The following is a 72089-nucleotide window of genomic DNA, read 5'->3' as shown; positions in this document are numbered from 1 at the left end:
GCGGAGAAGGCCTGCTTGAGCCGCTGACATAGACATATAGGCTGACAACTTGCTGGGATTTGAAGATGAGCTGGCGTCCAGTGAGGAAAGGGGGTGCCAAGCAGAGGAAGCAGCTGGCACAGAGTCCAAGGTAAAAGCACAAGAAAGCATGATGTCCAGAGGAGGTGGAAGAGCAGGGGCAGCTGGCACGCAGCCGGAGAGAAGAAAACTGTCCTGAAACAAGACTGGGAGAGAAAGCAGGTGACCTCCTGCTGAGATGGGGCTCTGCCTACCCCTCCAGCCCCTAGAATGTTGCCAGTGGAAACTGGACAGCCACCTTGGGGTCTTAGGGGGCAAAGACACTCCCAGAGAGCCCTTATTTCTGGAAAAAGCAATTGATAATTTTTCTCATGACCGCAATGGCTTAGGTGTTGTCCCTTTTATCTTAGAATAATGCCCAGGACAAATAAGCGCTTAATTAATGTTTGTTGAACCACTGAATCCATTCATGGCATCCCTTCGTGAATAGACCTTTTAGGTATATTCCTCTTTGAATCACCCCTAAAGCCAACGCTAAGGGCAAGCATTTTGCTTTCGTCTTGGAGATGAAGGAGCGTGATGGCGGCCAGTGACTTCCAAGGTCACCCAAATGCTTGATGGCAGAGCTGAGACTGAAACTCCACTAGTCTGTTTGTTGAAAAGATTTCAACACAATGCAGCTTGGGGAGAGCCAGAGAAAATATGGGACCAAGAGGGAAGGCAGAGGGGAGAGGAGAGGAGAGTGAGATAGAAAGTGAAGTGTTGGGTGGTGAGAAAAGTCTTGTCTTCCACCCTTTAGCACTCCGGGCTTTATTTAGGGTCCTTAGTGTAATCATATAGGACATCTTTTAAACATTTACATAACCAACGGCATAAGCTTTTAAACACACACAAATTCACATTTGACCACAGCACTTTATTTTACTTTATAAAGAATGAAGAAAGCTGCCTTCCCAACATCTGGCTGCTGTTTTTCCAAACCCAGATGTGATGAACAAGAAAGACAAGTCAATCGGCTCTACTTGCCAGGAGCAATTACCTGGCGTTTCTTAAACTGAGTGCATGGTATGCGTTTGGACTCCGCTAAGCAGACACCTTCCTGTCCTGGGAAGCCTTAGGCTCTCTAGAAGGCTGGTCTGTGTTTAATTGTATTCTTAGATTTCAGCTTTTGGAGAGAAGAACTTACCTACTTTCTCCTAAGAGCTTCTCAGGGGTGGTGAAGGAGAGGGGATGGGGGTGGGTGGGGAGGGGTGCTTGGATGATGGGCTGCAGCTTGTGACTGTCACCGAGCCTTGTTTCCAAGTGCATAAGGCCACTGTATTAACAGTTAGGACCTTGTGGGGAATACCTTCTTTTCCTGGTGTCCCATGGAGTAGCCACTTTGCTCTCGTTGACACCAGCAGCAGCACAAAACAGGCCCGGTGGCCATCTGCTTTCTCTGTTCCTGTTTTCCAGCCGCTGGTGGTGCAGGGACGTCAGGGGGGTGATGTGCTGCAGACATGCCCATCTCAGGTTCAAGGGAAAGGAAATAGCGTGTCTCTCTTTGGTGCTCTGGCCCAAGCAGCATATTCCAGCCAGTCTGTTAAAGAAGAGTTCTGTGAAGACTGTGGGGAAGGGGAGATGCATGCCTGTCCAGATAAAGAGGTTCCCCTCCAGACCTGCCCCTGGCCTCTGCTGTACTGTGGGTGTGTAGCCTGCCAGAGCCCTGGGAAGGGGAGTTAGTGGGAGGATCTGGACATACGGCACATATCACATCAGCAAAGCAGGAAACCTTATTGCCAGCTCTGTCTTCTCTCTTGGTGATCAATGGTGGCCAGTTACGTTTGGGAGCAAATGCGTGCTGAATAGAGGGTCAATCAGGAGGCAGCTGGCCAATCTAGGCCATGACTGGCAGTGGATGCTGGAAGAGACCTGGCTGTTTGTGCCCCAATTATCTGTGAGCGGCTTGGGGACCTTGGCCATGTCACTTGCTCCAGTGGGGATTAAAATCTCTGCCCTGGTGTTTTCACAAGGTAATTGTGCAGCTCCAGAAAGAGTACATGTGTGAATATTTGGGAAATTACTGAGCACACTGGACATGGGTGAGAGATCATTGGTGCACTGTGAGGCCACTGGCAAGCTCTGACTTCTGCAGGAAGCTGCAAACGTTTTCTCTCAGAGGCAGGCTTCTCTAGGAGGCAGAAATCAGTCGGTGTCCTGGGCCCAACCCAGGATCCAGGCGGGGTGAGAGGAGAGGAGGCAGCAGCCCGCTGGCTGGGGTCAGGAGACCTGAAGAGCGCTCATCACACACGGCCCCTGGGGGGCCACCCTCTGCACATCCGGGCACTGAGGCCCGGCTTGGGCTGGACGCAACCACTCCTTGGCCCACCACACGTCCCCTGAGACTGCCCCCCCTTTACTCTCAGTGCCATTTATCCATGCACAGACCTTTGGGGAAAGGACAATTTGCAAGAAAAGTCCTGGATGTGAAAAGTCTATTAGCTCTTCCAGTCGGCCTGTGATCCTCAGCAAGCCACGGCCCCGTCCTGCGCCTTGGTTTTCTCATTCATTCCGTGTGTTAAACGCAGGCCCCAGTTAACACACAGGGTTGCCTTAAGAATCAAAAGAGTGCCTGGATATGAAATCGGTTTGCAGGTTTGAAAGCTCCTTATACGTGAAAGGCATTGCAATGCGATGTTTAGTTTCATCCCATCCCAGTCCTTAAATAGAGGCCGAAATGTTAGAGGTTGTGCAACTTGCTTCCAGATCCAGCTCATGCCTCATTAAATATCAACCAAGGTGGTGTATAATAAAGAATTTCACAGTGAACCCAATGTAGGTGGATAGATAAACATTAACCCTCCAACCCGAAGCGACTTTCCCATTCCTCCAGACAGAGATGCCAAAATCAATCTTCCCAGGCTCATAAAGAAGCCCAGCAGCCTCTCGGCAGAGCGAAGATCCCTGTCGGTGGCCAGACAGGTGTGCTCTGGCTTTCAGAAATGAGGTCAGGATTCATTTATGGGCATGAGAGCCTGAGTGGTCCCCCTCTGCCGTGTTCATTCTCTCTATAAGGCAGTAGCCGGGCCTGCTACAAGCTTCACTGTGTTCCCGTTCTGCAGGACATTCCCAGAGTCCTTCAGCTGGCTCCAGTGACTCCAGTCCCTCAGCTGGATGGAGATATCTACTCTTAGATTTCGTAACATTGTCACTTGCCAGTGGGCCCAGTCACACCTTCAAGATAGGGCTGCTCATTGTGTGCTCATTTGAGATTCACTGCAGCAACACTGTTCATAATGTATTTGGCAAGGAAGGGTATCAAGGAGGCTGTTACAAATCTTCCTTGAGTAAAACACAGGCAGTTGGAAATGAAAACGCTTCCTCCTAGGAACCTGCCCTTTTCCATTCGGTCCTTCTTCAGGGTCCCCGATGTCTGGGACTAGGTGCTGGGATAGCAGATGGGGAGCCATGCAAACAGCTGGACTGGGAGCCTTGATTCTGCCACCTCTCCTCCTTGTGACCTTGGACAAGTCATTCTGCTTTAGGTGACTCAGCTTCAACATCACACTCAGGTGATGATTAACTAAAATAAAGGATGTGAACCTGTTTGAGGAGTTTTAATCAACTGTGATCACAATAGGAGTTGCTGATGGGACCTGTGGAGGACTTGCCCTGAGCACCTTACATATGATGTATACAGTCCTCAAGACAAATCCTCAGAGGGGCTGTCATTGTCCCCATGTCGTAGATGAAGAGCCAGCTCAAATGGAGCAGCGTAATCCTGTTGAGCAGATGTGGGTGTGCAGTGGGACCCCCAGGCAGGGGTGCCCCCAGCAGGCTTTCCAGAGCAGGTCATATTTGAGAGGGTGTTAAAGGGTGAAAGGAAACCATGCATTGGAGAAAGGGGAGGGCACCCCAGCAGGAGTGGGAGCTGCAACTCACTCGAAGACCTGAGTGGCAGCTGGGGTGATTGTAGCTGGAACCCAGGGTGAACGCATGTGTATGTGTTGGGAGAAGGGCAGTGATGAGGCTGAAAGGTATTCTGACAGTTTATGCAGGCACTTCTTTGCCTGTTGCCAATATTCTGCAGAGTCCCAGAAAGGACCAGAAGCAGCATTCTTGTACTATCTCATTTTGGTCAAAGAGTGGCAGGAAATCTGTATCACATCCAAACCGGTCTTCATTTTTGATAAGGACAGGCCCTGCCTCCACAGAGAAGGTAAGGGATTCTCTCATCATTGAAATCACCCCGGGGCCTGGAAGCAGCTTCAACCCTTCCCTGGCTTGGACGCCAGAAACCACAGCTGCTAGAAAGGCCTAGTCCTTCCCAGGCATGGCTCCCATGGCCGAGGCCACAACAGTGAGGCGCTCTAGCTCTGGGGGAAGCTTCGCTCTGCCTCCTGGTGCTCACAGCTCACCACAACCACCAGCACCCAGAATGTTGGTGACATCAGGTGGTTATGCCAGTGACCTGACTGCCCAAGAAGGTGGTGGTAGGAAGAGAGCTGTTTAAACTACTTCCCCACTTAGATCTAAACAACCTGGATTGTCCTTCAATCAGCAGTAGAAGCTCTCCACGCTTTGCCAAGGAGCTCAGCCTGCAGCCAATTCCTGGCACCAAGCCCAGCAGAAAAAATGGGAAACAACGAATGCCCTTCACCCAATGCACTGCTGAGAGGCTGTTTCACATGTGGTATCTGCAGGGCAGTTTCTCCAGCCACTCTTCTGAGTGGTTTTAGTCTGCAGTTCATAGATGCCTAGTGTGTAAATAGATTGATACCTGAGATTCAGGAGATAAGTGCATGTAAAATGTTGGATTCAGGTATATTTTCCTGGGAGAGTGTCTTTAGTTTTTTTTATTAGAGTCTCAAAGAGGTGTCAAACTCTAAAACAGGTTAAGAATCTGTACTCTAAGAATGGTTAAGTTTGGTTCTCACTTTAAAAAGTGGCAGAGAAGCCACCTCTCCTGACCTTATTTATTTAGGTCTTGCTGAGAGATATACTTTAATTTACGGCCCAGTTGTCAGCCAAGGTTAGATGAAGGATATTTCTGCCTCCTCTGGTTAGCCATTTTGAAGGCATGACCCACTAGTGTTTGGTGTCCCTCAACCCCAAACCCATGCAAAACATCCTTTGCAAAAGTAGGTCCTAGAAAAATGTTTGCAGCCACTGATGAAGAGGTGTGTTTCTTCCCTTTCCTTGGTAGCTGAGACCTGCACGACTCCCTCAAGACGGTTCCCTTTTGCCCTGGCTGCCGTGAAGTTCTGAGTCACATTCGGTGCTCAGTTAGTCAACCGTTTTTATTAGGCACTTATGTTCTAACATCACTCTCAGCACTGGGGTTAGCTGAGCGAACCAAGCAGGTGTGATTCTTGATGTTAAAAAATGATTTTATGACCACTGGTTTCTGTGCGTACTTTTAAAATTTATTTCACTGCAGATTTTAAACAGTGGCACCAGCAATCACATATGCTGCTTGCTAGTCCAGGCACAATCTAGCTGGTTGACAGGCAAACTCACCTAGCAGCCCTAAGACATGATGACCTTAGAAGCTGGTGCTATTATTATCACAGTCTAAATACGAAAAATCTAGGGAACAAAAAAGTTAAATAACTGGCTCATCGTGCCAGTGCTAGCAAGCAACAGTCAACATTCAAAACCCGGACCTCGGCCTCCAGGCCCCGGGGCAGACCCAGTGCCCACACTGCCGCCTCTCAGCGCCAGCTGCCTCGTCCTAACAGCACCCGTGTCTGTGTGGCGCACTCCACTCTGCAGAGCATTTCACACCCGCGGCTGATTTCACCCCTGCCGTGACCTTGGTCGGTAAACACGGTTATTCTCATGGCTGGGCAGACAACGCTGATGCTCAGAAAAGTGAAATTATTCTGAGCCTTAGGGGTGCAGCCAGCAGAAAATCAAGCCCTGTGGGAGCGAGTCCTAGGGGCTCCTCCGGCCTTTCCTGACTCCTCCCTCCTGGCGCAGGTCTGCCTGTGATTGAAAAGGGCCAGGCTGAGTGGCGAGTAGGAAGAATCTGTAATTGGCTCATTTTATTTAAAAACCAAACGGCCAAGTGTCTGGTTGGCCTTTGTTGGCAGTGTGACTGCAGATGCTCTAGTGCTGCCTAGAGGTAAGATCAGACTGCGGTAATGCTGAGGGGACCCTGACGTTCACTCATTCAGAGTCTTTCCAGAGATTCTGATGCAAGTTACAAACACTATGTTCTGAACCCGGGCCACCCTTGGTCCCCTGCCTTGTTGTTTTTGTTTGTTTGTTTTTTCCTGAGCACCTTTTTTTCCAAGGCATTTTACTGATTTCCCAGTTTTCAGAACCAGCCTCAAAAGGAGGCTCATCGCTCGTTTTCTGCAGATCTAAGTACCTTTCTCCTGGTTGTGGAATGGAGGGGCATTCTTTCCTGCAGAAGGGAGGAGAGGGAAGTGTTATTTTCGACTCAGCATAACGCGTCTTTGATTGAAGTACATTGCAACCACCACGGAGTGCTCAGCTTTCTATTAACCATGGCACCAACGAATTGACCGGATTATCAAAGAGCAGCAGCCCCAACTCCACTCTGAGGAGCTCGCTTGTCTTCAGAACATTGATCTCCTTATGGGCTGGAGTCTGATTCCAGTTTCCCGGACAGTAGGCAAGAAGGGGAGGAAGACGGACCAATATGCCAGGGGCGGGGAGTGCTCAGATCTCCGTGGGGCTGGAGAAAGAGAGCGCCGGGCTTTCTTCAAATGGTTGTTCCACGGGGTGAGGAAGGCGGAGAAGGCCTGTGAGGGGCCCTGAGAGCTGGGGGGAGGCGGGACCCTGGACACGTGGGCAGGGAGAGGGCCAGGGGCTTCCAGGGACAGGCAGGGGCTGCCTGCGGGTGAGTTTCTCTGTGGGCAATGCTGGCTGGGAGGCACCATGCTAGGGAGCAGGCGAAGGCTGAAGGGAAATGTGGCAAAGTAACCCCCGAAGGCTCAGGCACGCAGTCCCCAGTGGAGCTCTGGACCTGAATCCACCCCAGAGAGAAGGTCCAGGCCCTGCCGCAAAGCTGGCCGGGACCTCTGGGGACAGGGCACAGGGAAGGCTTCACTTTAATCCCTCAGTGAGCCGAGGGCCTTAGCCTTATTGGTACCACTGAGCGAGTTTCCACTGAGGCCGTGAAAAGTCCCAGGATGCCCAGTGCCCACGTATAAGCTGCAGCTCTCCCTCCACCAGGCTCCCTTTACTGCCAACAACCTCCCCACCATGGGCTCAGACGCCTCCGTTCATATTCGCCCTCTGCCTGGGCTTCATTTTATTTAATTTTATTTATTTATTTTTTAATATTTCTTTATCTTTATTGTTGAGACCATTACAGATGTCCCCTTTTAAGCCCACTGATCCCCTCTACCCCACATCCATCCCACCCCCAGGCCCTCCCCACACCAAGGTCCACGTCCATGGGCCATGCCCATAAACATACACGTTCCCTGATTAATCTCTCCCCACCCACACCCCCTTTCCCGCCTTCCCTCTGAGGTCTCTCAATTTGTTCCAAGCTTCTATGTTACTGGATCCACTTTGTTCATCAGCTTATTTTGTTTACTATATTCCACATATAAGTGAGACCATTTGGTACTTGTTCTTCTCTGACTGGCTCATTTCATTTAGCATAATTCCCTCCATGCTGTGCCAAAGGCCAAAAGGTTCTTCCTCTTCACAGCCGCATAGTACTTCATGGTGTGAATGTGCCACAGCTTTTTATCCACTCATCTACTGATGGGCACTTGGGCTGTTTCCAAATCTTAGCTATTGTGAATTGCGTTGCTATGAACATAGGGGTGATAAGTTCTTTGCGACTGGTGTTTGGGGTCCCTTAGACATCTCTATAGCAATATGTTTGTTGATACATCTCCTAGGGCAAGAGAAATTAAGGAGAAACTAAACAAATGGGACTGCATCAAAATAAAAAGCTTCTGCACAGCAAAGGAAACCATCAACAAAACAAAAAGGGAACCCACTGTATGGGAGAATATATTTGCCAATGACACATCGGATAAAGGGTTAATATCCAAAATATATAAGGAACTCATACAACTTAACAAAAGGAAGACAAACAATCCAATTAAAAAATGGGCAATGGACCTGAATAGACACTTCTCCAAAGAGGACATGCAAATGGCTAAGAGACATATGAAAAGATGCTCAACGTTGCTAAGCACCAGAGATGCAAATGAAAACCACAATCAGGTGTCACTTCACACCTGTCAGAATGGGCGTCATTCTAAAGCAGGACCCCGTACGGTCCTTCCCCGATTCATCAGCTACCCCTTGGCCTGGCTGGGCCTTTGTCTTCTCTCTTCAGCACTGTCCCCCGCAGCTCAGCCTGCGTCCTCACTGCCCCTCCAGGCCAGCAGGCCCTGTGCTGCCCCCATTCCGCTGCATGTGCTGGTTCCCTGCCTGGGACTCTCCTTGTCTACCTGAAAATCTCCCCCTTAAGGTTCGACGTCCAGCTCGCAGTCACTCCATCAAGATAGAACCTCTCACAGCAGCGTTCCTCCTTCCCAGCTGGCCTCTGGTGCCCCCTCTCCTGGCCTGACACACATGTGCTAAAGCCCCATCTTGGGGGACAGTGCAAGCTCCGCCTGTTTGCCTCACCTCCCGTCTGTGAATGTCCAGCGATCTTTGGTCTCAGGCACGGGGTCTAGCTCCTAGTGAGTTATTAGAACGGGTTGAGGGTCCCATTCAGCTTTAAATCCTTTCTAGGTTCCTCTCCCACCTGCCTCCACCTGCCAGGCCCCACACAAGGAGTGCTCGCTCATTTAACATTGCTAGGACAGGAGGGTGGTTTACATGCCAGGGGACAGAAGAGGAGACTGCAACTCGGAAGGATTAAGTAGTGTGTCCAGATCCTACAGCGACTAGGCAGAGCTTTGAGCTTGATCTTCCTGAGTACAAACTCTCCCACAGCCCCACACCTCCTCTGAGAGAACCCAAGTTCATGAACTGGAGGGTGTACGGCTCAAGTTTTGCTTTAGACAACACTATAGTGACCAGGGCTGGGACTAGGGCGAGGTGAGAGAGAGGGGCAAAATTTAACAAGGCCCTTGTTTTCAGGTGCCAGTCCTGCACTGGCACAACCCCGAGAGTGGGGGCCTCCTTAAAATCTGTACCCTACGCACCGCACCCCACATGCTTCACCCTTGTCCCAGCCCTGCCAGGGACTCACATCAAGAAGTGGGGCTTCCATTCTGTCAAACATTCAGGTCTCAGGATTGGCTGTGGACGGGCCTGTGCGAGGCTCTCTGAGCACCAGCCCCGTGCCTGGCACTGGCCAGGAGGGAGGAGAGTTGAGGTGAATAGATGCAGAGCCTTGCTCCTGCTCAGGAGGTCAGGAGGAGGGAGGTGCTCCAGTCACAGAGGAGGGTTGCAGGGCTTATTCTAAGAGCCTCGCTTTAGCAAGGTGGCTGTGAGAAAGATCAGGAGGCAGCTTGCACCTGGAATGCTGCCAGCCGGAGGCATTGGCATTGCATTTGGAGGACAGTGGTCAGCACCTCTGGAGTCACAGGATGGGTTTCCTGGATAAGGGGCTCTGGCGAAGGGCAGACGGTGCTGGCGAGTCATGCCTAAAGCAACCGCATCTTCCAAGCTGTCACCCTAACCTCAGCCATGCCCAGTCCCTCAGAGGGCCCCACGCTCCCCCTCCCAGTGGTTTTGGACACGCTCATCTAGCTCAGCACCTAGTCCTGCTGACAGTTCACAGAACAAGCCAGGCGGCGGCCGAGGATTCTGGCCCAGCTCCGCTGCTCATCACAGCGGGGCAGGAACTGGCTGTGCAAGGCCAGGGCTGGGAAAACCATCACGAGGGGGCAGGGGGTGGGATTGGCTGTGATTTCCCCCTTAAAGCTCCTCTGCTCCATCGTCTGCCGTGACCCATAAATTCACCGAGATGAAGTCATTCCCCAGTCGCGGCTGTAAAAAGTCAGCTGCATAGCTAGGGAGTTTGCAGCCGAGTTAGATTATAAAATAAAACCGGGGGATCTGGAGGAGGGTCAGACCCAGAGCTCTGGGGGAGGGGAGAATGCTGTTCTGTTCTTTTTAACAAGGACCAGCAGGTTTTCAGCTTTGTAAGACTCCGCATCCCACTCTCCCATGTGCCCCCAAATCCTTTTTGTAAGGCGTCATTCCTGCAACCACCTTGGGGCTTCCTCAACGTTAAAAAATCAAACTAAACTAAAAAATTCTAAAACCAGCCTGAAAGTTCCTCTCTTCCCTGCCGAGTTTGAAACATGCTTCATTATTCTGAAGTCTTCTGAAATTTGACCAGAATCTGACGACTAAGAGAAACCCCAGACCCAAAGGCTTTCTCCTTTGGAGACTGGAGCAAGATGTGGTTCTGGGGAGATGGGCTTGGCCTGGGAGCTAAACAGACCCACTTGCTGAAAGATGGAAAAACTTGGCTTTCTCATCTATAAAATGGGCACACTTAAGTTGTTGGGACATCACATTGCCCAAGATCTCCAGCTCAAACAGTCTTCAAGATCTTCATTTATCTAAAAACTATTTATTGAGCGTCTGCCATGTTTTAGACAATGGAATATGACCTGGGGATGTAGCGATGAGCTAAGAAGAGGAGGCCCAGCTCTTGGCCTCTTTACCTGTGAAGGACCGAGTGTCTGTTGCACTCAAAGGTGAGGCTGCTCGTGCCCTTATCACCCTTGATGGTAACAGTGGCCGCGAAGGTCAGAATGGTGATATCTTACATGTGCCACAGCCTCACCGCTCAACAAAAGCTCTTGCAGCCTCACTCCACGCGGCCTCCTGACATCAGGAGAGAGCATGATCTCAGAGAGTAGGCGATGCAAGATGCAGACAGTAACATTCATTGGCTGGACATAGGCATCACACCTTTTCCTTTCCCTGACCCCAAATCCAGTTCTCCCTTGCAGTGCAAAATACAGAAACTGACTCCTGAGAGTGTCTGTGGCCTACCTACTGTGTGCCAGGCGTGGTGCTAGGTACTTGCACATGCATTTGGTCTTCAGTAACCTTGGAAGGTGGGTAATGGTTTTGCTTTGCAGATAAGGAAGCCAGTAGAGGTTAGTTTACCCAAGGGCAATCAACTATGGAGAGGCCCGCGGTAGGAGCTCCAGGAAGGGTTCCTCAGAATTTGAACCCAGATCTATGTTATTCCAAAGAGGGTTCTTGGTTGCAATCGAGTTCTGAAATTTTTATAGTACTGCGGAATATAGAGCTAGAAGGGACTTCAAGAGAGCTTGCTGCGTGCAGCCCATCTCTCAAGCCTTCTGTCTTCCCAAGGTAGGGAAGATCTTTTTTTTCTTTTGAATGTTTCTGAAATTCTTAGAATAAGAACCTCTAAGGGTTAATTTCAGTTGTGTGCTGGTAAATGTTAACATAATCGCAACAAACCCCCAAAAAACCTTGATTTGTGGCATTTGCTGATTTCCATGGTGTCATACTCTAACCATAGCTAATTTCAAGCTGTCAGTATGAAAGCAGAGTTAGGCAGTATTTTCACCACATAGAAACAACAGATGTCATAGAGTTTATACTATTTCCACAATATAGATATAATAATTATTATAGAGCTGTATAGCACAGTTATATAGTATTTTTACCATGCAGATAAGAAAGATGTTACACAGTTATATAGCATTTCCACCATACAGATAAGATAGATGCTATATAGCTATATAGTATTTCTACCACACAGATACAAGGGCGAACATGTCCTCGCCTCCAGGTGCCTCACCCGGAGAGCCTGGCGGTACTTGGAATGTGGTAGAAGCTCCAGGATGCTTCCCTATTGAGAGACCACAGTTTTCACTGGGTGGGCCCAGATGTCTTAGAAATCAGCTGAGTTTTGGAAGTACCTCAGAAAGATTGTGTATTGGAGATAAAAGAAGTCTGTATTCATTACCCATGGCTGTGTAACAAATTACTCCAAACTCTAGTGGCTTAGAACAATAAACATATTAAAATAAAAACAAACAACAATAAGCATCTCCCAGTTCCTGTGAGTCAGGCCCCAGGCTGGGCTCAGCCGGGCCCTCTGGCTCAGGGCCCCCCGCAGGACTCGAGGGGAGGCGAGGGCTGCAGGCATGCCGAGGCTTCACGGGGGAGCCCCTCTGCCACGTGCACTTAAGTGGTTGTTGGAAGAGTCTGTTTTCTCCGGGGTTTGGGCTGGGGGATCAGTCCCACAATAGCTCAAGGCCGCCCTCAGTGACTTGTTTGTGTGGACCTTGCCGTAGGGAGACCCACGACACGGCAGCTGCTTTCTTCAGAGGCAGTGAGCGAGAGAGCAAGAGAGGATACACAAGATGGAAAATGAAGTCTTTTTACAACCCGGTTCTGGATGTGACACCCCTTTACTTCTGCTGTAGTATGTGCTCCTGAAAAGAAATTCACAAGTCTCCACCCACACTCCCAGGGAAGGCATTATACAAGGTGTGACTATCAGGACGGGAGGGTCAAGGGGGACCGTTTTGGAGGCCGCCTACCACAGAAGCTAAGTGGTAACAATAATAACTACGTACTAATATTTATTGAACACTTACTGTGCTCTGGGAACTGTTCTGAGTGCTTTCCACATAAAGTCTTATTTAATCCCTATACAACTCAGGAGGCTGGTTCTATGAATCCCGTTTTATAGACGAAGAAAGGCTTCAAGAGGTTATGCAATATACCCCCAAACCATGCACCTAGGAAGAGCTGTGGGGACTGGTCCTCAGCCTCCTCTGGAAGCCACACTCAGGGCCCCTGATGGCCTCTCCAGAAAGGTCATTCGGTGACTCAGTGTTCTTCCCTTTTGCAGATGAAAAGGTTGAGATCCAGGTAACTGTCTGAGGTCACACAGCAAGTTAGCAGCAGGGGTAAAATTCAAGCCTCAGTGTCTCCTCGGTGTTCTGGTTTCCAAAGAAAGACGGAAGGGGCAGACAATAAACCCATAGAGAGGCCCTGAACTCTCTCCTTTCCCCTGGGCTCTCTAGAAGCTGCACATGACTGAACACTTAGCCCAGCTCTGAGCGTCAGCTGGTGGCCAAGCTTCCCTGCACCCCAGATTCTGACATTAAGGTGCTGGCCCTCAGCTGTACTTATGGTTAGTCCATGTACCTCTTCTAGGATACTTAAACTTGCCTTGTCTGGAGGAAAAAACGAGCAGAAACAGGTCCGTCCCAGACATCAGAGTAATGGACTGGTTTTAAGTTCTCCTGGGGGTTTAATAAAAGGTGGTAGTTTGGGCAATGTTTCTGCTATAGGCCCTTCTGTTAATACTTATCTAGATAATGTATCCCCCAAATGGCCTGAGCACAGCGCTCGGGACACTACAGAGATTTCGTGATGTTGTTCTACATATGGTATTTCTGCACTGGATTTCTTTTTCCTTTCCACTTGCATAATTTATTTTACGATGAAGGTGGTGATGCCGAGGGAATAGAGGCAGGAGGAAAGGTTAGGATTTCAAAGGACCCAGCCTGAGGCATTTTTGGAGCCCAGAGGGAGCCAGGCCTCACATTCTTGAACGCAGGGGAAGCGGGAGGATTGGGAGTTTAGCGAGACTGCCAGGCCTGTGGCTGACGAACACCAGCTGTGCTGAGCCGTATCTCATCCTGGCCCTGCAGACGGCTTCTCCTGCAAAACGACACAGGCCATTAGCCGACTCACCTCAGAAAGATAGGCCAGGAGCGGATGCATGGCATTCCTGCCGAGCCCCAGGCTTCCCCAGCTTGAAGCAGCCCTCCCTGCCCTTATCAGACCAGCCCAGATACTGCGGGGCCGGTGGAATCTGAACTCTGGGAACAAGTTCTGCCGCACAAGCACCAGGCGCCAGGTCCGGGCCCTGTGTTGCATGGATCGACTCGCTCCACACGGCCAAATGCTTGCTCCGTGCCAAGAACAGCGTGCGGTGCTTTGGACACAGACGGACAAAATATACCCCGCGCATTAAGGGAACTCCCAGTCCAATGGAAGGTGCACAGGGCGCCTGAAGCAGCTGCAAACGTACAGTGTGATCAGGGTGCAGATAGAATGCAGCCGAGCCTGGGATGGAAGCGGGAGGAAGGGCCAGAATCGGTCACGGGGTGGAGAAAGGTTTAGAGAATCAAGCCTGAGTGGAGTCTTCTAGGATGAGTGGGGGTAAGCCAGGCAGGGGAAGGAGGGCATGCGAAGCCACGGCACATGTTCCCTTGTGGACCTGTATGAGGCTTTCTCTGAAATACATACCCAGGAGCAGAATTGCAGGGCCATTAATTTCTCTAAGTAGGTCCGTGCGACCCTCCCCAACGCTAACATCATTCCCCCAGCTGTGTGTGAGGGTATCCATTTCCCCACACGTGCACCAAGAGTGAATGTTTTCCCACTTTCTAATATTTGTCAGTCAGATGGGACATGAAATGATTCCCAGCCGAAGGTACGTTTCAGTGCTTTTAGGCAGTGTGAGCACCTCTTGAGAAATGTATTAGCCATTTGGTTTTACCCTGTGAATCGCCTGTTCATATCCTTTGCTCATTTGCTATCTATTTTCTTTTTTTTTTTTTTTCTATTTATAGGAATTAGTTGAACAATCTACTTGTTAACCATTTGTTGATTTTAGACTTCACCAAAGCCTTCCGCCCAAATTGTCATGTACCTGTTAAGGTTTATACTGGTGCACTTTGAGGGACACAATTTTGATATAAATCTATGGGTTTTTTCCTTTTAGTTTGTGCTTTTGAGGTCTTATTGGAGAAACAATTCATGACTCCAGAGTAAAAAAACCCACCAAAATGCCACTTTTTAAAAAAATGGTTTTTAGTCCTGATTATCACACTTAGGTCTTTAAACCACTAGAATTTATTGTTATAGGCAGAATGAGGTAAAGACTCAAATTTATTTTTCTCTGTACAGGAAGGTACTATTCCTAACATCATTTACTACATAAGTCATCCTTTTCCTCAGTGATCTGTGATGCTAACTCTACCATATACCCTTCGGTAGACAATTCTTCATGTGGCTCTTGCATTTCTGCACATCTTGTGGTCAGAGTCTGTGACAGATTTTGTTTGCAATTATCTTTTTGAGGATGTTTCTATAGTAAACAACCTTAGAAATAGAGACAGTGTCTCCATGCAGGGCAAAAAGTAGGTTGGTTTACTCCCCAGTATAATTCAGATAATATCTCTTTCTCTGGGGCAAAGTATCGTAGTCTTACTAGCCATTTTGAAGATTGGGTGCTTTAAGCTAGGAGTTCCTCTCCAGTCACTTAACCCACTGTGTGTGCAGGCTCACCTAGACCTCTTTATGTCTGCCTACAAGAATTGGGACTAAGGGAACTTGCACATATGCTGATATTCTGGCTACTGTTCTCGATGTGAGCAGTCAAGTGTCCTTTGTTGTCTTTGATCCGGGGATCTCATGTATTCTGCCAACAACCATGAAACTGTGGCGGGCTAACTTGTCAACTTGCAAGCAGCATACAGTCTCAGACTCTTACCAGTTTTTGACAACATCAAGTTTCCTTGGGACTCGGGACTCTATAATTTTTTTGTTAGTATATTTATCTTTTATATTTTATACTAGTACCAACTATTTCAACTACCATGACTTTGTAATAAGTCTCGATGTCTGGTTAAACCAAGTTCCCAACTTTGGTTCTTGTCAATGTTGACTTAATTATTTGTTAGGATTCATTGTCTTGTATAACTTTTGGAATCAGTTTGCTAAGTTGTCCCTAAAATCTTGTTAGGATCTTGATGTAAATTATTCTGAATGTACAGAATAATATGGGGGAGAACTGACATCTTTATAATGTTTAATGGCCCCAGTCATAAACTATATTTTATTTCCTTAGGTTTAAATTTTCTTCATAAATGTTTTGTATTTTTATTAAAGAACACTTTAATAAGTTTATTGCTACTTTGTAGTTCTGGTTGATATTAGAAATGATATTTTATATTACATTTTCTTGTTTTTAATGAAGGTATAGAAAAGCATTATTACTTTTGACATTTTGGTCTCGTGTGTGGTAAACTTGGTGATTTTTTTCCTTTAGATCTTAGAGTTTGCTGATTGTTTGGGGTTTTCTATATAAATTACCATATCACTGTAAATGATGGGGCCAAGTTCTCTCCCTTTTCACTCTGTTCACCACCATTTTTCTTGTCTTTGCATGTTAACAGGAACCTCTGGAATTATGTGCCTCAGTGATAGCAGAGCCACTTGACCTGAAAGGAAATGTCTCTTAGGCATAATTTTTTTTTTACATGTTTAGTATACAGTTTTGTTAAATTAACGTTCTCATCTATTCATTTTTGTATAAGTAGTTTTTAAAAATTATAAATTAGTATTGAACTTCAGCACAGATTGAGATGATGATGTTTCCTTTTCTATCCTTAATATGTTGAATCACAGGAATAGATGGTTCTTGCATTCCTGAGACAAATCCTATTTAATTATGATGCATTTAAAAATGTATATCATTATATTCAGTTGCCTAAGCATATATTTAGAAGTTTTGCATCAATGTAGGCCATTGTGCAGATTTGAGTGTTTACTCTGAATGAAACAGAGCCTCACCAAAGGCTTTCCAGTGGAGGGATGACATCTGACTAACGGTTTTAGAGAGATCATTCTGGCCGCAGTTTTGGAACAAGAGGACAGCACACAGAATGGAGGCAGGGAGAGAAGTTAATTAGCCTATTGTCTTTTCAAATCCAGATATGAAGTGATGACTTGGAGCAGGTGGCAACATGGAAGGGTTTGAGGATTCTGGATGCTGGGTCAATTTTGAAGGTCAGGCCAACAGAATGTTCTGCTAGATTGAGCTGTTGCACATGAGAGGAAAATGAGCCAGGCTTTTGACTGGAGCAAATTGAAGAACGGTCATCATGGCAGGAGATGGAGGGTAATGTGTTATAACAGACTGCTGGGGAAGCAGGTGGGCTGGGCGACCGAAGCAAGGCGCTTCCTTTGAGCCATGGGGAGCATATTGGGGAGCTAGCAACTTACTGCAAAGATGAGAGGACCTGTCTTGAGGTTAAGCTTCCATCAACACTGCCTGGAACCTTGCTTCAGAAATGGTCTGATAAGAGGCCTGCCTTGCCACAAATGCCTCTGTCATAACCAAATAGTAGAGGAAAGAGGATTTCATATTTGCTGTGATCATAATTGCTATCAGCTCCATGCCACTTCTGTATCCAAATGCAATTGTGCAGTCGCTGCTGTTGCTAGAAACTGCCAAGGCCTCTTAGCTTCCACTCTCACCAGCAAACACAGATTCTGTGCTGAGTTTCTTTCCTCCAGTTGCTCTCTCCAAATCCAGCTCTCCAGAAGACACGCCTGGTTAGCAGGCCACGTGCTCATGCTCACTGCAAAGGGGGCTGGGTAAGTAAGTGTTCTGACTTACCCCTTGGGAAGACAACTCATAAAGCAATCTTTATGAAACACAAGGGTGTTCAAAAGGCTCTGGGCAGTAAGAGAACATAGTATTTATTAGAGTTCCTTGGTCACTTTTACTCCCTTTTGCTGCTTTCATCTCTTACTTTTGACTTCTTTTGTTCAAATAACTTTGTGAATTCATTCCTAATTTGTACGTATTCATGGGTTGTCCATTTTTATTATGAAGTATCATTCCACTGTATACGAATATACCACAACTTTTTTTTTGATTGATGGACATTTGGGTTTTTCCAGTTTGAAGCTATTTTGAATAAAGCTGGTTTGAACATCCTTGGACAAGAATTTGTGTAGACACGTTTCTTTATTTCTCTTAGGTAAGTACCTAAGGGTGGAGATGCTGGGTTATTGGCTAGGTGTATGTTTAGTTTTACGAGAAAAGCCAGATCTTTTTGCAAGCTGGCGGCACCATTTTATATTCCCACCAGGAGTGTATGACTGTCATGTTTCTTCCACATCCTCACAAACCCCAGGTCTGTGTCGCTCCAGAGCGTATCCGCCAGGCTCTCCGACTGCCCTGTGGTTCGGCATCTGTGTCGGTTGCCATGAGAACACCTGTCCCTCTCCGCACCAGGGGTGGTTTGCTGTAACGTTTATTCTTGGGCCGAGCTCGGTCAGTCCCTTCCTGGACCTCAGCTTCCTTCCTGATGAGCTGTGGAGAAGGTGACTGTGTAGTTTCCTTCCAGTGGTGGCGTTTTCCTATGAACCTCTCCAGTCTAAGTTCTTCCTTGGTTTCCTTTCTGTCACTCGACACCATGTAATTGATTACATCTCTTTAACTGCCTTGGAAAAAAGCTTGTATTTTCTTTAAAAAAACACTTAAATAAAATAAAGTTTCATTTTGCTAACAAAGTTGAGAAGAAAAATGGAAGGGATGTGACAGTTATTGAACACCTACTATGAGGAGTGCCCACTATGAGAAACACCTACTATGAGGAACGCCCACTCTGAGGAACGCCCACTCTGAGGAGCGCCCACTCTGAGGAGCGCCCACTCTGAGGAGAGCCCACTCTGAGGAGCGCCCACTCTGAGGAGCGCCCACTCTGAGGAGCGCCCACTATGAGGAGCGCCCACTATGAGGAGCGCCCACTCTGAGGAGAGCCCACTCTGAGGAGAGCCCACTATGAGGAGCGCCCACTCTGAGGAGCGCCCACTCTGAGGAGCGCCCACTATGAGGAGCGCCCACTCTGAGGAGCGCCCACTATGAGGAGCGCCCACTATGAGGAGCGCCCACTATGAGGAGCGCCCACTCTGAGGAGAGCCCACTCTGAGGAGCGCCCACTCTGAGGAGAGCCCACTCTGAGGAGAGCCCACTCTGAGGAGCGCCCACTCTGAGGAGCGCCCACTCTGAGGAGCGCCCACTATGAGGAGCGCCCACTATGAGGAGCGCCCACTATGAGGAACGCCTACTATGAGGAGCGCCCACTATGAGGAGCGCGCACTATGAGGAGCGCCCTCACAGATCCAGGCTCTCATTCGTCGTTGAGAGCGTCCTAGAGCTAGTTCTCCCCAGGTCCACTTTTACCGAAGTTCCACTTTCCCCTCGTCTCAGCTGCTCTTCCCCAGCTGGCCTGTGGCCTGGTCCCTTGCCTCCTGCAGCAGTGCTCACATTGCCCTCTTAAGTAGTCCCAGGCCAGCTTATTTAAAACATCAGCTCCTCCTGTTCCCAACAGTGGTTCCCCTTGGCTTCCTCCCCTGCTTTACTCTTTTCCGTATTATCACCCTCTAACTAATATTTAATTTTTTTCTTTATTTTTCCCTTCCATCCTCCACCCCCAACTAGGCCTTAAACCCGTGAGGTTAGGAACTTTTATCCATTTTGTTCACTTCTGCATCTCACACACTAAGCACACAGTAAGCAATCAGTTGACAGTGAATGAATGAATGAATGAATGAATGAATGAATGAATGAATGAAAAAGAAGAAACAGAAGTTCTGAGAGAGTGATTATCTTGTCCAAGGTCACCCTGATAGTGGGCCATAAGCATGGGGACAAAAAAGGGAAATGGGGCCAGCCATCGCCGGTCCAAGCTGACAGAGCAGCCTGGTGGACAAGGCTGGTGGGCAGTGACTAGCTGTGATGAGATCTGAAGACCTTGGCCCCAGGCTCCCTGCCTCTCTCTCTGGACCAGACCCTGCCAGCACCCTGCTGATTTTGGTATACATGGGAATTCATGGACACAGAATCACTATTTAAGGTACTAATCACAGCCACTGCCCCCGCTTAAAATGCTCCACTGTCACACAGCGCTCTTTCTATGCCACCCCAAACTCTCCTCACTTCCTCCAGCGCCTTGTGTCCAGGACTGGCCATGTCTTAGCTCTAGGCTCTTCAGGAGCTATTCTCGCCCTCATCTGGGCTCCAGTGAGTGAACAAGCCGGGTCAAGGGAAGCGCCTTCACCTGCATACCTTTCCCTCCCCTTTCCCTCTGCTGGTCTCTGTGCATCCTCCGTCTCAGCTGAAAGTCACTTTCCAGGAAAGCCACACCTCTGGCAGGTATCCTGCTGGGAGATACCCCTCCTATCTTGTCTAAAGTAGCTGTCCCCTCATCATCTGTCCTTGCATCCTGCCTATGTTCACTACCTGACCGAACACCGTCTGTGGTTCGTTTACTTGCTTTCTACCCGCCTGGAAGACGGGGATTGGTCCCTGTTGCTTTCTTAGGATTGGAAGAGAACTTGTATGTTATTGGTCCTCAATAAACACAGGAGTGGAAAAAAAAGAATGAATTTCCTTGGCTAGGTTAGGTGTCTATTATTTATTCTTATAGTACTAAGGAGATCTCTTTTGATAAATTTTTATCTTTAAAATTTTTTATAATTATCTGTTTAAACTATCTTTCTTATAGAATTCCCAGTTTCACAAAGGGTAGGAACTGTCTCTTATATTTGCAGGTGCCATCACTGTCCGACGTGTAGTGGAGCCTTAATGAGCCTGTGTTGACCCAGTGAGTAAAAGGTAATGACGAACGTGCCACTGTTGGCTGAGCAAATGAGTTAAGCTTCTCTGTGCACCACAGTAGATCCCCCGGCTCAGCCAGCGCTAAGGCTGGGATGTGGTTGCTACCAGGCTACTATGTCTACATCTCAATTGGTCAAAACTGGTCAAGGCGTTATAATTAATCAGCACCCTCAAACCCTAATAGTGCTATAAACAAGATATACATAAAATACTGTAGGAATACCCTGGCAACAATGATATCCATTGTTGGGGGGGTGGTAAGGAAACCCACAGAGGAGAAATGATATCTAAGGGGGTTTTGAAGGAGGGGAGGGAGGATGCTCTGGGGAGAAGTCGGCAGAAAGTTCTGAGCAAAGGGCCCACCACGCAGGGACTTGTGTATGGCCTTGCAATCCCTTGAGTAGGGCCATGCAGACTGTTAAGGGTGATGCCAGGATGCAGGCCCAGTTCTTCTGTCCCTGTAGAAGATCCTGAGCTCATTTCTCTCCTTCCAATTCACTTGGCATCTCTTGGTATTGGTTAGTTGGGAGTGCTTTAGGCTGCAAGTTATAAAAAGCCTCACTTGTAGTTATTTCAACAGGAAAGATTTCTTTTGTCTCTTATGACAAGACATCTGCACTAGGGGTAGTGTTTCCATGCTCCAACAATGCCCAACTGATTTCACTGCCAGTCTCTGGTTGATTTTCTATTTGTTGCACCTTGATCACAGGATGGCTGCTGTAACTCCAGGCATCAAGTCTGCAGTCCAGGTTGGAAGATGAAAGTGGGCATGACCTGCCAGTTCTCCACTTTTATCATGAAAGCGAAAGTTTTCCCAGGGACTTCCAGCTCAGTAACCAGGCTGTGGTCACATGGTGACAGAAGAAGATGAGGAATAGGTATGGGTATTTAGCTGGACACATCACTGGCCCTGAACAAAATCCAGTTCCTACTAGCAGAAAAGAAGGGAGAGTAGTCTCAGGTTCCAATCATGCCATAAAGGGTGAACCTGATGATGATACCAAGGGACCACCTCCTTGGGACCAGCCCTCTGTCACTTCCAGCCTCTGCTTTCCTTGGCACACACGAGAGTAGAGTTACTGCAGGTGAGTTCACGGTTATGAGAATTCCCCCAGCCCGGGTCTGGATTAATTCTCCTCAAGGCGGCTCAGGGCCCAGGCCAGCAGCTGGAGGTGTCCTGGCAGCAACCTCATTGCATTGTGCTGGCCATGCGGAGGTGCTGGTGTGGAGCTGGAGTTGGAGGCCGAGTTGGCTGGCCCTCCTGGGCTGGCTCCCTCTCCCAGGCCCTTGCAGTGTAGGAGGGAAGGAGGGAAATGAGCACCACACTCTGGATTTGAGACTCAGGTGAGAGGTGCAGAAAGGGCCACCTCACCCCATCCACCACCAAGCCCTCAGCCCCACCCACTTCTCCATTTGTCTCCATTTAACCCCAGATCTGTCACAAATGGGAAAATGCAATTTGGGTCTGGAAAACCCCTCTGCTCTGACCTCATTCTGCCCTGAGAGGCTCGGGTAGTTCTCTTTCCTTCACTGCGCCTCAACTTCCCCATCTCTAAAATTAGAGATTGCGGTATCTTTCTGATTCCCTGGAAGGACTCATGCTGGAGGAAGCAGGCCCCTGATTTTAGAGTCCTATATAATTGTCATTTTCATTTCCTCTGTGTCTCACCCTGCCTGCTTGTAAAATCAAAGGGTGATTGCCAAGAAATCCTGCCACATAAACACAACTCCTGAGCCCCTGAACACAGGTGAGGTGTGCAGAGGCAGAGATGAGAGAAAGCTGCAGACCCTGGGTGTTTGTCCCTGCTAAGGCTGAGTCCACGGGAACGCCATCTGCCCGGGGCAATGGCCCGGGTGCAGCCTGCTGGCAGCTGACTGGGTGACATGCAGCGCTGGGGCCGTGGTTCACACTGCACATCTGTTCCTGCAGGGCTGTGGGTGTGGAGAGGGTCATGCAGCCGGCCTCCCCTGCAGAGAACCACGGCCGCCAGCCAGGCCTGTCCCTGGCCTCCAGTCCCACCCCTGGCTCTGCAGGGCCAGTGGCCGAGGGCTCGGGGACAGAACGGAGGGAAGAGGAGCCACAGGGCCCTGAGCTCCTGTGGTCCCTGAGGCCATCCCTCTGGAACGGGAGCAGCGCCCAGGAGGGGTGCGCACTGTGTTCCTGGTGGACAGGAAGCGCGCTGCTCGGGGCCATCTGGGTTGTGTTTTCAAGGAAATCTTGAAAACTGCAGCTCCGACCAGAGGTAAACAGGATTTTATTAAATCACGCCTGGCCCGAGGGATGGAGAGCAGGTCTGATTTCACACAGAAAGCCGTGTTCCCTGTGCAGTGCTCCTGGCAGCCGTGCTGGGGAGAGGCCGCCTCCTCAGAGAAGATAAACAAAGATGGTCTGTGTCTGGACTCCTCGCTATGACCTCGCCCTGCCCTCAGCCATGGGAGGGGTGCACCGGGGTGCCTGCCTCCCCCTGACACCCACCCATTCATCTCCAGACCTCTATGCCTCGCCAAGAGCAAAGCATTTCCACCTGCCAGACCAGATCTCATCTCAAGACACCTCTCCTCCAGGGACTTATCACTCCCTTTTCACTCTTTGGAAAGTAAGGAAATGGAAACTGCAGGAGAATTAGTGTGTCCTCTAGTACTGTGCAGCCGGGAGGGGATGGCCCTGAGATTTCAGTCCACGTCTGTCTCCCAGTGTCTTGTCCCCAGGTCAGCTCCTCTGGACCTGAGCCTCGAGTCAGTCCTTCAGGTTCTTCATTCTGCTCACTTGGGATGAGCGCTCATGACCCGACCACCTGGTTCTCATGACAGCCGGGATCTCCATTCTGCAGGCTGTAGAAATGGGGCTCAGTGAAGCTGTTACTAGACCAGGGTCACTGCGCCAAGTGAGGGCCAATGTGGTTGCAGATCTTAGAACCCTTCTTCTCCTGGACTGTGGCAGGCAAATGAGGCATCCACTTGCCAGTAAAGCTCCAGCTAGGCTTCTAGATAGGAATTCCTGGGTAACCGTCATTTCCAGGCTTGTTCGCAAACACTTGATCGCATTCTCTCTCAGTCCTTCCCTTTGTGGCAGGGCCTGCAAGCCCTCTACGTAGGGCTCAAGACAGGTTTCATATTTCAGGCCTTGTGGACTCTCTGCATCCATGGAGCTACGGACGTGGGTCGGAGCACCTGAACTTGGAGCTGGCGTGGTCCTCACCAGCAGCCTGATCCTTGGTGATTCTCATGCCATTTCTGGGCAGGACCTGCACCTGGGATTTCTTCTCCAGGCTTCTGAGTGCTTGCGGTAAAACTGCTAACTGAGTGAAGTTGGGGGTGGCACCCCCAGGGCAGCCACAAACCCCACAGAGGCCAGAAGTCTGTGGAAGGGCGTCTCCTCCCACCAAGAAACAGAAGCACTGTCTGTGTGGCCCCGGGTTTGGGGGCCTATGTGACATGCCTTACCTTGCTGACTCTCAAGTAACCTGATAACAAAGATGCTATTTTCTCTACTTCACAGAAATGAAATCTGCAGTTGAGAGAGGTTAAGCAACTTGCTCAGGGTCATGTGGTTTGGAAGAGACATAGTTGGACTTTGAACTCAGGGTGTGACACAAGTGTCCTCAAGTCACCTCCTGCTCCAGTGACCACTTCAGACAAATGATTTGGCTTCTGTCCTATGGACAACAGAGCAAAGAGAGGACCTCGGGAGCCACCTTCCCCCCCAGGAATTCAACTCTACCGAGTATTAGGTGAACCTTCGAGTCCCACCCTCTTCTCTTGGGGATGGGAGAACTGAGACCCAGAAATGGGGAAGGATTTTTCAATGTCACAGCCAAGTTGGCTTTGCCGAAACACTCTCAGAGAGCCCACTGGGAAATGAATCCTCTTTGAGGCACAGCTGGGGAGATGACAGACAACAGGACCCCTGTGCCCCCCCTTCAGGAATCTGGAAGGAGGGTACTCATGGAAGAGCTCTGGCAGGCTCTGTGCTGGGGCCCATCTGACCCACGCCCGCCTGTGCCTCCACCTAGACTTACCAATGAGTGCTCTTCTTCTAGCTCATTTGGAAGATCCCTGAGCCTTTCATCCTTGCTCTCCCAGTGATGTGTGGTTTAGTACTCACCCCCTCTTCTGTTTATGTGCCAGAAAGAGAGAAGTGTTTAAGAAGTCCCGAAGGAAGTAAATTAACCCATAATTGAAAGAAGCGTTGGACTCTAAACGCTGGGAGCTTGGCCTCACTCCGCCACTAAAGTGATGGTGGGTCTTTCCCAGTTGCCCTGTCCCCTCCTCAGGCTCCTTCCTCAGCCACCCAGGCACGCGGGGCCTCAGCCAGAACAGAAACATCCAGCTCGGGGGACAGAGCTCCATGTGGAAGTCTGAGCATCTTGGGAGCCCTAGTGTCATGTTATTCCCTTGTTAAATGTCACCTGAGACTCCGCAAGCTCTAGGATAAAGTACTTAAAGCCCAAGCAAAATCCCAGCCTTGCTCTCATGGATCTCTTCCCACTACACCAGGCAGCTCAGTAGGCTGGTCTTGCCCCTTCTATGAGTCTCAGACGAAAAGGGAAAGATCAACCAGAAGCATTTGAGCAATGGGCTCCCGAGGGACGCGAGGGTGCATGAGTGCGGGTGCAGAGGTGAGATCTTGAAAGTGGCTGGAGGTGACCCAACGTAGCTGGTAGCGACACAGGAAAAGGCGTCATCTCTGGAGGGCCGTTAATTCATTCAATAGCATCTTTATCGAGCTCCTACCATGTTCCAGGGAGTGCCAGGGGCTAGGCTAGGTGGTGAGAGGAGAGGAAGCACCCTCGCTTTCTCAGCTCTTACAGCCTGGTTGGGAAGCAGACATCTACACATGCCACTATATAATCGCACTCTGGTAAGATGCTAGAGACAAATGTAAAGGGGAAACTGAACTAATCTGGAGGAGAATTCCATGAAAAAGTGACCTCTGAACTAAAACCTGAAGGAGTAGAAGGTAAGTAAGGACAAAGAGGCAGAGAGTAAGAACTTTCTTGGCAAAGGACATGGCTCCTGCAAAGCCCTGTAGCTGGGAGGGACATGGCCCAGGTGATGGGCTGAAAGGAGGCCAAGGTCACTGAAGCTTGGTGAGTGGGGTAAGACAGAGGCAAGCGAGAGTAGAGAGGCAGGTGAAGCAGACTGTGGAGGACCCTGTAGGCCAGGGAAGGGATTTGTCCTCCCTCACAAGAACAATGGGAAGCCCTCAAGGGGTGTAAAGCAGAGAGTGGCATCCTTAGGCTGTGTCTTAGGAAGGTCACTCTGACAGCTCTGGTGGATGAAAGCAGGGACAGGCAGATGAGAAAAGATGACATCTGTTTAGGAGAACTTTGCACCATCCATGCAGAAAAGAGATGACAGTCACTTGGTCAAGAGTGATGATGAAGAGTTGGAGAGAAATGGGTGGATTCAAGGGATGCTTAAAAGGCCAAGTCAGCATTAGCTTGCCACAGATTTTTTTGGGAGGGATGAGGCAATAGGAAATCTCCAAGCTGAATGGACAGCAGCGCCATTATTGGAAATAAGAAACAGTGGACACGGTCACCCTTGGCCTGTTCTAAAAGTAGATACTACTGCCTGGGAGGTTACAGAGGGGCAGAAGGGCACATATGGCCAAGGAAGACATGAGGCCAGAATAATATCCAAGCATGGACCAGGACTGCAGCAGGGGGAAAGTGGCACTGAAAGATAACAAAGCTGTAGCCATCTAGTTCACATCCCTCCTTTCTTCCTGCCCTGGTCCAGGCCCTGCGTAGTGATGCCCACGGGGAGGGGAGGGAGCTGACTGCACACCCTTCGGCCTCAGGGTGGGCATTGTCCCCCTTTCCTCACCCCTTCGTCCCTTCCTACTTTTCCCTGCATTGCTCAGGCTGTGGGCCAGTACTGTGGGACCCCTTCCCCACTTGCCCGCTGTAGCTGCTAACTAGTTGCACTGACCATGCCACTGATTCCCCCCAGAAGCAATTTGAGGAAAGTACTAGTTGTATACATATGTATACATATGTCCCTTTTGCAGATGAGGAAAATTGAAGCTCAGAAAGATGACTTAATTTGCATAAGGTCATGTCATTGACAAGGGACAGATGGAAATTGGAGTTTTGGTCTGTCTGAATCCAAAGGCCAGCCTTAACCTCTAGTTCCTACCCTCTTGCCCCTACTGGTTCCTCGGCTCAACAGCCAGGCGAGGCCTCAGCTAGGGGCCTGAGGCTTTCTTTCATCTCCCCACCTCTCCCAAGTTCTTTCCTTATGACTGAGGTTCCCTGGCATCTTTTGGCACCCACACTAGGGCAGTGGTGTCCAGATTGAGAAATAGCTGGTGTGCACCAGGATCCAACTTCAACGTAGTCATGCTAAGCTATTCTTAGGAATCTTACCAAAATATCACCCTAACTCATTCTCTCCCTGCCCCAAGTCTCCTTAACAGTCCTAAACAGTGAGACTCCTGTTGTCTGATCAAGGCCCTCAAGTCACAGCACCACTGGAGTCCCCAAAGTTGGGTCCCAGAAAACCTCATTCCCAGAGCCCCACTCATCCATGACCCATGCAGACCTCATTCCCAGAGCCCCACTCATCCATGACCCATGCAGACCTCATTCCCAGAGCCCCATCCATCCATGATTCATGTGGACCTCATCCCCTAGCCCAGTATGCAAACTGCTAGAACCTTGGTCACACACCACCATGACCAGAGGGATCAGTTTGGACCAGACACTTTCTCTCTTTAAACTAAAGTTTCTGTACTGGAGAAATCATGAATCTGGACTAAAGAGATTCAAAGGTGCCTTCCAGTTCTAATATTCTATGATTCTGCCTGGAAAATGACCCAAAACTAGCATATCTGATCACCAAAAATCAGGAAGGTCACAAATAGTGTCTACCCTCCTAATCACACCTTTTGGACAAATTCCTTATTCCTTCCGAACAATAATTGGATGAAAATTTCACAGGGCACTGCTCTGTCCTTGGAGCCTAGGCCAATGCCTGACACATAGGTGTATTAGTTTTCTAGGGCTACTGTGACACAGTACCACAACCTTGGTGGTTTAAAACAACACAAATTCCTCCTTTCACAGTTCTGGAGGCTGGAAGTCCAAAACCAAGGTGCTGATGTTCCCCTCTGAAACCTGTAGGGGAGAGTCCCACCTTGTCTTCCAAACTTCCCGAGGTGGCAGCTACCAATCCTTGGTGTCCTTGGTTTACAGATGTGTCCCTCCAATCGCTGGCTCTGCCATCACATAGTCATCTTCTCACTGTGTCTCTGTCATCTCATTTCTTATAAGGACACCAGCCATACTGGATTTGGGCTCACCCCAGTGACCTTATCTTAACTTGATCACATCTGCAAAGATCCCATTTCTATATGAGGTCTCATTCGCAGATACTGGGGTACAGGACTCTGTGATGTCTTTTGGGAGGGGGGTGCATAGTTCAACCCATGACATTGAAGAAAATGTCCTGGAATGTTCTATTCCTGACTTCTGTTAGAAGGGTCCCTGCTGGAGCGGGAGCATTGCCACTCCCTGGCACAGCCAGTGTTTCTTTTTTAGGAGCCAACACTGCCTGGTGGTGGTGATGGTGGGGGTGGGAGTGTCTTCTATTTCTAGATCCTGAAGGCTGGAAGGAACGTGGGGCCCATCTGGCTCATGCCTCGTGTTCCAGTGGAGAAAACTGAACCAGGAAAAGAAAGGGACTGGTTCCTGCTTCCAGAGGAGGTAGCTTAGGTCGCCCATTTCTCCTTAGCTACATTTATATTCTGCCTGGGTTCCAGAAAGGACATTAAGGAGGCTGATGGGAGCTTGTATCTTTGCCTAAATTTGAAGCTGTCAATTACACTGTATCTGTGGGGACTTGTGAAGGAGGAGCTAGAACATATTTGTTCAGATTAAAGAATTCTTACGCTCTGTGAGAGTCCCTCTTGGCCTATTCAGGGAGGCGTCTGTCATCAGCCCTTGTGCACAAGGAACAGGGCTGCTGGGGTGAGGAGACGGAGCAGGGGGGAAAAGACGGCAGAAATCACAGAGGGGGCTCCACGTTGACCCTGGGACCCTGGGTCAGTCCTGTCTGGGTGCGTTAGAGGGGCCTGCAGGGGTTTCTTAGCGTGATGACTGCATTGTTTTCTATAGTCATAAAAGTTGCCACAAACCCAGTGGCTCAAAACAACCCCCGTGTATTAGCTCAAGGTCCTATATGTCTGGGTGAGCTGGGCTGGTTTCTCTGCCTCAGGCCTCACGGAGCCAAAGTCGAGGTACCGGCTGGCCTGGGTCTGGAGGCACCGGGAGAATCTGCCCATCCAGGTTCTGGGTGGAATTCCGTCCTTTGGGGCTGCCAGGCCGGCGGGCCCTGCGGGAGCCGCTCTCAGCCCATGGACACCACCTGCCTGCCTCCCTGTCGCTCCTCCATCGTCAGCACCGCGATGGCACGAGTCCTCCTCAGGCTGGACTCTCCGACTTCTCCCTCTGCCTCAGCTCTTGTCTTCACTCAGAGAAAGTTCTCTGTTTTCAAGAGTTCACGTGATTAGATTAGATAACCCAGATTTCCTCCCTACTGTAAGGTCCGCAACCTTAATTGCATCTGCAAAGACCCTTTGCCATGTAACAGCACGTTCGCAGGTCCCAGGGGTCAGGGCGTGCATGCTTCTGGGGACCCTGCGTTTCCTGGGAGCCCACTCGCCCTAAGGGAAGAGGGCCCTCAGTGGTTGGAGGGAGGGGGTGTCTGGGTACAGCAGGGGTCTCCCACTCCGTTTGTTTACAGCTCAGCCCTGTGCCTTGGGGCAGCGGGTGAGAGAAGTGGAGTCAGGGGCTCAGCAATGAGTGAAACGAAAATTGCATAAGCTCCAAAAATTTCTGTAAGTCAGGAATGCTTCTCAACATCTCTATGAAAGTGTGATGCAGAGAAGGGGACAGATATTGTTTTACCTTTAGCACAAAATATCTTTTCCTTTGTTGCATGGAGGCTTGGGAGGGGTACAGGCGAATGTGGCACCTCAGTACTGGTGGACCTGCCTGGCTGGGTACTTGGAATATTGGTGGCAGTGCCAAGGGCAAGAGGAATTGCCAGATTCTGGGGGAGCACAGGAGACCACCTCCTTGGCATCTCTGATGGGTGGGCACAGGGAACAGCGGCTGCACTGAGAGATCTTCGTGGAGCTTCTGGGGCAAGGATCCCTTGGAAGGAGACCACGGAAGGGCTGGGTGAAGATGGAGCTAAAGTGGGCATCGCAGAGTACCCCTTAATGTAACCACCACCACAATCAAGATACAGAGCAGTTCCATCACCCCCACAGAAAAGATTCCTCTTGCTGTTCCTTCCATGTCCAGTGCAACCACTGATCTGTTCTCCATCCCTAAAGTTTGACTTTTCCAGAATGCCACCTAATTGGAATCAGACAATATGTACCCTTATGAGGTGGCTTCTGCACTCCGCATGCGACATGAATCAAAAGCCCCTCCTTTTATACCGCTGAGTAGTAGTGTTCCAGTGTTTGTTTATCCACTCGCCCACTGAAGTTTTGGCAATTATAAATGAAGTGCTATTTACATGAGCACGCTTTCTTTCCTCTTGAGGAAATACTCAGGAATGGGGCTGTTGGGCCATATGGCTCGTGTGTGTTGAACTTTGTAAGAAACCGCCTCCCTGTTTTCCAGAGGGGCTGCTCCTTTTGCAGTCTCGCTAGCAACGTGAGTTCCGGTTGCTCCACACACCCCAGCGTTTGTGGGGGTTTGTGTGTGTGTTTCTTTTGTCGTTGTTGTTGCCATTGTCATTGATTCTAATGGAATCTTGTGGTTTTGTTTTATTTTGAATGTCATGAATTTGCCATCTGTGTATCTTTGAGGGAATACCTGTCTAAATTGCTTGCTCAATTTTTTATTAGTGTGTTTATGTTCCTTATGTTGAGTTTTGAGAACTGTTTGTATATTCTGAATACTAGTCCTTTGTTGGATGTATAATTTACATCCATTTGTGTCTTTCATAAGGAAAAAAATTAAGTTTGATGAAGGCCAATTTATCAATTTGTTTGTTTTATGAATTATGCTTTTGGTATCATATCTAAGAACTTTTTGCATAACTCAAGGTCATGATGATTTTTTTCCTATCTTTTCTTCTAAAGTTTTATTATTTTACATTTAGATCTATGACCCATTCTGTATAAAGAATGTGTGAGCGCCCCCTCCCCACCAGGTGTTCAACTGTTTTAACACCATCTATTGAAAAGCTAATCCTACCTCCAATGAATGTGTCTAAAATCAGTTGGTCATATTCGTGTCTTTTTCTGGATTATTTACTCTGTTTTACTGATCTACATATGTCTATCTTTCCCCCAGTGCCTTGCAGTGTTGATTACTGGAGCTTTACAGTAAGTCTTTAAATCAGGTAATGTGAGTCCTCCAAATGTATTTTTTTTTTCAAAATTGTTGTGGCTGTTCTAGTTCTACTTCCTTTTCCTGTAAATTTTAGAATCAGCTCGTCTATATCTCTACAAAAAATTCTCCTGGGATTTTGATTAGACATGTATTAAATCCATAGAGCAATTTGGGAAGCATCAAAATCTTAACTACAGAGAAGGGCAAAAGTAGGTTTAGAGCTGCTCACTAGAAACAAATACAATAATTAATAAATAAGAATATAAGAATAAACTCTGTGTTCTGCATACTCGCAACTGTAAACCTACTTTTGCCCAGCCTTGTATATCAAGTCTTTCAATCCAAAAACACAATGTGTCTCTCCATATACTTAGGCATCACTGCTTTCATCAGTGTTTTGTAGTTGTTATTATGTGAGTCCTGAACATGTTTTCTTAGATTTATAACTAAATATTTAATTTTGGGAAACATATTTTAAAATGGTGTTGGGTTTTAAAGTTCTAGTTTCCAATTGTTTATTGTCAGCACCTAAAAATATGATTGATTTTTTCATGTTTACCAAATATTCTGCAACCTTGCTAACTTTAATAATGGTGGGCTTTTTTGGTAAATTCTTTAGGATTTTCTATGGTCATGTTGTCTGTAAATAAGGATAGTTTTATTTCTTTCTTTATCACCTGTCTGCCTGTTGTTTTTTTCCTGACTTATTGCACTAGGACTTGTAGCACACTGTTGAATAGCAGTGATGAGAGTGGACAGCGTTGCCTTGTGCTCACTCTTAGGAGGGAAGCATTCAGTCCTTCATTATTTGATGTTAGCTATGGGTTTTTCATAGACACTCTTAATAAAGTTAAGGATGTTCTTGTCTAATCATAATTTGATAAAGGTATTATTTTTAAATCACAAATGCATATTGAAATTTGTTAAAAATTTTTTCTGCCTCAATTGATATGACTGTGATGTTTATTAATCTATTAATATGATAGCTTGTGATGATTAATTTTCAAATAGTGAATCAATCTTGCATCCCTGAAATAAACCACCTTTGGTTTGGTGTATTACTCTTTTTATACATTGCTGGATTTAATTGACAAATATTTTATCAAATATATTTGCATGTTCATGAGCTATATCTGTCTATAGTTTTCCTTTTATACCCTATTTTTGTATGATTTTGATTTCAGAGTAATAGTGGTCTTATAAAATGAATTGTGCAGTATTCCTTCTGTTTTCTGGAGTTGATTATATAGAATTGCTGTTATTTATTTTTTAAATGTTTGACAGAATATGGCAGTGAAACTATCTTGGCCTGAAATTTTCTTTGATGGGAAGCTCTTCTAATAAATAAAGGACTATTCAGGTTATCTATTTCTTCCTGAGTGAGCTTTAGTAATTTATTGCTTTCAAATAATTGGTCAACTTCATTTAAGTTGTTGAACTTATGTAGACAGAATCATTTATAGTATTTCCATTTTACTGTTTTAATACCTATGGAATCTGTGACTTTTGTGTTTTCAGGGAGCTTAAAAATAAAATCCCCTCTCATTTCCCCCTGTTCAGGAAGGAATCAGGGAGTAGCTTTTGATCCTGATAAAGCCATCTTTAAGGACATTGCTTAGCTCTAGATAGGGGCTTGCTAACACATCTGGGACTGTACTCATCCATCTAACCACATTAGTCCCCAAAACACAGGCTCTCTATACTAGCCAGCCTCTGTAAGACATGTGGCTTGGAGGAGAAGACGTGTTCTCTTCAGCTGATAGATGTCAAAGCAGTAAGAAGTGGTCAGTTCCTGAGCTAGAGGTTGAATGTTTGTGTCTCCCCAAAATGCATATGTTGAAACTTAATCCCCAATTTGATGGTATTTGGAAGTGGGGACTTTGGGAGGTGATTAGGTCATGATTGTGGAGCCTTCATGAATGGGATTAGTGCCCTGGTAAAGGAGGCCCCAGAGAGCGCCTTGGTCCCTTTGCCATGTGAGGACACAGTGAGAAGACAGCTGTCTGTGAACCAGGAATCAGGTCCTCACCAGACACCAAATCTGCTGGTACCTTGATAGTGGACTTTCCAGCCTCCAGAACTGTGCTGGTTTTGGCACACTGGTTTTGAAAGCATTGAACTATCCCCACACCAGTAACAAAAAGCCACTGTTCAAGACCCCCTGATTTTATTGCTCTTCTTTCCCATATACTCCACCACTCCACTGCCCTCCCTTGGGGCCCTTGGACCCACCACAATCCAGCAAGTAAATGTTAATGCCTGGCCCAGCAGGCCCCTGCTTTGGCCTGTAGCAGGTGCCCCTTCTGATGTTCTGGCTGGTTGTCACCTGTGCTTCCTGGTCTCCCTTTCAGCAGCCACGAGGGGGACATGATGAAAAAGCAAGAACTGAGGTTGGACAGGGACCTGCACTTCAGCTCCCAGCCCCCAAGCCCCTTCATCTGAATGGGGCAGGCACAGGACTTCAGGCTTTGGAGAACTTTCCTTGTTTGGATTTAAAAACAAAACCATAGAATTTCTCTTTTATTTTGTTTTCCATCAACACAATAAAAGTTCTGGGAAGAGAAGTGGTTCCTTGGGAACCTACACCCCCTTTAAGTCAAATAAACATCTGTCAAGGAGGAACAAGACAGAGTTCCTTGTGATCAGATGCTCCTGGTTTTACAGCAATTTATCAAAGCCCTTCTCATCAATTAGAGAAATATTTGAAAAATCATCACAGCTCCTGCAAGAGCCTCATGTATAATTCAAAGCAGTGACTCCGGATGGAGTGAGGAAACTACAGAAGCCAGGGTTGACTTTTGAAGGTAAACCTGCCTATTGTCCCTTTCATCCCAAACCCAGGAACAAACTCTGGGCCCCTCGAAAATTGCATTTCTCCTTGGATGTAGAAGTACAGAAATCTGGAGCCTGAAGGGTAGAAGTTTCCTCTGCCTCCCTTTGGGCCCCCTGTAGAGGAGACCATTTCTCTTGGAAATTGGGTCTCCCTATGAGATTAAGGCAGCAGGAAGTGACTCTCCCCTATATACCTGCAGCATCCTGCTTCTCTCCCAGCCTCCTACCCCGAGTGGTTCAAAGAGGCTACAAATAAAGAAAAAAACAACCAGAGAAATGATCAAATGATAGTGCATAAAAACTATCCTCACTTTAAAAATATATATATATTAATTGATTTCAGAGAGAGGAAGGGAGACAGAGAGAGAGATAGAAACACCAATGATGAAAGAGAGCCATCGATTGGCTGCCTCCTGCATGTCCCCCACCAGGGATCAAGTCGGTAGTCCAGGCATGTGCCCTGACTGGGAATCGAACCACAGTCTCCTGGATCATAGGTCAATGCTCAACCGCTGAGCCGCACTGGCTGGGCAAAAACTATGGTCACTTTTAAAATGTCATTCACTATTCCTATAATTCAGGAAATACCCCTATTTTATAGGCGAGGAGACTAGAGCAGAGAGGTGGAGTGACTTGCTTGAGGTCACACAGCAAATCCACTGTGAATAGTATTTGTATTTTACCACCAGACGCTGCCTCTAGGAGTGTAAAACCCAAGTTTTCATTTTGATTCTGTTGCTTTAATTGAACAATGTGGAGACTGATAAGCAGGGAATTGGTCAGTTTTCATGTTTTTTTTTTCCCATCAAAATTTTGGTTTGGAATAATAAGTCTTATTTTTAAAAAGATCAAATGCCTATTGCTAAGTGCAGTGGCCATATTGCTTATATTATTTAAACCACTTCATGCCTGAACTGTATTTAATTAACAGGTTCAATTGATTTCACTTCTGAATTGCACTAATGGCATGTAGAGCCCACGAGATTTAAAACCCCAGTGCTGCACACTCAGGGCGCTTTAACAGTGGGGCGACACGGGGAGGAGTGGAGGAGACATGGCTCTGGACAGTGGAGGAAACACTTCCTTTGGATGCAACCCAGCAGTTACTCTTCCTGCTCAAGCCGGTCCCCACTTGCCCGTGCAATATGGCAGGTCACAGTGATGGCTCTGAGAGGGCCAGAGTGGGCCATGGCAGATATTTTATGCAGCAGGTCAGTGGGGACAGGCCCTCTGCAGGGCACGCACACGGGCAGGCAGATGGTCCTCCTACCCTCTGCTCTAGAACATAGTGGAGGCAGAGAGGCAGTAGGTGAAGACCGGAGTTCTGAGCAGATCTAAGGGCAGAAAATGAGCATCCTCCTGTGGGTAAGGAGGCCCTTTGAAGGCCAATGAAGCGGTCCCCCCAGAATAGATGAGCAAGAGAGGCAAGGGGTGCAGATTAGAGTGGGGGGGACAGGAGCTGCACTACAGTAGTGGAAATATGCAACTGAGATGGGGCGATCCAGGCAAGCCCCCTAGGAGGAGAGGTGTGAGCCTGAAAAGAGGGGTCTGGCCTGTCCTTCTCACTACTCACACCCAGCTCCCAGTCCAGTGCCTAAAGCGTGGCAGGTGCTCAGAGGTGAAAGAAGGGGCTCCAGCATTACTCCTCTGCAGAAGCAGATCCAGGTCATTCCCGTGTGAGTTGGGGGCCCCTCTCTGAGCTCCCATCGTACCCTGGGCTTGCTCATGGCCAACGCACTGCCTCACTGCATTATGATGACCTGATTTCCAGTGGGCTTCCTTCCTAGGAGCTCCTTTTGCATTCCCAGCATCTTTCCTGGCATATGGTGCAGATTAAGGCCTGAGGGAAGGAGGGGAGGAAAGGCGGAAGGAGGAAGGAAGGGAAGGCTCCAGCAGCTAATTCAGACTATGGGTTTCCCCAATAACCGAGTGAGGAGTGGAAGCTAATAGCAGGCGCCACGCCTCCAGGTTGCTGAACACACTTAGGCTGCTGCAAACTCTGTGAGGAAGCGCATACGGCCCCCCTCCTCCGGTGGAAGCCCCGCTGTGCTGTGTTCTGTGACAGGGTAAGTCTCGGGCCTCAGGGCCTACCTTGGTCATCACTGTTTCACTGGCCCCTGCATACAACTTACTGTAACAACTGAGTCAATATGGGTGGAACGCATGAGTGAGCCAGTGAGTGAACTGGTTCTTCGTGTTCTCTGCGCAGTCCTGGTCTATCAGGCCTGTCTGCGTGAGTTCACATGGTCCCCGGGCAGGGGGCGCCCATGCCGGGGGGAGCCCACAGCCAGCGGCCCACGGGAGCAGCTCGCCAGCGGCCACGGGGGCACGCTGGCCCCGTGCAAAATGCTCAACCCCGATTCAGGCCGCGTGGAGGAGGAGCCTCTGCTGAACCCAGGGGCCCACGTGGCTTTCCTAAGAATATTCTACCTTTAGAACAGGTGTGAATGCGAGAATGGCCCTTCCCTTTTCTGGGCCTCACTTGCCCCTCTAAAAAAATGAGAATGAGCCCAAAGTTCTCTCAGAAGCTCAGGCAAAAACAGGTCAGGCAAACACGGAGAGGGAGACGGATGTGGCGGCGACGTCCTGGCATCTTCCTACAGAACTCCACCGCGGGTCCCCGGGGCTCTGAGGGAGCGGGCTCGCGTGGGCTGAGCCAAGAGGAGCCGCGAGCAGGCATGTGTTAGCAGCCCCGCCCGGGGCCCGGGAAACGTGTCAGAGACACGGAGGGCACCTGCCGTCACTGTGAAGACAGCAGACTCCAGACTGGAAATAGGACCCGCATCCCGCCTGCGCGCGAGGGCTGGGGGCTCCCTGCCTCCGGGCTGAGGGATGGAGACTTGCAGAGCACAGCAATGAGTGCCTGCTGTTAATTTTTTTCCCCTGAAAACATTTTTGGGGGTGAAGATACAAACCATGAAGAAACCCAATGAAAGCTATGAGCCCTCTTTCCAGAAAAGTGCACAGACACCTGATATTTTGCATCAGATGTCAGGAGGGGGCTGGATTCCTGGAAGTCCATTTCTGAGCTCTGGCTCAGAAACAACCCTGCTCAGAATAGAGGGATCTCGGAGGGAGGAGCCCAGATCCCAGCTCTCATCTGGGCTCTGCTCCATCTGGCTGTGCTTCTGCGGCTCTGGATGGCCTCAATCTTGCCATCTGCACAATGGATGGCCCCGGAGAGGGTGGGCGAAGTTTCCTCCTGTATTCCATTCTAGGATTAGGTTATCACAATTGCAGGTGCTGGGAGCACCTGCTGGGGCTGGAGCCACTCTCTGCTGAGCTGAGGGCAAGAGCATAGGAGCTGAGCTGGAGAGAGAGCACGCTTTTCTCCGGGAACTGTTCTTGAGGTCTTCAGAACCAACTTTTTCCTCTCACATTTAATCCGCTTGTTCTGATGAGGGAACTGCTAGCCTGGAACTGCACTGAAACTGCTCTTCCTGGAGACGAGAAGTGTTCAGACTCTTTCCTGCTCTCCCACCAACTCTTTCTGCCCTGGCTGGATAACCGGAGCTGGGGTTCCTTTGGCAGTGGAGGCTTCCCTCCTCACTTTTTCCCAGTCTCCCTAAAGTGTGCCTGATAGAGAGCTGGGAGTGGGGTCCCAGCCAAATGGTTGAGAGTTGGAGCCAAGGCCCACACAGAGGTGACTTGTCTCAAACCCTCCTGGCTGGCCTGGGACGAGGGCCAGACTCCCTGCTACCTGGTCCAGAGAGCTCCCAGACCCCCGCTGTGCCATCTAAGTGAGAACAAGGAGAGTTCTCCCTCCCTCCCTCCCTCCCTCCCTCCCTCCCTCCCTCCCTCCCTCCCTCCCTCCCTCCCTCCCTCCCCAAGCCTCCTTCTCCAGCTCTTCCTAGTAACTTCTGGGTTAGAGGAAGGGCCTCTTGCCCCAGAACCCAAGTCCCTGCCCAAGCGCTCTGCCTGCCAGAGGCTGCCTGTCTAGCCCACCTTCCACACTGTGGTCAGCCCACCCGCTTCTCCCACTGCCCCCTAGGCCACCCCACTTAGAGCTCCCTTCCCATTTCTTCACGGGCAGGAGCCACACTGTAGCTTCTCTTGGGGTTTGCATCTGGAGTCAGAGCAGACGACATTCTTTAGATGAAAGCCATTCTTTCCCCTGAAAATTACGACGGGTTCTCAAGAAGGATCAGAGAAGACCCATGGAGCACTGGCTCTCACAACCCACTTCTTCAAGGCTCCCCTTAGTCGCTCAGGGGCCTTTATCTTCCCTGCCGCCTGTGGTTTCTTTCTGGAGCCCCATAAACCCTTCCTTTCATCTCTTTGCCTTCCTGTGGGCTGTTCCTTCTGCCTTTTCCACCTCTTGAACCCTTCAACACAGCTCCACGCCACCTCCTCTATGAAGCCTTTCTGGACCACCTAAGCTGGAGTGAGGCTTCCATTCTCCAGAGCCCTAGGCCAGCCGGTGAGGAGAGGAGTATATGGTGCCAAGCCCTGTGCAGCTGCTTCAACGGGGTGGAACCTCAGCTAGTCCCCATAGCAGCCCCTTGGCATAAGTATTAATGCCCCCATTTAACAGATAAGGAACAGTGTTGGTGGGGGTAGGGGGTGGGTTAGCTGACTTGCCCAACTTCCCACAGCCAGGAAATGGAGAAAGCAGCCTTGTGTTCCAGTGTTCTGCAGCCTCCTGTCCCCACGCTGTTTCTTTCTTCCTGATTTACTTACCCTGGCGTGTCTGTGTGTCTTCTCCACGATCTGGGGTCTCCCTGAGAACACAGACTGCTGTATTCTGCTCTGCCTCCTTCCCAGGGCCGGGTGTGCAGGGGCTGCTCACCCGGTGTTTGAAGGATTGAATTAAATCTCTCCACATAGTGGATGGCATTTTCCCAGCACCTAGAGTGGCAGTAATGAAATTTCCACCATGTGCCTGCCGTAAAGAATTGAAATGTCGAAAATGTCACAACCTGGAGGAAACGAGAGCTTGTGAAATTTACAAATAAAACAATGGCTTCTGTTTATGGAGCATGCGCTATGTGACCTGTTGCAAGCATTTCTCTCCGACCCTAGACAATCAATTCGATGGCTCCAGCATAGCCGCACTAGCGTTTCCGGCTGGCCTTGGTTCTGATTGGCCAGTGCCCGTGTGCACCCCTTGTAGATATTTTAATACCATACCTACCTGTAAGTCATGTGCTGTTGTGGATGTCCAGTTTTACAGATGAGGAAACCGGACTCAGAGGGGAGGAGTAAATTACCTAAAGCCACACAGCGAGGCAGTGGCAGAGCTGGGCATTGACCTTTGGAGCGTCTGTGGCACACACAACTTAACCAGCACTCCATGAAGCCCCGAAGCCCACCTTCACCCCTGTCTTTCCTAGGCAAGGTCAGGCCTTCTCCTGCCTCGAAGGGTGTGAGCGAGGGGCTGGCTCCCCCACAACCTGGACTTCCAGGCTGTGCAGCTCAGCTGTTCATGAGGAAAATGCTCCCGGCTGTCCCAGCTCTGCCTTCAGAGGGCAAATGCCTGCATCAGTACTGGTCTGTAGGAGGGCCTGGGACTCCCCAGATGCCAGAGCTGAGTGGGTCCGTGGTCCCTCTGTTCACATGGAAGACGATTGAAGGAGAGACAGGAGTAGATTCAAGAGCTGATCCTTAGCAGGTTGTACTTTGGTAACTCCACAAGGCACAAACTATGGATTTGGGGTCTGGAGGCCTGGATCCCTATTTCTGTGTGATCCTGGCCAGGGTCCTTGCTCTGCCCAGGCCTCACATCCCCACCTGTAGTCAAATGGGCTAGACACTCCCTAAGGCCTTCAGTAGTCCCTCCTCTGCAAGGGTCAAGGATGGGCTCTGGGGCCCAGTGGCCTGTGTTCAAATACCAGCAATGGCAAGAGGGAAGAGTCCACTTAACTTTTTGTGCTTTTATTTCCACATCTGTCAAGTGGAGGTGATAACAGCAGTAGCTGTCTCAACCAAACATTACACATAAGGTGCTTAGAACAGCCCCAGCCGCATGGTCCGTGCTCAGCAGACCGTCATTATTACTGCAAAGCTAATGCGGTCATGTTGGCTCTGAGCCTCGCCCAGCAAGTATAATCTCCAAGATACACGGGAGAAACAGAGACCCGAAGAGTTTACGTAGCTAGCTCAAGGTCACACAGCTAAAACAGGGCCGAGGCCAGTCCTCATCTCCCCCATGTCCCTGAGCCAGGATGTCATAGCAGGTGAGAGTCGGATCTTCTTTAAGGTAAAAGGAACATCAGTCTCAATGCTTCCCCATCTGTCAAACTGTCTTTATCAGTAAAACCAGAGAAAGCAGTCCTGCCTGCCCTGTTCACGTAGGGGGTCGTTATGAGCATTAACCAAAATGCCAGATGCCAGGTGCTTCCTTCGTGGCAAAACCTGCAGGGTCCCCACAGGAGACGGCCGGCTCACAGATGGGGTCACTGAGGGGGAGCTAAGAAGGGGCTGTTTACAGGAGCAGGGCGGGGCTGGAGGAACCGTGGGACCAGCGCGGCGTGGGGAAGCTCGCGGGAGTGGGCGCGCTCACGGGATGAGGGAGACAGCAGGGTGTGGGGGTGACAGCTGTGTGGCCGGACAGGGACGCCTGTGACCCCAAAGGGCAAAGCCAGAGCCCAGCATTCCAGCTCCTCTTTCTTCCCTCCCTGGGATCTCCTGCCGGAGCTGCCCTCCGGCTGGACTCGATGGAAGCCAGAGAACACGGACGTGCCTGGGCAGTCCCGGTGGAGAAGGCGCACAGCAGAGGGGAGGGACAGACAAAACAGGGGATGTCCAGGGCCACATACGGGCACAGCTCTGAGGACAGCCCCTCCGTCCGGTTCTGCCTCCATGCCCGGGAGCTGACTAGACGGTGATGGGACACGTGCTGAAGATAAGGCCCTATTCAACCTGTCAGGGGATTATTGTAAGAGAAGATTTAGTCTCTTTTTTTTTTTTTTTTGTGGGTAAAACAATGAAACCTCCATAATTGTTCCAGGAGAAATAAACATGCCAAAATATTTAAGTACTAATAAAACTTAAGAATTATCCCAGCTTATTTAAATATAGATGTATTTTTACGGCAGGCAATGAAGGCAATTGCCGGCAGAATGCATTTCATCTGGGCCATTTAATACTAAACTGCCCACCCCTCCTTCCCTGGGGCGGGGAGCGGGTGCAGAGGGAGCCGCTGGGGAGCCTTCGCAGCCACGGGCAGAGGTGCCCCTTCCTACAGGCAGGCCACACGAGGTGACTGAGCTGCGACGGGGACACCGAGGACACGGGCACCGCTCTTCAGCCTTCCCAGTGCCGACTCCTCTGTCCTCCTTGCAGTCCTGAGCAGTGCTGGTGTTGCCTCTAAACTCGGAAGCATTCGAGGCACATAGAGGCGGCATAGCACCCCAGGCTGCGCAGCTAGTGGCTGCTGGAGCTGCGACACAGCAGCCTGACTCGGGAGCCCACCCTCCGGACCGTCTCTTGTTGCCGCCTGGCCCTGCACCGGGAACCTGGATCCAGATTCACAGCAAGCTGAGCTCGGAGCCCCCTCAGCTCTGGCCAAGACTATTCAGTAGCCTCTGAACAAGTACCCCAGACCCTCTACCGACACGCGTGCCCACCACTACCCCACCCATTCTCAGTGCTGCAGCTGAAGGCTTCGCTCTCAGTCAGAGTGTGTGCCAAAGGCCTCCTCACTTTAACCTTTCCAGGGCTTCCTAGTGCCCACGGGCTACAACCTAAGGCCCCGGGGCCGCGCCTGAGCTTCTGCCCATTTCTCCAGCTCTGTCTTCTTGCCTCCCTCAGCTCCATTCATAGGTGACCATTATCTGTTGATGGCCTCACTCCCCAGTTGCAGGGACTGCAAACACAGCTGGTTCTGCAAACGCAGCTGGCCCGAGCCTCCGCGTGGCTGCCCACGCAGGTAACACTGCCCGGAGCACCTTCCTACCCAGCTCTTACTCCAGCCTGCCCAGCCCGGCTCACACACAGGCCTTCCAGAAATCCCTTCCGGCACCTCAGGCACATGTCCCGTGCTCGGGGCCCCTGTCATGCCCCTGAGTTCAGCACCGGCCGTAGCCATGTCAGGTATTTGCGCTGTAAGCATCGTTGCCATAGACATCTTGGCCGCAAACATTTTTGCTGCATAACTAATTGCCCATAAGGCAATTTTGCAAGGGAAAAAAAAGATAAAATCATGGAAAATAAAAGAGGGACATTAAAAAGGACATAAAATTAGAAACACTTTATTGTGAAATACAAACTAGTTGAATACATTTAAAATGAGTGTAGATTCCCGACAATATTGCACCAATAGCTGCTTTTATTTTGTGAGCTGCACCTAAGCACCCGTCCTCATTCTGTGAGAAATACGTGTTGAAATCTGTGCCCTATAAGAGGCCCTCGGCCCTCCTTCCTCCTCTCAATGTAGTGTGTTTCAAAATGAGAAACCAGCTCTTCGGGGACATCGTCATTTGGAAGAAATCTCCCTTTTTTAAGACTACCACCATGTCTGCTCATCACTATATAGACCATTATGAGGGATAATGTATAAGATTTATGTATAATATAAAAGTGAGAGTAACTGTGAGAACTTTATCAATGGGGGAAATGAAACCAAAGTGATAAAAAAATCCAACAAGCTCTCAACCAGTTATCATTTTTTTATGGCAAAATTGCCTTACGGCCAATTAATTATGCAGCAAAAAAGTTGGTGACAAAAATGCTTGTGGCAAAGACATCTATGATAAAGATGCTCTGGCAGAAGTAGCTGGAACCCACTGCAGTGTGTAGGGATTGTCTATTGAAGGACTCACTCCCCGGTGGCGGGGACTGTCGCTTCATTTTGCAGGCAGCACCCGGCGTTCGTTATGGCCTGAACTACTTGTCTCAGGGGAGGAGGCCTGACTCAAGTGGCCCTGAAGGAGGCAGACTTGTGTTAGTCTATCGCTCAGGACCTGCGTGACCCTGGGCACATTTCTCAGTCCCTCAAAGACTTACCTGGAAAGTACGCTGACAATGCCCACCTTACAAAGCTGTAGAGGAGTGAGCAGAATACCATTTGGAAACACTCGGCAGAAAGCCAGACATACATATATCCCATACGTGCCGGTTGAATGTGAATCTTTAACTGTGCTTCGGGAACTGCCCAGCCTGCTGGCTCTTCCTTCCTCTGCTGAGCGGGCACGCGTCCCTCACGCACGTGGCCACTAGCGCACACAACGCCAACTGTGCCATGGGCTGGCTCTGCCAAGCAAACAGCTGGGCGACCTCAAAGTCCTTGCCTTGGAGTAAGTCCTTTCCACGCCCCCATCTCCTCATCTATGAAAAATAAGGTGTTTCCATAGCGGGAAAGAAACAAGATTGCCTCTGATGGTTCAAAACACCGTAAAATTGCTATGATTAAGATCATCACCTCTGACCATCATCGTCAAATAAGAATAATTTGGGGAACGCTGAAGTCCCTCTGGAGATCAAAACCCCGAGAAACTTGATTTCTCTATTAGAAATAACATCTCAACCCATGCCCTACTTTTTTTTAGAATTTTTATTGTGAATATATATATATATATATATATATATATATATATATATATATATATATGCAAAATTTACCATTTTAACAATTTTAAGGGTACAGTTGAGTGGCATTAAGCACATTCACACTCCATCACGATCGTCTGTCTCCAGCACTTTTTATATTCCCAAACTGAAATTCTGTGCCCATTTAACACCAACTCTCCATTCCTTCCTCTCTCCACCTCAGTCCCTGGCAACCACCTTTCTAATATGAAGGTGACTACTCTGGGTACCTCATACAAGTGGAATCATACAGTGTTTGTCCTTTTGTGTCTGGCTTATTTCACTGAGTATAATATCTTCAAGGTTCACCCATGTTGTAAGCATGTGTCAGAATGCCCCCCCTTTTTAAGGCTGAATAATGTTCCAGTGTACGTATGTACCCCATTTTATCTGTTCATCTGTCAATGGACACTTATTGCTTTCACCTTTCAGTTATTTTTAATAATGCTACTATAAATGTGGGTGTACAAATGGCTGTTTGAGCCCAGCTTTTACTTATTTTGGGTGCATACTCAGAAGTTTAATTGCTGAGCCTTATGGTAATTCTGTTTCATTGTTTCTGAGGAACCACCACACTGTTTCTCACAGTGGCAAACCATTTTACAAGGCCAAGAGCAGTCCACAGTTCCTCCACATCCTCAGCAACACTTGTCATTTCTAGTGTTTTGTTTGTTGTTTGTTTGTTTTTACTATAGCCATCCCAAAGGACGTCCAGCGGTGTCTCATTGTGATTTCGACATGTACTTCCCTAGAGGTCAGTGCTGTTAAGCATCTTTGTTGCTTCATGTCCATTTGCATATCTTCTTTAGGAAAATGTCTATTAAGTTTTTTGCCCATTTGTTAATGTGCTTGGTTTTGCTGCTGTTGTTGAGTTGCAACTCGTCCTGTTTAACACCGAATGAAGTGCTCAGCCATCTTCCTGCTGGTAAGAGAAATGTGTGAGTGTGGGCGTCAATGGGTAGAGCAAGCCTCTGTGGAGCGCACCTTCTGTCTAAGCCTCATCAGAGCATGTGAAGTGAGTGACAGGACCCTTACACATGAGGAAACAGAGGCTCAGAGAGATTAGGCGACTTGCCCAAGATCACGCAGCTGGTACAGGATAGATAGAGCAGGTTTGGGGCTTATCTCAGCTCTCATCGTAGCCTATCTCCAAAGCAATGCAGCTCCGTCCCGGTGCTGCCTCCCCACAGAAGCTGGGCTCCTAAAACTGCCACCTGAAGACCGATCCATTGTTATCTGCACTGAAGACACCCCCAGGTGAATGATGTAACCAGGAGGTTCAGGGCAAGGCCCACCATTAATCTCGTGGTTACAAACAATATAGGAAGATTATGCTGGCCTCCAGCCCAGTTAAGTGGACATTTGGATTTTTTCCAAAACAAATGTAGATACTGTAAATACAGGTCAGCTGGTTTGCAGGAAATCAGGATCCAGATGAAGCCGCATCTGGAGAGATTTTCCAAAAGTCCTACTGCCAAGGGCCTCAGGGGTGGGCCCATTGGGAGCAGGTCTCCTGCTTGTGAAATGTTGTTTCTTGTCCATTCATGGCTCACTTGCTGAGGGGCTTCTGGGTACCTGGCTGTATGCTGGGCTGGGGCTCCTGTGAAATGCTAAGGGTGGAGAGCAGCAGTGAGTTATGATTCCGGCAACTGCTGACCAACTATTTTCCAGAATAGTCCACCTTCAAATAAGAAACTGATCCCAGAGAGGTGGGATGCTGGCCTGTGGTCACACAGTATGCGAGTGGTAAAGATGGGAAGATACCTCAAGCTTCCATTTTGAAAGTCACTCGACTTTTCTAAATATCAATATTTTCCTGTGTATGCTGCTACATTTTCTAGATTGCTTCCCATTTTCAGAAAGGGTACAAAAATTCTTTGCCAGCACCTATGCCTTAATTTTGGTTTTAAAACAATAAAATAAATGTAGACAGGTCTCTGTTTCTTTCCTCTGGGCACCTGTGCATAGAGGTTAAAACTTATTCTCAGGAAAAGTTAGAGAACACCAGAAAGAAATAAAAGTGAGAGCTCAAGGCACTGTTTGATTAAGTGCCTTGTGAGTGGGACTGACAGTGAGTCCCTTTAATCTACTCCTAGCCAGGGTGTATGAGCAAGGACCTCCTTCGTGAGCACAAAACTCCGACAGGCTGAGACCTCACTGCAGGGCATTCACAGGGGCTGAATCAAACAATCCTGGTGTGGTTCCCCAAGTTTCACATTCTCTTTGGGGTGCGTTGGGTGCCAAAGGTGTTGCCACACCCAGCTGGCCACAGGGATGCTCATTCCCAGTCCAGCTCTGGCCAGCGATGGATCCCACATCTACATGTTGGTTTCCTTTAGCAGAGCTGAGATGGAAACCATTCACCTGAACATCAAGGGTGGCCAACAGGGTAGTAAACATAGAAAAAATAAGAGACATTAACCCAGCCGAGGGGCTCTGTTCACCCCCAAGGCTTTGGCTGAACCTCATGCCAAAAGGGCTGACTGCTGGCAGCCCCAAGGGCTCCTTGACTGGGCTTTGGGCTTTCTCTTGGTGGAGGTGCCATTTTGCCACTCTGTAGATGATAAGTTCCTTGTTTCTTTAGCACAGAAACCACATGTTAATCATGTATATATCAAATGTAAAGGCTTGGGAAATTTTTGTGGAAGGAGGAAAGGATAAATAGAAAATTTTCCTTTTAACAAAATCCATGAGATGCATTTGGTCTGGCTGCATATGTTGAGAGTGGTAGATGTTTTTGTCAGCAGAGATGGCAGATAGATAGATAGATGATAGATAGATAGATGATAGATAGATAGATAGATAGATAGATGAAATAGGTGGTCACTTAATGTTTGCTAAGTGGGTGAATGAATAAGTGAATGTCATGGACATTCGTGATCTGCTTATAGAAAGGGAGATGTCCTTATGGAAACTTACTGGTCACTATTGCTCAGATCAAGGGGAATTCGCAGACTAAAGCTTTGGTTTTAAGTCACAAGGAAACACATAAGCCCCTGATGAAATTTTCACATTAGGAGGCCAGTGTAAGCCAAGTTATTTTCAGTGCCAAATCTGCTTACTGTGACTTCGAGGTCCCTGCCAGCCCAAGATCATGGCTCCTAGTCAGGCTCTTAAATTGCCAGCTAAAGGGCTCTCGTCTGAGCACAGCCTCTGGTTCACCTCTTAGCTTTCAAACCAGAAGCATGAAGGGTCTCAATGAGCTAGAGGAGGTGATGTAGGAATAAACAGAGACAGGGAAACGGGAGCGCTTATCCAGGCGCTGACGGAAACAGGCTATTAATCCAGATGCAAGAAAGAATTAAAAATCAAACAACTTTCTGAACTCAAAATTGTTCCCTTTCAATTGAAATACTATGATGATCTCCTTCCTCTAAGTGGTGGAGTCACCGCCTCCTGCACAGTTTCTCTTCCAGGAAATCACGACCCTCCTCCACCTCCCTCCACTTCCCAGGTCTTGATTCAAAAAGCACAGCTTGAAGAAGGTGCCTGAAGGAGAAGAGCCTGGTAGCTCTGTGGGTTGAGACCCAACATCCTGCCACATTAACCCCACGAACTCAGGCCAGGAAACGAGGCTGGAGCCATTAATGCCTAATGATGTTGCATTGTCTTCCAATAACAAACCATCTCCCCCGTTGGTTTTATAGGGGACCAGCTGTTGTTAATTGGGGAAGATGAGCATGAAATGGCAGCTTTCACACCCGACCAAGAGAGAACCACGGTGTCGTGGGGCAAGGGGAGCCGCCTGCTGCAGGCAGGGAGCTCCTCAGCTCCGCCTTGGCGAAGGAGGGAAACAGAGGCAGCTCGGGGTTCCCATTTCTCTCTCATCCTTAGCAGGCAGAAACAATATAAAGGAATGTCGTGTTCGTTTATCATTCCAGCCCTCCTCCTGCAGCCCAGCAACATCCATTTGCCATGCTGTGTCTTCTCCATTTGCTTGTGTGTATGTCTCTCTAGCAAGGTCGGGACAACTCAAAGCCAGGGGCCCAACGTTACACAGCCAGAGCCCAGCCCTGGCATACTCCAGGCTCTGCCGAAGAAGCACAGCCAGGTTCTCCACCACTGACCCTGGCCTCTGCTCCCCAGCCAAAGGCAGCTGGCCCAGGGATCAGGCCACCAGCAGCCAGTGACTCAAGGGCCTGGATCTGACAATGAGCCAACTCAATCCCATTTCCTCCCTTGGCATTTCATCAAGGAGGCACAGAAAGAGGTTGTCACTTAGCAGTGGGTACGAAGGGAAGGGTGTAGGGAGAAGTGTTCTGATGTAGAGGGGTTGGGTAGCCGTTTAGCCCAGGAGCAAGCCAATCAGAGAGAGGAGCTGATCCATAGGGAGGGGCAGGAGACTGCAGAGGAGCTGGGAAATCTTACACATGAAATACCTGCCACGTGCCCTTTAACCTCTTAGCCTCAGGTGGTCCTCCAGAGACACCTGGAAGCATGCTACATTATCCAGATGTAACATTCTTCCATGGTCATACTTTCCCAGATGAGGAAACTGAGGCTTCGTGATGTCAAGATCTTTACTGAACGGCAGAGCAGAGACATGAACCACATCTGTGACCCCTCCAGTGCTCTTTTGGTGGCATTGCACTGTTGCTGTTGGCCTTTGAGGACCAGCGGGCCCTTCCGCTGGCCGGCAGAGATAGAAGCTGCATGTCAGGGAGCTCAGCCAGGCAGCCTCCGCTCCCGAAGGCTGAGAAAAGCACAGGCCGCTCCCTCTGCCTGCATTTGCCTTCTTTTCCATGTCGCTGTGAAAGACGGGAACGCGGAGCATTAAAACATGTACTGTAAATAAACCAAATTAAAGTAAAATTGACTCATTTAGCAACCAGCCTCCGATCTTGCATTAGAGGCAATTGAAGAGATTTCACAGATTTTAGTAACCAGATAAGATTATTATATAAACAGACTTCTGCATTGAATGATGAGCCATATCTTGAAGAGAATATTTGAAATCAATAGCAATACAGGCTGAGAATTAAGTAATGTGGTTAAGCACCTTTGAATGATGCCATTTTTAAGAGCTGATTAGAAATAAATATGCCAATTGCAGTTGAGCTGATAGCTGGAATAAAGTGATGATTAATCAATTTGGGCCTGAGAGCCATGGAGGCCATCTTGGTGCTGCCAGAGTTCCAGCAAAGCTCTGGTTTGCTAGAGAGATGTTGAGAAAACTCTGGGGACTGGTGGTGGCCCAGAGAAGGGACAAGAAAGGAGACAGAGTCCTCATGCAGAACCATAGCTCTGCCCGCCCCGGGGCCGGCCGTGCAGGCAGAGGATTAGCGGTGAACCGCTTAAGCTACTCACACAGGGCAAGCGGGGAGGAAATCAGGGTTGGGGACACTGACGACCCTGGGATTGCATTTAGAATGCCCAATTACCATTCGACTGGGAAATGACTGGTCTTTTGGCCACCCTGTAATCATCTCTCACCTGGACAATTGCACCAGCTTCCCAACGTGTCCCCAAGTGAGCTGACGGATGCATTCCATCCACCGTCACCATAGTGATCTTTCCAAAGCATTGCTCCAATCCTGTCACTCGCCTCCCAGAAACAGCTGCTGCCTTCCTTTCGCCTTAAGGGCCAACTCCAGGTACCTTAGCTCAGCGTTCAGGGCCCGTGGTGGTCCAGCTGTTCCTTTTGCCTCATTTCTTCCTATTCCCTTTAATGGCTCCTAAAGAAGGTTTTAGTGGAGCCAGATGTACCCTGTTCTTTGTGGTGGTGTCTGTGCTACTGCAGAGCCCTCCCACCTCCTCTGTTCGCTACAACCCCACCCTTCCCCCACCTAATTCAAAGTCCCCCATGACTGTTCCTTCCCCCAACCCAAGGCAGTCGCTGCTCCCTCTCTGTTACCACCATACCCTGAGCAAATCTTTTGCTGATTCACATCAGTACCTTTTAATATTCCTTTGTAGTCCATAGAAACTTGCTGGCACCTTTGCAGTGCTACTCACTGTGGTTAGCCCTGAAGACACAGAAGAGGTGCCTGCCCTCCAGAAACTCAGAGTTTCACATCGAGCATTTAATACTCTTTGCAGCTGTCTGCTCTGAGAAGTGACACACTTATTTAATTCACCTGGCACAAGCCAGGTGATCAATAAGTGGCGGAATGAATGAATGAATGAGTGAGTGAACAAACACGTGAATGAATGGCGGAGGTGGACCAGTGGGAGGAAGCTGCAGGGAAGCCCATGTTTGCTTGCTCAGGGAAACAGGCTTCTGATAGCTGCCCAGCACCGCACGAGCTGCTTCCGCAGGGCTGAGCTCCCGGACTGGAAGCAGCCATGCAAAGGAGACCATCTGTCAGGGGGTTTCAGACAGACTCGACTTGGCTGTGAGGTTCAAATTGCAGAGCTGGGGCTCTGGACCCAGACCCACCACTCAGTCACTATAGGTGACCTCGGCTAGAGCACACCCTCTCTTTGAACCTCAGTTTCCCCACCTGTAATATGAAGATTTTGGGCTACAAGTAGTCGATCATGGAGCCCTCTGCTAATATGAAGAAAATAGGGCTACTTCTTTTCTACTGTTGGTGACTTTCAATCAACACTTGCATGGTGGGCCATGAACAGGGTTAGGGTGTGGCTGTGTCCCCTGCTGGCTGCAGAGGAAACTGTAACGAGTATGAGATGATGAGGGGAAGATTATGTGCAAAGCCTGTGTCACAGAAGCCGGGTAAATGTGAGAAACACCCCTGTGAGCTACTGCAGGCTTCCTGGAAAAGGTACAGCACGGAACTGAAAGGTGAGGAAGACTCAAATATTTGGGGAAAGGAGGAGTGAACTCGGACAGATGTGGAAGCATCTCTGAACCAGCACGGCGATGCCTAAAGGCCCCCGTGGTGCGTCAGCGTGCTCTCACCCCTCACCTGGAACCTGTCTGCAAGGAGGCCCTGTTTAGAAGACTACTTTGATGAAAGGGGCAGATGTGGTTCCTTTCCACTCTGTGTTTTCCCTTGTTTTCTGCCTTCAGCAGGTCCACATCTGCCAGCCCCACGAGGCTGCAGACTATGACCCCTCAACCTGGGCAGTCTGAGTGGGAGATGTGGGGCTGGAACTGGGCTCACCCCCCACCACCAGGAAGGACCCTGGCTCTGGTCCTCATGGCTCTATAGGCTGTGGGGCTCTGCTGCTTAGGAGACAGAGGTTCTGGATTCTCTAACAGATACATACAAGTTAGCCAAAACCTGGCAGACAACCCCACTCTCTAGGACATCGTCCGGGATCTGGGTTTCCCAGGGGGAGCGGGGGCTGGAGGTGGGGGCTGGGGGTGGTGCTCTTTGCTTGAACTGCTCATCTGTGAGAGGCCATCTGTCCTCGGCCTGCTCCTCGCTGTTCTGCCTAACTGTCCATCTCCAACTCACAGCTCCTTGAGCTCCGGGTCTGTGGGGGTTCTGGGTGATGGGACCCATTCAGGGCCCTCCCGGTCAGCTGCCAAGGTCAGAGAGGAGGGCAGGTGTGGGGTGTGAGGCTCCCTGCTTCACTCCACAACTCACTTCTCCCCTCTGCTTCCTTCCTTCTCTGGACCACCGCCTGAGGCCACCAGAGGACCCCTGAAGGTCACTAAGAGCATATAGAAGGTTGGGAAACTGAGACTGAGAGAAGGCAGGTGACCCGCAAGATCCCAGGATAAATTAGCTAACAAGGAGAGATGTCGCCTGATGCCCCCTCCTGTTTGCTGCCCACCACAGCACAGTGTCCTGGTCTCAGCGTTTGTCCACAGGCCCTGTCTACCCACTGCATCGTGAAGGCCTGGGGGCAGGCCCCACGTTCCCCACATTGCCCACGAAAGCCATGCCGTTCCCCCGCTCCGTGTGTCCTGGGCCCTCTGAGGTGCTGCTATCTCAATGGCCCAGCTCTCCCCATCCCTCTCATTCAGCACCTGCAACCCTACAGCCCTTGACTGTTGGTCTAGTGTTGTGTTGTTACCCAGTTATAACCTTGGTTACACACTTCTCTCTGGTTCTGTTTGGGCTGAGCCAAACAAGAAACACATTCACACCCCAGGGTTCAAGTCAGGCACACATGCTCGCTTCCTGTTTTCTTCCATCTCTCCCTGGCACAGAGGGTCAGGCGAGGAAGGTCAGGGCACTCCCCGATCTCATCAGCCCTGGGAGCCCATATGAGTGGCAGGGGGGAGGCCTTTCCTCAGCTGGAATGCAGGGTAGCTGCTTCCAGTCCAGAGAGAGCCACCTGCTCTTTCAGGGGCCTAGCAGCAGCCACATAGTTGGCACACTTCCTGCGTGCACAGGGCACGTGGTTCCTGTTTTTCTGAGCTAACCAGACAGAGCGTTGCTGCAGTTTCTATCAGTCACTGCCAGGCATACCCAATCACTCCCCTCTCATTTTTTCCCAAGGAATCAGACTTGTTCAAGTTAAAGCTGAGAGGTCTGTCATCATAACACCAAATTGTTAGTGATAGGCCTAGAAAGTCCTACTAATCATACTGACCACGGGTGCCCCTGAAGGGACTCCTATTACCTGACACGTTGGCCTTGTGACCCCTGGCACGGTCAGGCAAGACCTGGGCTCTTCCCTACTGACCACGATCCGGAGTTAGACTCCTACAGCACGGCTTGGCTCCGACGTACTATGGATTGAGGGGTGACTGAAATTTCCTTGCAGAGCAGCTTCTTGGGAAAGGCACTGGGTGGCTCCTTTTTGTGGGTGGTGGCTCCAGACTTGCCGGGGAAGGCGAAGCATTCTTTCATCTGTTTCCCTTCTCACCTTGGAGAAAACAGCTCAGTGTTTCTCAAAGCTTGGGAACCTGTATTGCCAGGGAATTATTATTATTTTTTAAATTTTGATATTTCAGAGCATGACGGTGGCATTTTTCAGTCCCCGGAGGAGGCTTTGAGTTTGAGGGGGCTCGGGCTGTAAGGCTGTTTAGCCTGACGATCTGAGGGAAGACGGACACGTGGCCTACGAAGCTGAGGACAGGAGCGGCCCGGACCTCGGGCTAGGAGAGCCTGTGGGGAGGGACAGCCAGGGGGACATCGCCTCAGCAGTACCAGCTTCCGAGGTCGCCAGCACATCCTGCATGCCACAGGCACTCAGCCCACGCACTTTCACGGGCTGTGAAAGGGCAGTTTCTTTAGGGGTCGAGGGGAGCGCAGTGTTTTGAATCTGGATGGACACTGGATCGGACAAGGATGGTGGCTGCGGGATGGGGCAGGAGATGGGGACTGAACTACCTCAGCAGAAGCCAGAGACCCTGCTGAGGTCCCCTGGGAGCCTCTGCTCTGACATCTGTCTGGTTGACCGGCCGATGGTCACACGAAGCTTGGCGGGGGGCGGCTGGAATTGTACTTTCTACTCAGGGCTTGCAGTTTGAGCTCCTTTTCTTTTATTATTTTCCTTAATTTAACAAACTATTACAATCAGCTGTGTCTCGGGCCATGTGCTTGGCACCTGGGGTAGGGAGCTGAGTCAGACATGGGCCTGTAGGCCCTGAAAGAGCTGGAGCTCCAGTGAGGAGCACTCAGAAATGAAAAATAGCAGCAGAGTAAGATGAAGACGGAGGACCGAGTGAGCAGGGACCTTGTGGGAACACAAATGGGCCCCTCTGGGGTGGCGGAGTCAGCAGAGGGTTTTCGAAAAGGCGACACCGGGGACAACGGCTGTCTCTCACCAGACCAGTGAGGTAAGTAGCTTAAACCCACCCTGCGTTCCCAGCACTTGGCTTAAAGGATGGACCGTCGTCTGTTTTCCCAAGTGAGTCTCAGTAACTGTGGTTTCCCACCTCATCCTCCCAGCTGCATAAACATTTGGGCAAAGGGCCGGGCATCAGTATTGCCCTGGGAGCTCGGCGGAGCAGCAGCCGGCCCGCGGGCGCCTTGGACCCATGTCTGTCCTCCAGTGAGAGCCGGGCCCGGCCCTCAGCCCAGGAAAGCGCCCGCGCCCCTGCGGGCCCCCTGCTCCGTGACAGCGTCGGCCCACAAACAAAATCACCCTGTGATCCCTCCTGACGCTCACACCGCTCTCAGCGCAGTCACAGCAGAAATAATCATGTCCCGTCCCGACAGGGTGGGGATGGTTTTGAAGAGCTCCTGTCATCTGCTGCTAGCTGTCCCAATGGCACGCCTCTGGTCTGTGGCTGCAGGGAGTCGGATGAGCATGGGGCAGGCCGGGCAGGACAGCAGGCAGGGGATCCTGGGGCTGGTTCAAAGCTCCAGGCGCTGTATCCTTGTTTAAGACTCCAGTCGAGGGACTGTCAATGATCTCTTGTTGCTGGAAAGTGGGAACAAGGACTTTCCGTGAAGGGAAACCAGTGTTCTCCGAGCATGTGTGTTAGGCCCTTTCTCACATGTCACTCATTGAACCATAAGATGGATTTCATATCATGTGTGTTAGGCCCTTTCTCACATGTCGCTCACTGAGCATAAGATGGATTTCATAGCACCCATTTACAGAAGAGGGAACTGAGGCTCAGAGAGGACTGAGACTCTCAATGCCACCAGCTAGAGAAATCTGTTGGAAACTGAACTTGGGCGTGTTTGAAGCCTCCATCAGGTTTCTCTCCACTGGTCCGCACTTCCTGACAGTCGCTAATGGGTTGGGTGAGAGAGACGAGGCTGAAGCAGGGAGGCCCGGGGGTGCCAGCCCTAAGGAGGTCTCTCTCTCGGGCGGTGCGAGTGGAGGGCAGCACCTCGGGGTGGGGGCCTCCTGAACGTGGTACCTCTGCATGCGCAGCAGCCAGGCCTCCCTCTGCTCATGCTTAACCTGAACTGATTCTCTGGACTCTTTTCCAAGGACATGAAAGGGGATTGTAAATTCCACCGTGATACTGAGAACACACAGCAGTCTCTGCATGTTTTTGTACGTCAGATTAATCCAGGTGGAGTCCGCACTCACCAGGGTTCAGGAGGAGTCCAGTGTCTGCCCCTGTAGATCCCCTTTCCCAGTCCTGTGATTCACGTAAGACCCTCATGCTTATGCACGTAAAACAAATGAATACGCTTCCAGGATCTCCTCGTCTCTGGTAGTTAACTGTCTCTGCTGTGGACTCTTTCCCAAGCACACACAGCTTTTTCAGAAAGGCCACGTTCTGCAGGCAGAGCCCCCCGCGCCCCCACCCCTCCACACCTCCATCTCCTGACTGGCTGCATGAAGCAGACACCACGGAGCTTTCGGTCCTACTCCATTTCCATGTCTCTAAGCCAGATCCCCGACACTGGCCCCTGGTTGGCAAGGAGAAATAAGGGCGCCCTGGTTTTCATGAAGGCGGCATGAATCCCTTCTTGAGGCACTGACAATGTCACTTCATGGATGGTGGCCAGTAAGAACTGCCACCTACTGGGTGCATACCATCTGCTGGCCCTCTGCAGACACTATCCTACCCTCCAGAGGCAGAACAAACATTCAGGCATGGCCCTGATGTTGTTCGATGACATTTCTTTTCTTGACAATTCCACAGGACAGGTGTGACATCCTGGTGAATGACAAAAGCAAGTTGCAGAATAGTACACATAGTAGAATGTAATTATGTTCAACACATCTTTTTCTGGATACGTACAGAGCCAAAAGTCTAGAAGGGCATACCTAACCCATAACCATACTAAACAACTGTCATTGGGTGGGCGGGGTGGTGGTCGAATGGTATTTTAGTCTTATCTAAAATAAAGCAGTTTACTTTTCTATAGGAGCAGGTGTGCTGATATCATTTATGTAATTAAAATTAATTTTTAAATGAAAGGAAATGGCAAAAAATGAAAAAGATACTATGACAAGACTGAGGACTGCAAGTCTGAGCGTGAAAGCTCTCCCTGCGCATTTGCGAGCTGGCTCGTTACCCCGGAGGTGCTGGGGGAGGTGAACAGTAGTTAGGGTGGTAATTTCTCTGGGGACCTGAGGTCCCCGCGCATGGGAACTAGAGGATGTTTTTGAAGTATATATTTGCCTTCTACTGACAAAAAGGACATCTATCCACCAAAGACAATTTGTGAACTATAGGAAGCACGAAAAGGAAAAGGAAAACCCCGTGTAATCCGCCCAGAGTCGAAATCACGGCCGACGTCTCAACACACGCGCTGAAGTGGGTTTAGACACGCCTGACACCACCCCCGCCCCACTCACTCCATGTAAACTTAGTTCTCGAACTGTGAAAAGGGGGGACAATACCCACACAGTAAGGAAAGGACTAGTTAACCGGGAGTGCTCTGCCGCTGCTCCGAGGAGCACCCAGGAAGTACAAGGACCCGCTATGTGGTAGTTGGCAGCAGGGTGCCTAAATATCTTTCATCAAATTGGGGTCATATGATATATACAGTGTCGCAGTTTTCCTTTTATTTTACACTTTAACATGTGCACCTTTAACTCTGGCACTCCTGAGTCATTGGAGATGTGACTGGTGCTGTGCCAGGCTGCCTTGTAGAGCTAGCGGCAAGGGCTCAGTGTCCTGTCTTGCCCCTGCTCTAAAGCCTACCATGGCTCCCTACTGCCACCAGAGTGAATTTCATGCCCTATTTACTACTGTCTGGGTCCTGCCCTTTCCTATCTGCTTAGCCTGCTTCACGCTGCATCCATGAGCCCTGAGTCATCCTGACACCTCCAGCATCCACCCCACACCTAGAATACCTGCTTTTCTCCTGGCACTGGTCAAACCCAGTCTCTCTCTTGCAGCGCTTGTCCTCACTGCTCCGGTCACAATGACCCCCTTGCTCCCTCGCTTCCTGGAGCACTGGTGTGAGTAGAACACTTCAGATCTCCATCAGTCTCCCTCACTCACTGCTTTGTGCTAATCTCTGTCTCCCCACTACATCACTTGTCTCATAATAGCGACCAGAGTCTCATAATATGGCAATTTTAAAAAATGTTAGCAGTCACCAGCATGGTGCTGAGCATATGGGAGACGCCCGCATACATGCTGGCTGGTGTTTGCACCAGCTAATGAGTGACTGGGTTTTTTTTCTTCATTGGCTTTCCCAGCCTCAGGAAAGTCTCCTGGCTTGGTTGGCTGTCAGCTAACACAGAGACCGTTTTTCATGGTGTGCATATCTGTTGTTTTGTCTTCCCAGCATCCATTCCCCCTTCTTTTCACAACCTTTCCCATTCTCTGTCCACATATTTAGAAGTAGGGTCAACCCTGGCTTAGGACAGAGCTACCTCTGGTAACGGTGATTGATTCCTGGAAGGACACAGAACCTGAACTGTCCAATGAGACACACTCTTGGAACTTTTGCTAGGAAAAAAAAGGGAGAAACAAAGCTTTTTCTTTGCTGGTCTTTTGTTTTCAGAAGATGGGGGATTCTGGAGCTGCTCACAGCCACTGTACGGGCAAGTCCTGCCTGGGAGTAGGACCATTACACAGAGAGTCAGACGTGCAGGGAGTGCTGGATGTGTTGTGTCAGATGGTGGTGTAAGAACCCTGGATCCAGCCAAGCCTGAAACCAAATCCTATCCTTGTGCTTGTTAGTTATATGAGCCAAAAACGTTTGTTTTCCTCAAGTGCGTTTTTCTGCCAATTATAACTCAGAGACTCTAGACGCAAACCCTTCAGTTTCCCATTCTGAAGCTTCTCCTATTTTAACTCCATTTCTATAAAAATGAGCATCTGGGATCTGTAAGGAACCCTGGAGCCCAAGTCCAACTTCTGGTTCTTACCTCTGTTGCATGATCACAATTTAAAGATGAAGATCCTGAGGCCGAGAGAAGCCCAGCAACATTCCCAAGACCACACAGGGAGCTGTGGACAGAGGTGGAACACAGCGCCTCCCGGGACAGTTCTGCTCACCTCATCCAAGCCCTTGGGAGGACAGTGTGTGCATGCCATGCACCATCGCCTCTGCAGGGCTCAGGAAGGCACAGTAGTAATAGTGTCACAAGGGCTTCCATGGACAGCTGTGGGGGACCTGAAGTTGGGAACTCACACAGCCTGCTTCCCATATGCCTTCCAGGACACCCAAGGGACCGTTGCTCTTACCGCTTACTTGATTGTTTCAAAATCTCAGAGGATCTGTTGCTGGGCACCAGGGGTGCTGATCTTGGGCAGAAAGTTCTCAGAGCCAGGAGCACTCGACAGCACCTGCTTCAGCTCCGAAGACCTACAGGTACCCCATGAGCGTCACTGTCACATACCACTGCGCACACCTTTTCGGGGGGGTGGGTAGTTAACCTCAGGAGTGACATCACACGACCGCTTTCTAACTTCCATGGAACTCATTTCTGCTGAACTTAGAGGCAGCCTGTCTCTTCCTCAATGATAGTGGCTCGAGGCAGCCACTCTCAGTGTTTTGAGAGTTTGGAGGGAGGTCAAATGTTTTTCCTGCTATTGGAAAGGAATACTGATCATGAACACCACACTGCCTACTGTAGCCACTCACTACGCTATAGATCCTGACATTACAGCCGGGCAGAGTTCAACCAGGAGGTGTTTAGTGTGACCACCAAGTTTTATAGACTATGAAAGGAAGGCTCAGAGTGGGAAAGCGGTCAGCCAAATGTCGCTCAGCGAGTTAGTGGTGATTGTAGGTCTAGAACTTGGGTCTCCTGAATCCCAGTACATGTACTTCCTACTTCCTGGCAGCTTCTCAGACTTTACCACTATCTTTGGCTCACAACTCAGATCCTTCCTCTGAGTTCAAGAGTTCTGGAATCGGCACATATCTAGCCATAGAAATGATCAGAGATGTAAGAGAATACACCGTGTTAGTTAGAGGCAGCCACATTCCCTTAATCCAAAGGGTAGGATGTACTGGTTAGCAATTGCCACAATAGTAACGTGTAACAAACCACCCCAGAACTCAAGGGTTTACAAGAGCAAAGGTTTATTCTCATGCTCACGGGCCTGCAGATGGACTGAGAACTGGCTAATCCGGGCTAACTAGGCTGGACAGGTCTACTTCAGGCTGGGGGTTGACTGAACTTGACTCTACGCTGCATGTTGGGCTCTGAGAAGCTCCACATGTATTTAGTCTGAGGCTTGAGCTGAGAGGGTGACAGCTACTTTGGGAAGCTCCGCTAACAGTGAATAGTGGAAATACAAGAGAGTGGGTAGAAATACGATGCCTTGGCTCAAAACTATCATATTATTTCCAGCTACATCGCCTTGGCCATATAAAGTCACCCAACATCAGGGGGTCAGGGAAATTGAATAGAGAGAACTGCATCTCTAGTAGGAAGAACTGCAAAGGGTCTCTTGGCAAAGGCCGTGGATGTACAATTCTAATACCGGGAGGCTATTAATAATTGAGAATCATGATACAATCTACCACATGAAATTTCAGTTCCCCCCATCTCTCCCCATCCCGATCTTGAGTCAATATGCTGCCATCATTTCTACATCTTTGCCTCCACCCACCTTCATCAGAGATGCACAAAGTTACTTCCTGTTAAATTAATGATTCTCAGTTAAACTCCTGCATGGGCACTTAGCTCTCCTTCTAGAACAGAACCTCCCTGCTTTCAGTTTCTCTTAGCTCCAGCCCATCTGGCCTGAGAGCCAGATGAACCTTTCTGAGGTCTAGATTTTTATAAGTCTGTATCCAGCATGGAAGCCTTCGATGGCTTCCATTGCTTATGGCATTGAGCTCTGGCTCCTTAGCCTGGCATTTCAACCCTAAAGCACTATACTGCTTAATTCAACCATTACTTACTGACTGTCTTGGCCTGACTGGATTGAATGCCCTTCATTCCCCTGCATTGTCATTCTCTATGACACACCCCTAATATGCCATGACCTTCTCCCCAGCCCCTTCCACTGGGTTGATCTCTACTTATTCTGTGCCAGCCAGGGTTCAACCAGAGAAACAAAATCAGTGGGAGATTCATAGTAAGTGATTTATGGCAGGCAACTGGCTTATGGAGTTGTGGGGGTTGGCTAGAAAAATCTGTAGGGCAGGCTGTCAGGAAGGGCACTAGTCTGAGGCTAAAGCTGTGGTCCACAGGTGGAATTTCTCTTAGGAACTCTCCATTCTGTACTTAGAGCCTTTCAACAGCTCAAACCACCCAGACTATTTAGGATAATCTTCCTTAATTAAAGTCAACTGGCTATGAACTTTAATCACATCTACAAAAATACCATCGCTGCATCAACTAGGTTAATGTTTGACTAAACAATCAGGAACTGCAACTTAGCCAAGTTGACAGAAATGATCATCAGAGTCCACCTCTTGTCAACTTGGCACCCAGACACATCTCCTGAAGCCATATTTAATCTCCAGGCAAGGCAATGACAAGTCCACACCTCCACCTAACAGGTGCAGCTGTTGTACAATTGGAAACATGCTGCCCCTTTCTGCAGAAGAAGATGCAGTGTATTTGGGCGATGTTCACTCGGCTGTTTTGATATCTGTACCTTAAATGCTGTGATATAAACTTAACTATTATTAATATATCTTATATTAGATAATAAGGGGATAAAGAGAGAAAAGAAAACAAAACTGTGGCTAATATATGTATAAACATGTTTATAATGAAGTAGGGAGGAAATACTCGTAACAATTACAGTCCTCCTTTCCGCAGCTGGCCACGTGGTTATTATAGCTGGTGTTGATGACCGTTTCCACTACCATTCCACTTCTCCTTTGCCCTCACCAGTACCTCAGCTGGCCGTGGTTCTTGCGTGGTGGGGTAACTCAGATCTTCATTCCTAAAGTGTCTAGGCCATTAGCAGCTCCGCCTGAAATGGATTATCATAGTTTTCCATTAGCTTTGACCACAGGGCACGGTAATACTAAGAGACACCCTAGGGAATGCTCTGCATTCCAGACATACTTTTCCCGATGCCTATTGTGCAGTAGCAGCTCAATTTCCCCTTGGTGGTCAGGATTCGTCACCCCTGCCAGTGCAGGAGCTTCTTTACCCTTGGATTCAGGGGCAGGAGAAGCCTAAAGTAGGTGGGATGGCCGTCTAAGTTCTAGCTCAAGGGAACTGTTGTTATGTGTCTGGTGGAAGCTTTCCTCCCTTTGAAACTAAGACCTCTAGACCAACAGAGCATCAGGTCATGAGACCAGGAAGCAAAAATGTTGCTAGAAAATCACTAAGGGTAATGGTGAGCGGTGCTATTATCATTTCCACTTTTTGATTCCTGGGCCCATAAATCCTGGAGATGAGATAAACAGCGGCACATGTTGGATGCTGGCTTAGGGCGTAGACAGCATCCTGGAGGACACGGCCCCAGCCCTGCAAGGTGTTGTGTCCTGGACAGCCTGCTGTTCCAGCCAGCCAGCCGCTTCAGGGAGAGGGGAGCACGGCCAGACCAGGGCATTCCAGAGCCCAGGCCCGTCTCTGCACTTCATTAGCTGTGAGGTGACTTCCTTGACGAGCAGCATCCGTGGGGTGCCGTGAGGGTGGGCGAGGCATTCTGTTAGTCCGCTTGTAAGCGGGAACTGGGCAAATCCACATCCAGCATAACTGGCTATCATGAGTCCACTCCCACCCACCCTTCAGAGCCTAGTTCGCGTTTCATCTCCTCCAGTAAGACTTACAGAACCTCTCAGAGTGAGCACTAATTTATTCAGTCAGCACTCATTTAGCATCTTCTGTATGCCAGGTACTCGTCTAGGTGCTGGGGAAAGACATGATCCCTGACATAACTTATGAATCAGTGAAATGGAATCAATGGACCGTTCCTTGTGTCCTCACAGCCCAGCAGCCACTGGTGTGACCCCACTGCTGGCAGTTTGCTCCCCTCTGTCAGACTGTGTTGGTCTCAAGAGCATCGGCTACGTGTCCATCCCCAGGACAATTTGCATGCACCAAGGACATGAGATGTGCTGGGGGAATGCTGGGAAGGCCTAGAAAATACGAGGCTAATGGTTTCACGGAAGTCACTTCTCTGGATGGGGCCCTTGGGGCTTTGGCCCTGTCTAGGGAGGTAGTGATGTGAGTGGCGCTGCAGAAGGGTCTGTCCCTACCTCTGCTTGCTCGGCGAGGCCGCTTCACCTCATTCAGCCACAAAGTCCTTTCATTTCGGCGGAATCTGCCTCCTTTTCTCTAGAACAATGTTGTTTCCAGCCAGCACACTAGCTAAAGCCAGTCTAAAAGGGGACAGGGAATGCTGTGCGCCCTGCAGGTGACCTACCAACCTTGCCTTCTGCTCAGCTCCCCGTAAAAGCCTCTCTAGAACCAGAGGGAAACAACTGCTGCTGTGCGCTGAGCAGAACAGAGCAGGACAGGGCTGTCGCTGCCCCACTCTCGACACTGCGATGCTCTGGGAGAAGGGGGAGCTCTTCCCACAGCCACGGACATCAAGCAGCCTGAGTCCACCCAGGCAGCGCAAGCTCTTCTCACTCGTGTCCTTGCCAACAAGGCCTCTGTCCTCCTGAGGCCTCAGATTCCCCTGTCCCCAGGCACCTGGAAGAAAGGACTCTTCTGACCATTCTTGCAGCCCGAGTTCCCAGGAAGAAGAGGGTGAAGGGCTTGGCCGGTGTGGCTCAGCGGTTGAGCATCGACCTAGGATCCAGGAAATCGAGGTTCGATTCCCGGTCAGGGCACATGCCCGGGCTGTGGGCTTGATCCCCAGTGCGGGGCAGGCAGGCGGCAGCCGATCAATGACGACTCTGTCATCGATGTTTTTCTCTCTCTCTTTCCCTCTCCTTTCCTCTCTCTGAAGTCAATAAAGATATATTTAAAAAAAAAAAAAAAGGAAGAAGGGTTGGGGGAAGGCGGTTGCAAACAATCCTGCAGCAGGCGGCAGTGCCTGAGCAGCGGGCCGGGCTGTCTCAGGTCAGCTGTACACAATTTGTCTTCAAGCTGCTCAGGCCCTGAACTGGTAGAGAGGGACCCTCTCAGGCCCTGGAAGGGCGAGGGAGTCAGGCTGGGATGAACCGGAATCAGTTTCAGGGGGCAGTTTTCTCAGTTCAGTTCCTGACATCCCTGGCCTTGTCATCAATTACTTGGCCACTTGGCCAGAGCTCGGCAGCACTGTAAACATGCACAGACCCCGGGCGCCTGGAGGTTCATGCCTTGCAAAGCACAGACCATTTGGGATGCAAGCTGAGCAAAACCTTGTTTACAGAAACCATCATCAGCCCCCTGGGTGAATCAGAGGCCCGTGTCCCCATGGGCTGGGGGAACCAGGAACCTGGGTGACTGCCTGGGCCGAAGAAGGCCACCTACCTTAGAAGCACGTCATAGGTGACTTCCTGCCTCTTCTCCAGTGGTTGCTGTATTATACAGATCCAGCTCTGGCAGGGAGGGGGGGCTTCTCCTGCACCCAGGCTGTGTGTGGTTAGATGTCACAGAGGCCACGGCTGGACAGGATGTGAAAGATCACCCTGTCCAACACAGGCCAAGTTTCTTTTCGGCAGCCTGTCTCTATTACATTCCTCCAGTCAACGGAAGCTCATTACCTGTCCCAAGCAGCTTACAATGATTTGAAATCTGCCTCTCTTGGCTTTCACCCACTGATCCCAGCTCTGCCTCCTGAAATATGTAAACCAAATTTCTCTTCCATAAAAAGCTCGTCAGTAGAACCACCACCACAATCCTCCTTTGCTCTCTTCTTTCAGCTAAATGTCCCCAGTCCCTTCCACTGCCCACAGTCCTCATGCAGTTGAGTTTCTGGCCCATCACCCCCTGAATCCCCTTCTGTTTCAGGAGGAAATCACCTCCAAAATGCACCGTCAGGTGTGGCATGGTGGAGAGACCATTAGACGGGAGTTGGACACACTGGGCTGGTACCCAGGGTCTCTCTGTAGCATCCCCTGGAGCATGCTTATTCACCTGGAAAATGGGATGATCCAGGGGCTGTAGGAGGTCTCAGTGTGCAGCTCCAGTGAAGTTACTGGCACTAGGGTGAGTATAGGCCCAAGCTGGGGCTGTGGGTTGATACCACTATTCTATCACAGCTGCAGACAAAGCAGAGGCATCCTTTTTGGTACCATTGCCAGGACAGTGGGGATGTGGTCAGTCCTGTGTATCTGTTCCTTCAAAGTAAGAGTCAGCTGTGATTCATCCTGTAGATGCAATTGAGGGGGCCAAGACCCAGAGACGGGCCTTTACCTAGTGCAGTAGTCAGGAGGGATCTCTAGAAAACACAGAATCAATGGGAGATTATATATACACATATGTAATATAATATATAGTACATAATATATATGTACATATATACATATAAAATTTTCAGGAATTGGCTCATATGATTGCGCAGGACTGGCAGTTCCAAAATCTGATGGGGAAGCCTAGAGACTCAGGAACGAGTTGTAGTTTGAATCCAAAGGCAGTCTACTGGAGAGCCAGGAAGAGCTGATGTTACAGACGAAGTCTGAAGGCAGTCTGCTGGCAGAATTCCTTCCTGCATGGAGGGGGAAGAAGACTTTTGTTCCATCCAGGCCTTCAACTGATTAGATGAGGCCCACCTACATTATGGAGAGCAATCTACTTTACTGAAAGGCTATCAGTTTCAAAGTCCATTTTAACTAAAAACACTCTCGCAGAAACATTTAGAATAATGTTTAATCCACGTACCTGGGCACCCCGGCCCAGCCAAGATGACACATAAAAGTAACCATCATATCACACTCCAGCCCAGCCACGTTGACACATACAATGATCACATCCAGCCTACCAGGGAAGGACGAGGCACACAGAATGCAGGGCAGACTCGGGATGCAGTCATATTTAGTTGGGATTTTTTTCCAAAGAACAACAACAACAACAAAAACCTTCCTAAAACCTCAGGGAGTTCCTCTCATTCACGTTATCTAAAGACAACGCCTGATGTTCATTGGACTAGAGTGACATAGCCCAGCCAGCCAGCCAGCGAAACTAATGTTGTACATATGAATATTTAGGTGGGAAGATGTTTATAATATATGTTTTTTAAATTCACAATATAGCATGCAAAATGTGAGGATCATTTATAATAAAGATATGAATTTATTCACTAAGATGTTAACAGCATTCCTCTCTGGATATTAGAATCATGGGTCTTTTTCTTCTTTTAACTTGAACGTGTTATATACCATTCCCATTAGGATCTTGTTTCACCTGCTAAAATAAGCAATAAATAAAGAAAGCTTTTTCAAATAAACAAAATAATTTTTATATAGTCATTTCTGTCATCTAAAAATTCAGAAGTCTCCAAAGTATATGTGGCAGCACCTCATTTGTCTGAGTTATGCTTTGGCTAAATTTAACTAAACTTTACATGCCAAAGCCTGTGGGTTTTGTTGTTGATGTTGCTATTTTGGTTAAAAAGTGCTTTCAATATTTTTGATAAGATTTTTGAGAAGCACTTCATAAAAACTGTTAAGTCCTGTGCACATATCAGTTATTTCTAGAAGACGTCCCGTCCTTAGACACTGGCCACAATTAATTCCTTCTCAGTCATGTTTACAAATAACCATTGCATTTTCTGCTCTCAGCTGTCACTTCTACTAAATCCTCAGGGCTCTTATCTTTCTTTTTCTCCACAATAATTATGTGTCTGAGGCTCCCTGGAGGAAGAGGCGTCTCTTCTCTACTTTGAAGTCATAGAATGGACTTCGGAATAGCCTTTTCTCTCCTTATGGTTAACAGGGCCTCCCGGTGTATCAGGGTTTCTCAACCTCGGCACATTTGGGGCTGGATAATTCTTTATTGTGGGCACTGTTCTGGGCACTATAGGAGGTTTATCATCATCACTGGCCTCCCTCTACATACTAGATTCCAGTAGCAACCTCCAAGTTGTGACAACCAAAAATGTCTCAAGACATTGCTAAATATTCCCTGGAGGGCAAAATCATCCCTGATTGCAAACCACTGCTATATATCATTAACTATGCACATACTCCAGAGGCACAGGGGAAGAAAGGGTGGTCAGGTTAGCACCTGGAGGGACAGAGAAGGTCTTGGCCCACATGGTGCCCCCTGGGCCCCTCTGCTTGGATCTGATTGACACGGTGTGTCTGGAATTGGGCATGGTGCCCTCCTGCATGGATCCACACTGCTGTACACAGCGCCACTCCCTCCCAGGAGCAGGATTCTGAGACAGGCAGCGCAGAACCCAGTGCCGAGAGGTTGCTGGAGAGAGGAAACCAGGCGGTGGTGGGAAAGAGGAGCTGATGTCTGTGTGTTTGCAGGGCATTCAAAAAGCAAAAGGGAAACAAACCTGGGCAATGAAGTGATGAAGGATGCGTGAGGCAGTGAACACTAGGTCCGGGCCTTGGCTGGGTCAGAGCCCCTCAGAGTTAGTTGGACACTCATAGCACCTTCCTTCACACACGTTCTGAGAGCTGGGCCTGCTCCAGGGATGTGGGTTCAGCACAGAGGGACTGGGGGAAAAGAAAGGCAAGTGCCCCCCCAGATCTCCTTTATGTCTGCCTCTGTCGTTTTGTGCCACTTTTAGTCTTGGTGTGAGAAGACTACAGCAGACTCCCAATTTGGAGCTGGTCGCCAAGGACGGGGGTCAGGCTTGAAATATGATCAGCAAACTTCGTGGCTCTGAGAGGTGTCCTGAAATCTGGCCTCCAGTTTTTCCTCTTTATTTGGATCCTGAGAGCAGCCCATCCTACACATACTCTCAGAATATTATTCCACCAACTTGGAGCTCAAACCCCTTCGATGGCTCCCTGCTTTCTGGAAGATCAATCTCCGATGCACTGGGTGACCACATCCACCTTTGCATCCTGGTACTGAAGAGGCTCAACATCCACAAAGGGAACTCTGCTCTTCTGGGCAGTTTACGTGGGCCCAGGCTGTGATTTCACAGCCAGCTCTGTTTAGCAGGATCATTCATGCATTTACTATGAACACCCGGACTCTCCTAGCGAGCCCAGGCTGCAGGTGCCTCCCAGCTTACTCTTCCTAATTGGGGCTGAAGACAAGATGCTTGAGGAAAACATGAGACATACATGTCAGTAACTCAATACAACAATATCTTCCCAGACACATTTTTATAGCAACGTCAAGAAATCCTTCAGCCAGTTTTACAAAAGGCCAAACCTGCCCCTTGACTCTAGCTCTGTGAGTGGTGTCTTTATTTAGTGGGGGGAAAAGCGGTTAGACTAGAGGAGGTTTTGAGGAAAACAAAAGCAACTGAAAGATGGGTGGATGTAATCAAAAGCATCTATATCCCTCCCGACAGGGCATGGCTCAGTGGCTGAGCGTCGACGTGGGATCCAGGAGATTGGGGTTCGATTCCCGGTCGGCGAACGTGCCCAGGTTGTGGGCTGGATCAATGATTCTCTCATCATTGATGTTTCTATCTCTCTCTCTCTCCATCTCCTTTCCTCTCTCTGAAATCAATAAAGATATATTTTTTTTAAAAAAAGCATCTATATCTATCATCTATCTATCTATCTATCTATCTATCTATCTATCTATCATCTATCCTATCTATCACCTATCTATATCTACACCCATAAAAATATCAAGATTGTGAGCATATCTGTCACCCCTCCAAAATTTCCTCTCACCCCTTTGTAGCATCCCAACCTCCTACCCCAGTCCTAAGCAATCACTCATGGGCTTTCTCTGACTATAGATTCGTTTGTATATCCTAGAATTTTATATCAATGGAATCATAGAGTGTACACTTGTTTTGTATGATTTCTTTCACTCTGCACAAGTATGTTAAGATTCGTGCATGTTGTAATGTATATCAAATATCCATTCCTCTTTAATGCTGAGTAGTGTTCCATTGTAAGGACATACCACAGTTTATCCGTTCATTTGTTAATGGACATTTGAGCTTGTTCCCAGTTTTTGGCTACTGCAAATGAAACTGCTATGCAGATTCATTTACAAGTCTTTGTATGAACATATGCGCTCATGTCCTGTGGGTAACTACTGAGGACTGAAAAACTGAGTCATATGGTGGGTTTATGTCTAACTTTTTAAGAAACTTACAAAGTGGCTGTGCCATTTTACTTAGCCACCAGCAGCGTGTGAGTGTTCTGGTTCCTTCCCATCCTCGTCAACACTTAGCATGGGCAATCTTTTAGTTGTAGCCACATTAATAGAAAATGATATCTTTTCATGATTGTTTATTTGCATTTTCCTAATGCTAATGAGCATCTGCAGCTTATTTCCTACCCATATATCTTCTTTCATAAAATAGCTGTTCAAATACTTTGACCACATTTTAATTGGGTTGTTTTCTTATTATTGATCACTTAAATTCTTTAAATATTCAGATACAAGGCCTTTAGGTTCTCTCCGTCTGTGGCTTACTTTTTTATTCTCTTAACAGTGCCTTTCAAAAAGCAGAAGTTTTATTTTCACGAAGCCCCGTTTATTGGTTAATTTTGATAAAGTCCGGTAACTTCTTAGGTCATGATCAAAAATTATTAATTTAAAACAAAGAGAGATCAGCATCTAATTATTTAACATCTATGCAGAACCTACTACTATTTGGCCCCATGAAAAAAAATGAAAGACATGCTGCCTGGTTTCACAATGCTCACTGCAGACTAGGGAGGTGCAGCGATTGCCTTGTTGCATCATCGGTGCCGGAAAGGAACGGGGACCAAATGGAGTTCACAGGAGGGAGGGGACGGGAGAGGTACAAGGGCGAAGTGCACGTATTGCACTAGGCCTCGCCCCGAACCATCCGGAAAGAAAGCATTTTTTGCCCTTGTTTCTGAGAGGGCATCTTGACCATTTGTTTGTTCATTTGTGTGGAGGGATGAAATCTTGGGCAAAAGACCTAACTGAAAACAAGGGTGGCTTGTATCAAATGTGGCGGAGAGCTTGGCAAGAGAGGGTGCCAGGAATAGGGGGGAAAAGACCGAGAAAGAAGAAAAAAATAAGGCTCGTAGCAAAGAAATATCAAGGGACGTCTCTACTCATAAAACAGAAATTAATGGATTACAGAGCAAGGGCATTAAGAAAGATCTTTAAGAGGTTGCAGGAAATGGGAGAATTAGGGCAAAGCTGAGCTGTCATGTGGAACGTTTTACATAACAAACTACTGGTTAAAGCTAATATAAGCTTTATATTATAAAGGGCAGGAGACAGCATGTGCCCAAGAGAGATGAAATGAGAGAAGACATAATACTTCGGATCTCAGGCACGACTCTGATTCAGCTAATTTAGCCAAGTGCCCTGCGCCGCCTAGGCCAGGCCCTCATCTGGAACTTGGTTACTGTGTAGACTTGGCATGAAGCCTCCGGCCCGTTGTGATGTGGGATCGGCAAGTGTGCTGTTTTACTGCAGCGTCTTGGGGAGCCCTTTTCATGTCGTATTTACTCTGGAAGTTGTTTCATGAAAAGCCTCAAAAATCAGGAGCTACGAAAACCTTTTTTTCTACTGTGACGGAAATTGGAAGTGCTATAAAGTGAAAAGGGACAGAGCAGAGTGAGCTCAGAGAGGGACACAGCCGCCCAGGGCTCGGTGGGCTCTGCGCAGAGGGGCAGTTCTTTGTTCCAGCACCCACTGGGCAGCAGCTGACCAACGGGACTGAGGGGAGCCAGAGGGAGAGACATCGCCTTGGTGGAGGATTTCCACTGAAAGTGCGAACTGTGTGTGATCACAGAGGAAGACCAGTTTGCATAAAAGCCTGGACAAAACCAGCCCAATGCAGCTCAGCAGGGACCACAGGACAGCAAGGGGTACAGGAGAGGAGAAAGGGACACCAAACCACGGCTCGCAGTAGCCAATCCCATGGCCACCCGAGGTCTTGTTTTTCTGTCTGCGTAGAGGCTGAGCAGTGCCTCTGTGTTTTGTTGGTGTAAACTGAGCCTCAGGTGAGACACATATGTCTTCTCGTGCGGCAACCTCAATCACTGCGACTATTTTATTTAGGATTAAAACGGCAATTAAACAGAAAGTAAAATATAGCAGTGGCTTCAAGAAGATAGCTCTTTTATTTTTTTTATAAAAGTCTGGGAGCGCAGATCAAGGGCCAGTATAGCACCCAACTAGTTCAGAGGCCCAGGAACCTTCTAGAGATCCCCACCTTGCCATCCTTGCAGTGTGGTCCAGAAGAGAGAAAATGATGAAAAAGAGGAAATAACTGCACACCAGCTCTCTTCAGGAGAGGTCCTGGAAGGTATCACAGACACTTCTGCTGGCATCCCGTCGGCCAGGGCTTAGTCACATGGCCATGCAAGGGATGCTGGGAGATGTGGTTCAGGGCTGCCATGCGCTCTGGTTAACATCCTACTCCAGTGGGAGAAGGGAAAATGGATATTGGGTGACAATCAGGGATCTCTGCCATATTGATTAATCCTTACAAAGTCCTGAATTAGGGGAAACACAAAGACGTTGTAATGCGCTGAACTGCATGCCCGTCTCCAGTTGCGCTTAGGTTTCTGGCACCCAGGGTGTGCACAGCAAGTAAATAATTCCCTGGGGGAGGGATCCCAGGATGGTCCGCGGGGAAGCTGCGACTTCAGAAAAAGTGTGGGACAGTGTTAAAAGGAAAAAGGAAGCAGGTAAAGAAGCAGACGACGTCCTCCAGTGCAGCAGCCGACAGGGGCTGGGGGGGGAGGGAGGAAGGCAGCAGTGTGAGTGGGGGGGGAGGCCTGGCGGGGGGGGGGCAGCTGGTGGTTCAGGAGCAGAGTGAGCGCTTAGTGACGGCCTGGGAAAGAACTTCCCGCGCAACAGGCTCTTCCTGAGCTTGGGCTGTGTAGAAGGTGTCCTATTGGGACTGTGAGATGGAGAAACAGAAACAAGACAGCTGCCATCAGGGAGCTTCCAGTCTCAGGATGTAAACCGGTGCACTTCGCAATGCTTGATAAAGCTTTCGAGCTCACGGCTTCAAAAATTATAGCTCGGTTTGTAAACATGGTAGCTGAAATCTTTACCACGCAGATACTGCAGATATTGAATAGTGCTGATAGCTCAAGTGCTGGCATCAGCCACTGGTTTCAAACGCTATGTATGTCACTTACAAGGTGACTAACTCATCCTGGTTTGCCTGGGACTGCCCCAGTTCTAGCACTGAAGGTCCCACATCATGGGCAAACCAGAATGGTAGGTCACGCTAGCTACTGGCAAGTTTCATGTCCTTAGGCAAGTTACTTGATCTCTTGGAGTCTCAGTTTCTCTAACTGTAAAATGGAAATAATAACAATTCTGGCCTTTTATGATTGTTGTGAACATTATATGGAAATATTTTCATAACATTTAGCCGAGTGCCTGGCTCTGTAAGTGTTAATATTATCATTTATTGTTACTGTTATTAGAATTGTTATGGATTTGATGGGTTCACATACATTTTACCTGCATTTTTCTGGAGGGAAGGCACGTGCTGTACTAGAATAAGTGAAACCGAGTATTTGTGATGGTTTTAAAACAGATTTCTCGTGAATAGCAAGGACTGAGAAATTTTCTTTTCAGATTTAATACAGATCTCCAATTTCCCTTCTTTCACCCTCTTTGTATACTAATCATTTTTTTCATTGTCATGGGATCTGAAATGAGAATATCCTGTGAACAGTCACGTAAAGTAATTGTCTGCAATGTTATAATAAATTTGCTTTTAAAAGGCAATTTCAGGAAGTTTATAGGAAAGATAGGGGACAATTTTCTTAATGTTCCTGTTCTTATTCTTTCCTTATTTCAAAAATATTTAATTGTGCTATTATTAGTTGTCAAGCAACATGCCAGAGGCTCGATCTACAAGACTGAGGAGCAGCAGTCCCTGCCTTTAAAAACCCCACTTGGGAAGATGGGCCTATGAGCAAATGTGCCTCATTAGGCAATAAAGAGAGATGGAGGTTATTACGCGCCAGGCTGGTGGGAAACCCTTAACTTACTTGGTAGATTCACGTGGAGTCTCTAAAAGAAGCGATAGGTGAGTTAGTTTCTGCTTCACAGGGAGAGGGAAAGGAGGCAGATCTAGGCAAATGGCTGCATGTAACAAAGGCGATGGCATAAACTCCCAAGCCATCTAGCAATTGTTGGTTTCTGATGACTTGGAGCAGCCATTTTCAACTGCAAGAATTTTTAAAACATGCAATACCTAACTATTTTCTCAGGGGCACTGACCTCTTTTCCCTTAGATTGTCAAATAAAAAAATGACAACAGCCAACCCAACAATAGCCATTTGGTGTGAATCAATCAAAATTATACCTATATTTTGTCAAATCAGTAAAACATACATGTTTTGGTGTGCTATGGAATTTTAGAAATCGGTTTATGTGTGCCATGAGATGAAAAAGTTTGAAAATCGCTGACTTGGAGGGTGATGGAGACCTTGTTTGCAAGCTCACCCAACAAATATTTGCTGAGCACCTATTACATGAATGGCATCATTAAATACCATTTATATACACACAACACAGAGTCTGTCCTTGAAAAGCGTAGGACTTAGAAGGGCAAATAAGATGCGCAAATGGCCAATTCGAGACCTGTATGGACTGACTACATGTGTCCTCTCAAAATGCACGTGCTGAGCCCTTACCCTAGGCTGGCTGTATTTGGAGATGAGACCTCTAAGAAAGTAATGAAGTTAAATGAAATCATAATAGTGGGGCTCTGATGCTATAGGACTAGTGTCCTTTTAAGGGAAGACACCTGAGAGCCTCTCTCTCTCTCTCCACAAACCGAGGAAAGGTCATATGAGGACATAGAGAAAAGGTAGCCATCTGCAAGCCGGAAAGCAGGCTGTCAGCAGAAACTAAACTGGCTGGAACCTTGACCTTGGACTTCTCTCCTTCCAAATGTGACAAAATATATTTCTACTGTTTAAGCCACTGGTCTATGGTATTTTGTTATGGCAGCCTGGGCAGAATAAGACAATACCATGATGATGTACCACAAGGAGAAAGAAAAAAGTAGCCTTGAACTAGGAGGAGGGGAGAGAACACCTGCTAGAGGAGCAGAACAGACTTGCTGGAGAACGTGACCTTGAGCTGAGCCTTAAACACTCGGAAGCTCTTAGATTTAGGTGAAATTGATAGTGGAGACCATTTCAGCTAAAGGAAGTGTTATGGGCTCAGCTGGCAGTGGGAAAACACACACTTTCCATTTGTCTGGAGAGTCTAGCATGCGATACCGAAGAGTGTGGGACACACTGGGTCACGCTGTGCAGGGCTTTGAAAGTCAGGATGAAGATTGGGCTTCATTTAGGATGCACCGAGGACACGCTGCTGGTTTTAGACAAGCAGGGCTT

The sequence above is a fragment of the Miniopterus schreibersii genome (assembly GCF_964146895.1).
Source record: "Miniopterus schreibersii genome assembly, chromosome: 14".
NCBI classification, from domain to species: domain Eukaryota; kingdom Metazoa; phylum Chordata; class Mammalia; order Chiroptera; family Miniopteridae; genus Miniopterus; species Miniopterus schreibersii.
This window is presented reverse-complemented; position numbering follows the sequence as displayed.